Raw genomic sequence first — 69814 nt, forward strand, 5'->3', positions numbered from 1 at the left:
ATGCTAGATTTCAGGTAGAATTTAGGAAAAATAAAAATGTCATTGATTCCCATCCACGTTCGCAGCACCCCTGGGTCCTGTCTGTTCTCCAGTTAAGACCCCTTCGTGGTGAGGCCATCAGCCACTGCTGGTGCCCAAGGGAGGTTAGCCACTGAACGGATGGTGAGGGTGATCCCGTGTGACTCAGGAAGTGTCCGGGCAAGGCTGATGGATTCAGACAGCGTATTTTGTTCACATAGGCAGCAAAAGCCGGAGTAGCCAAAGATGTCAGCTCAGTGTATCCTCTGCCCCACAGGGTGTCACTGAAACACAATGGACCAGATGACTGCAGTAGGGCTGATGGGGCACCCTGTTGCTGAAGAGTTAATTCTATGCTGCCGTTAGGCAGTTTTATAGCCTGCAGATGTACGCTGAGTGGAGCAAGGCAGAAAGCCTTAAACCTCATCAGAACATGGGAGGTGATGAGAAACGGTCCCATGACCACCCCCCAGGGAGATAGGAAGGCAAGTGGGAAATAGCCTTGTAGCAGCTGCTCATGAGCCTGCTATGCTGTCAGGTTCTGGGAGAATCACGGGGCATTCTGCCAAGATTCAGAGAAGCCACAGTTGAGGCCTTGCTCTCCAGCCCCGTGTGGAGACATGCAAGGTTGCCAGGGCACCATGGTGGAGCTGTTCCTCTACAGGAGGTGCTCAGTGGATTTCTCCTGCCTCTGCGAGCATCTCTTTGGGACAAGGGGAAGCAAAACCAGAGAGGACTTCTGGAGAATTGTCAGATTGCATGTTAAACACTTTTTCCTGACTACAAGTAAATAATACAGGCTCAAAGTGGAAGGCTTAGCACAGAAAAGGGCAAAGAATAAATCAGACATTACCCATAATCCTGCCACCCAGAGATAATATTTTGATGCCCATCAGTATAGTGATCACAATGTCTAGATTAATTGTTTCCCCCACACATGTTGTATATAGAAACTTATAGAACTAGCTTTTTCACCTTAAGAAATACATCAAAGACATTTTCCCATGTCATCAGCTTCAAGCTAATACTGTGAAACTCCTTGGGCCAACAGGTAAATTCTCCAGCAGTGAATTCCCTCAATCACATGAAGCCCTTTCCCCAGACACCTGAGTCCCAGCGTGAAAGGTCTCAGCTTCTCTGTAACCAAAGGTAAGGAGTGAGGCTGAAGAAAAGTTTCCCTGCCTCTCCTCAACCTGTTCTTGCTCCCCTGCGTAGGGGTCTCCAGAGGCTGCCTGATTCGCCATGGTGAATCGCTCGTACTGTTACACTAGCTGCAGATACTCAAGCCAGTGGTTCCAGGAGTGTGTGACCAAAGCCTGTTGAGCACACCTCCTCAGTCCTTTTCCCCTGACCTGGCAGCCAGCAGACCTACTGCCATGGTGACAAGAGACAAGCGCTTTCATTGTACGAGCCCTGGTCCTGCCCCCTGAGTAGGAAGAAGGGGTTGGAAGTAGGTGGAAGGGAGAGTTTGGGAGAGAGTGGGGGGGACTGGAAAGGAGGGGGATATTGGTGGTAGGCCAGTCAGGATACAGAGGAGCTCTGCTAAAAGACTGTCCTTGCACAGATTCAGGAGAGAGGTGGGCGGCCTCCCAGGAGGATGGCCTGCACATGAGGACAACCAGGAGCCAGTTTCCCTGAAAGCCGGCATGATCCAGCAGGGACTCCACTTCCCCCCACACCACCTTCTGAAGGCAGCTTCCTTCTCATGCCACCCACGTTATTATCTCTTTGCAACCACACAACTCGGGGGGTAGAGCCAGTGACGCATGCCTCGGCCATCCTCTGTCCCCCAGAGAGATCTGCTGTCAGGACAGAGGCCAGGGCAGCCTGCGTGGGGTGTCGGCCTGTGCCACCAAGGAGCAGTCCTGTGACTCGGATTGAATAGGAGCTGAGCTCTTAGGTTGGAAAATGTGAAATAGAGCTTTCACTCTACTTGACTGGGGTGGGAGGGGCGTTATGCCAGACATTACCCTTAATATGATGTTATGAGAATGGCATTTTACCTCTGTGGTCCTCTCGAAATCCCATCGCCCCAGTCCAGTCATGAGGAAAACATCATGTAAGTCTCGACTGGGGGACACGCTGCAGAATACCCAACCAGTCCTCCTCAAAACTGTCAAGGTCATCAAAAACAAGAAAAATGTAAGACACTGTCACAGGCAAGGGGAGCCTAAGGAGGCATGACAGCAAAATGTAATATGCTAGCCTGGATGGGATCCTAGGTCCAAAAAAAACACACTAGGTAGAAATTAAGAAAATGCAAATAAAGTATGGACTTTAATTAATGATAATTATCAGCATTATTTCATTAGTGTGATAAGTATCAGCATTGTTTCACTAGTTGTGACAAATGTACCATACCAGTGTAAGGTTGTATAATAAGGGCAAGTGGGTGTGAGGTACATGGTAACTCTTTGTACTATCTTTGCAGATTTTCTGTAAGCCTAAAACTATTCTTTTGTTGTTGTTTTCAAGTATGGTTGACACACATTATTACATTACTTCATGGCTATTGAGCCAGGAAACCACATAAAGGGAACTTAAATGTGTATTACTAAGTGAAAGAAGCAATCTGAAAAGGCTACCTAATGTGCAATTCCAATGTGACATTCTGGAAAGGGCAAAACTATGGAGACAGTAAAAGAACTAGTAATTGTCAGGGTGAGAGGGGAGAGGTGGAAAGGATGAATGGGGGAACACTAGAGATTTTTAAGGCAGCAAAACATATGGGAATATGATATTATGCATTTGTTAAAATCTGTAGAACTGTACAACAGAAAGAGTGAACCCCCTGGTAAACAAACTGTGGCCTTGAGTTAATAACATTGTATCTATATTGGTTCATCAGTTGTAACAGATGTCCAACACTCATACAAGACGTTAATAATACAGGAAACTACAAGATGGGAGAGGGGGGCTATATGGGAAGTCTGCACCATCTTCTCAATTCTCTGTAAACCTAAAACTTCTCCAAAAACCTGCCCATTAATTTAATATTCTTTAAAAAGGCAGCATAGATAGACTTGCTCTACATCAATACAGACAGCTTAGCATTAGCGTCCTATACTGGCCCTCTCTGCATTCACTTGGGTACCTGCCAAACTCTGGAGCACTTGAGTTTGCAACCCCTGTATAGCTGTCTCCTTCTCCTGAAACTTCTGGATTCCACAGAGCATGTTGGAAAAACATTGGCCCATCCAAGAGGACAGGGCTTTCCCTGGTTAATGCTCTGGCTCAGTCCTGAGTCTGTCATGTATCCCACACAACACCAAGCTCTCGTCCCAGTGATGAGGCTCAGAACCCCTTGTTGTTTCCCCAGCCTCTTTTCTAGATCTCTTGCATAGTTCCTTACTGGTAGAAATACCCTGCCTAGCAAGTAGGAAGCTCCATCTCTAAGTTTTCTTTTGTTTCAAAGACAATGAAGTGTGTGTGTGTGTGTGTGTGTGTGTGTGTGTGTGAAGGCCCAATACACACACTCCAAGGGCTATACAGTAGAAATAGACCATGCCTGCCAAATGAAATTCACAACTCTGAATTTCAAAGTAAAGTTCACCCATGGAAGCTTTTCTCAAAATCTTGTTCGCAGAACTCTACCCCAGGCCCCTTTGATGACTGCTCACAGGAGGGTCTTTGGGGAGATGGCCCAGGTAGGCCTTGGAATATCAGGCCCTGTCATCTCTGGTGGCAGCCAGTGCTCTGGTTTGACCTCTAAACCTCAGCAGAAATAACCAAATATCCTGAACAGAATTTGCTAAGACACCTCAACTGTGAGTGGTTGGCACCCCTAAATTCCATCCCACACTGCAGTTCAGATACCAAAAATTATAGGCAGAAAGTTTCCAATAGGTGAGAGGAAAGGTCCCTGTTATTGACTGGAAAGGGAGCGGTCTGGGGGCTCCACCTTTGACAAGGAAATCACTGCCACATGCTTTCTAATGCTGACAGAAAAGAGCTCACAGGCTCTAGCAGGGGTGAGGTGGGGAGGAGACCCTGTGCCCGGGTCATGGTTCCTCAGATATTCTCTGCAAACCTCCAGCAGTGCAGGATTAGTCGTTGATGTCCTTAAGTTCTCTGAGGAGACAGCATTAGCTTTCTTCTCTCACAGGAATAATATCCTGTCGTTTCCAGGAACCCTGTAGGCCAGGCACTGAGCAAATGTGCCACATACATACTATCATTGTCCCCATTTTACAGATGAGAACACCCGGGCTCTGAGAGCTCAGTTCACTTGCTCAGGGTCGCCCAGCTAGTCAGTGGTAAGGCAGGATTGGAACCCAGGCCTGTCGGCGTCCAGCCACCCTGCTCACTCCTCACATCAATGACTGCCCTTGAGGGGCACTCGCAGGAGGCGGCAGTTTCCAGCCCATATGCTGTGCTATTTCATTCAACCGTGCTTTCTTTAGGTTCTGCGAAATGCCAGGTCCTCCTCCTTGGGCTCTCCCCTCTTTGTGTGCCCACGGCCTGATCTGCCCAAGGGGCCAGGATTTTCAAAAGGCAAATGTACACTTGCTCACAAAGCCAACCTCTGACTGGAAAACCAGAACTCCCTGCCGTCTGCCTTCACCATTTCTGTCGAGAAACCCTGAATTCAACCCCTCGTTTAACTAGCAGGCACAGAAAGGGAAAGGGGTTGTTTAACTCTGTGGTTGGCAACACGAAGATTACCCAGTAGTCCTGAACTCCAGGCTCCGTTCTTCCCACCTCCCTCCCCCCTGCGCTCTCCCCACCTCCTCTCCCCTCTCTGCTTCACTCCTGCACTGCATTCTTCTCCATCCCTTTCTTCCACTTTCTCTCCCTGCCCACCTGTATCCCCACCCTACATTCCCCTTCTCCCTCTTTTTTTCTTTTTGCCTTCCTGTCTATGCTGCTTTCCCCTTCTCCCTTGGTCTCCATCAGCCAAGGCTGCCTCTCTGTATTGCTTGTCCATTTGTCCCCCTGCCACCAGCCTTTACCTCCCAGCTTCTGTGAGAGAGTGCCCGCCATGGAAGAAGTCTAAGAATCAGCCACTGGGCAGGGCTTCCTAGAATCTTCTTGGGGGAACCACTATAAGAATCATGCCCCCCTTCCAGTAGTAGGGCCTTGGCATCCCTGGATATTCCTTTTCCTTAGGTGTTCCAATTGAAGATGATCCCTGGATGTGCCTGCCAAGACACCCTTAGCCCTGAAGCTCCAACCCGTAATTTCAGAGGTGTGCATCAGATGAGACCGCTGGTCACCTGCAAGGAGTCCCTTCGGTGTAGACTTTCACAAAGGATGTCTGAGAGAAATCCTCCTTGTACTTCTTCCAATCAGCAGGACCTTGAGCAAGCAAGGCAGCTCCCCCTTGGGGATCTCCTCATCTCATCTATAAGATGCGCCGAGGTCCCTCTGACACTATCGTTCCATGCAGATAAATGCACCAGTGCCATTGAGCAGCTGCTGGGGCGAGAGCGTGAGAGTCCAGCAGGCAGTTTCCACCCGAGCTCCAGAGAGGCTGCTGTCCATGGACTCACTGCAGGCCTGGTGGGCGGTCCTCTGTTCCTCGGGTTCCGAAAGAAACTTGACCTCATCACTTCCCCAGGGATGCCCCGTGCCTGCAGGCCGATCACGCTAAATGCACAACACTCTGATTGGCAACCCAGGAGGCTTGTTATTACTACCACTTATTAATCCTTATTAGGAAAGAGGTAGTTAATTCTGATGGCTGGTGTGTTCTGTCTCCGGAAGGAATGTCAATATGAGAAACGAATGCAGTGTCAGAGGCTGGTTGGTCAGGGAAGAAAACAAAAATAACTTGCAGTGTGATCCTAAGGGTCCAGAAACTTAGCTGCGGCATCCGGGGGCCCTCGAGCAGCTTCGGGACTGGAGGAGTCCTCTCCCTCAGGAGCCCCAAGCCTTCATATTATGCCACCCTCCTGAATGGTCGAGGCAACAGGCTGGGCGACTGGGCCTCTGCAGAGGGTCCTGGATACCCCCATCTTTCCACAGTATGATCCTGACCCCTTTCTGCCCTGTCCATTGTCCACCTCTGCCCCTCTTCCACATGCTACCAGCCCTCAACAGTTTGTACCTGGATGTTCCCTGGAATCTTAAGCAAGGATCTACTGGGAATCCGTTGGGAATCCATTGAGTTAATGAGCCATTTGAGTGCCAGTGACCTGATCTGGCAAGACTGGCTACAACTTCCAAACTGACTTTGACCTGGTGTAGTCGAAGCACCTACAAAACGGAAAGCCCTCTCTCCCCTTCCGAAGGCCTGCACCAGGAACCGTTCAGAAGGAGCCCGGATCACTGGCCACTTTCTCCAAAGAAAAGCACGCAGAGCCTCTGCCACCTCATGGCTGCCTCTGGTTCTACAGTTTCTCTGACCAGACAGCACAGATCCCCGTCTCTCCCCACCGCGAGTGCAGTCTGGGATGCAGGGAAACAGGCATGGGGGTGGGACGGATTCCCAGGCTCTGATTTCCTTCCCTGTTTGTTTGACCCACAGTTTCGAACCTGTGGAGGCAGGCCCAGGGAGGACTGAGATGGGAGAGGGCTGAAGGCCGGAGCTGGGGAAGGGGCTGTACCCATGGGTGGGGCAGCAGGTTGCAGGGCCTGTGGAGTGCCTCGGACTGATGGTGCAGGCTAGGCAAATCCAGTGGCCCTGTCTAACCCTAGCCCACCTCTCAGCCCGAGTGCCCCCATCTGTAAAGGAGAGTTCCAGCCAGAGGAATTTTGAGGCCTCTCCCAGGTTGGATATGGTGTCTATGCAGGACCATCCCAGACCAGGGAGAGAATCCCATCATGCCACTGGCATCTTGGGACAGCTTTGGTGGCCGGCCTCTTCACCTCCCAAGGAGCACTGTTGGGTTCCGCTGTTTGCAACCAGGATCCAAGGCAAGGTGCGCACATTAGGCAAGCTAGTTAAATGGGCCAAACCGCACCTGCCTGAGTGGGTCAGACACCTGATGGGTCTGACTTATCATTTGGAACAAGGGGCTGTTCAGTCGGTGTGGCCAGGAGTGAGCCATGCATCCCCAGCATGTGCTTCCTCAGAACCCCACAGAGCCGGGTCCAGTTAATAAAGGATCATGGCTGAGAAACAGATTCTGATGCCTCACAGAGTCATGGGTTAGATTCATATTCTGCCACTAGCCAGCCGGTAACTTTTAGAATTTCTTTAACCTCCCTAAGCTTCCATTTCCTCATCTATATAATGAGGATAATGAGACAATTGAGAGGATTAAATGCACAGGTCTTCTGCTACGAATGTGCACTATTCTTCCAAGTTAAGGGAAGAGTGACCCTGAAGGCAAATGAGAGACCATCCTGGCTGCCTCTTCCGTTTCAAAAGTGGGAGTGGGCACTGCCCCCTCAAAAGCTGTGGGGGCAGGTCCTCCCAGCAGAACCATGAGGGCACGACCCCTGCCCAGCAGAGCCCAGCAGGACCTTTACCCAGTGGGTCCAGAAGACGGGACTGTCACCCCAGTGAATCTAGAAGGCAGAACATTGGACCCGAGAGGATTATTCTCAAGCCTTAAGTTCTCACAGAGTTTGCATTGCTAGGTTTCGAACTTGCCTGGGACCCATCACCCCTTCCTTCCTTCCTTCCTTCCTTCCTTCCTCCCTCCCTCCCTCCCTTCCTTTTCTCCCTCCCTCCCTCCTTTCCTCTCTCTCCCTTGTGGAATGGGAATGTCTAACCTATGCCTGTCCACCATTGTAGTTTGGAAACACATAACTTGTCTGCTCTCACATGTTCACAGCCAGTGAGAAATTCCACCTCAGGGTGATTCGACTTCCAGTCTCACCTGTCTCTGATTTACATGAGACTTTGGACTTTAGAGTTGATACCAGGATGAGTTAAGCCTTTGGGGGCTGCTGGGATGGAGGGAACATGTTTCACGTGTGAGAAGGACGTGAATTTGTTGGGGGTGAAGGGATGGGGGGCAGGGACAGAATGTTATAAACTGAACGCATCCTCCAAAAATTCATGTGTTGAAACCTAATCCCAGATACGATGGTATTTGGAGGTGCCTCTTTAAGTCACAAGGGTAGAGCCCTCATTGATGGGATTAGTGCCTTCGTAAGAAGAGGCCAGAGAGCTAGCTCACTCTTTTTCTGCCCTGTGAGCACACAATGAGAATTTGGCAGTCTGCCAGAAGAGGACCCTCGTGAGACCGTGGCCATGCCGCACCCTGATCCCAGACTCCCAGCCTCCAGAACTGTGAGAAACAAATCCCTGTTATCTCGTCACACCACCCCGACTAGGGTGTTCTGTGGCTGGTAAGGACCCTCTTGCTGGCTTGCAGATGGCCATGTTCTTGCCGTGTCCTCACACGGTAGAGAGAGAGATGGAGCTCTGATCTCTCTTCCTCTTCTTGTGAGGGTACCAGTACCATCATGGGGGCCCCACCCTCAGGACCTCCTCAAAACCTCATTACCTCCCAAAGGCGTCACCTCCAAATACCATCACATTGGGTGCTTGGGCTTCAACGTATGGATTTGGGGGACACAAACATTCAGTCCCTATGGCTCCTAAATACAAACCTAAATTTCTCTTCTGGAAACATCCTCTCATACCTCTTCCTTTTGTCATTTTCCTTTTGCAGTGATGTGAACGCCAGGAAAATCTTGCCCTCGCCTTGTCCCATTCCGCACAGCCGGGAGCCCAGCAGCACCAGCGCCTCCCTGGAAGACAGGTCTGTCATCTCCCTCTGATGCCTGTGACAGCCCCTGCCATGAGTGGAATGGGTCAAAATTGCCAGTGCTCTTCTCCCACATCCTGAGGAGCCCCGCGTCCAATGGCTGCACAGACACAGCCGAGGGCTGGCCTCCACCCTGACACCCCAGGAATACCCTGGAGTCTCTCACAGATACCAAGTCCCAAGGCAGAGAAGTTTTCTCCCAGGGGCCTCTGCTGCCCTGCGTGGGCAGAATTGCTCCAAGTGTCTGTGTAAATAGATATACCCAGTGCCATTGAAGGAAAGAAGAGCCAGCCCACTGGCCATTCCAACATAGCCCTGCCACAGGGTCCCCAGGCCGGGAAGGGCAGAGAGTTGACAAGCCCAGCTAGCCTCAGCCCTGTGAGCCGTTCACTCCAGACCGAACAAAGCTGTCAAGGCCTCTCCTCAGCAGTGCCCTTTATGCCTTCTGACTAGAACACCTGAGCACCCTTCTTCACCTGGCAGACCCTACTCTCCCCCCAAGCAGTCTAAGGGGTGAGGTCCAGCCATGCCCCTCCCCGAGCCCAGACAGAAGGAACAACTCCGTGCAGCCCCACGGGAGCCCTTGTCACTGACTGCAGCTGGATGCCAACACAACTACTTGTGATGGGGAACAGCCCCTTATTGTGGACAGTCCTCACTGGCTTCTGACAGAGTGGATACTATCACCTGCTGTATGAGGAAGAGGCTTGCAAGCCAGGAGGGCACTGCTTAGAATTTTCTTGTGGGGGCAGGCTGGTTATTAAATGGAAAAAGAGGAGGGAGAAAGGCACATACATTCTTAGTTTTTTAAAAGGATTTTTTGGAAATCCCACACTTCTTATAAATCTCATTGGCTGGGACCTGTTCACCTGACCACACATAGCAGCAAAGGAGGCTGGGAAATGTAGTATTTTTTTTTCCAGCCATGGCAACTTACTCAGCTAACTGTTTTTACAGAGAGAAGGGAGAATACTTATCTGCCCCAGGAACTAGCTAAGCTACGGGGGGGGGGGGGGGGGATGCACTGGGTAGACGTCCTAAAGGATGTGCCATCTAAGTTGGGTGCTGAAGGAGACATTGACACCTCAGGTGGAATGGGGTTGGTTTAGGGAAGGCGAGGGGCGGGGGCTGCACCAGAGATGGGGAAGATGCAGAGACAAAGCATATTCAACCATGCAAACGTCTCGGGGGGAGAGCAGGCTGGGGAAAGGAGACCGCCAAAGCAAAGCCATTGAGTAAGAGAATAACACTGGTACAGCCGCTCTGGAAAACAGTGTGGAGGTTCCTCCAAAAGTTAAAAATAGATCTACCCTATGACCCAGCAATAGCACTGCTAGGAATTTACCCAAGGGATACAGGAGTGCTGATGCATAGGGGCACTTGTACCCCAATGTTTGTAGCAGCACTTTCAACAATAGCCAAATTGTGGAAAGAGCCTAAATGTCCATCAACTGCCGAAAGGATAAAGAAGTGTGGTTTATATACACAATGGAGTACTACGTGGCAATGAGAAAGAATGAAATATGGCCCTTTGTAGCAATGTGGATGGAACTGGAGAGTGTTATACTAAGTGAAATAAGTCATACAGAGAAAGATACCGTATGTTTTCACTCTTATGTGGATCCTGAGAAACTTAACAGAAGACCATGGGGGAGGGGAAGGGGAAAAAAAAAGTTAGAGAGGGAGGGAGGCAAACCATTAAGAGACTCTTAAAAACTGAGAATAAACTGAGGGTTGATAGGTGGTGGGAGGGAGGGGAAAGTGGGTGATGGGCATTGAGGAGAGCACCTGTTGGGATGAGCACTGGGTGTTGTATGGAAACCAATTTGACAATAAATTTCATATTAAAAAAAAAGAGAGAGAGAGAATAACAGAAAGAAGGGCAGGGCTGAGGTGCCTGGGCGGCTTAGTCAGTTAAACATCTGACTTTGGCTCGGGTCACGATCTCACTGTTTGTGAGTTTGAGCCCCGCGTTGGGCTGTGCTGACAGCTCAGAGCCTGAAGCCTGCTTCATGTTCTGTGTCTCCCTCTCTCTCTACCCCTCCCCCATTTGCACTGTGTCTCTCCCTCTCTCTCAAACAAACATTAAAAAAAAATTGTTTTTAAAAGAAAGAAGGGCAGGGTGACTGGAGCGGAGTAGTAGCCCAGGGCCCAGATCACACATGAAAAGAGTCTGAATTTCACTCTGAGAGTGAGGAGAATCCACCAACAGGGTTAAGCCAGAGGAGGAGGATGTGATGAAAGGGTCACTGTGGCTCCTGCACAGACTGGGTGGAAGGGTCAGGAGGCAGACTGCCAGGCAGCCTCCTGGGTGAGATCCGGTTACTGAACATGGAAAGCACTTCGGAAAGGTAAGCATGGAGTTCAAATGTAAGGTGCAGTGATGTGTGACATGTGCTTGTCCTCAGCATCCCTGAGAAGCCAGCATCATCTATCCCTCTCACTGGAGACAGCCAGACTGACTCTGACATCCTGGCATTCATCAAGGCCAGACAGAGCATTCTGCAGAAGAAATGTAAGTGCACCTTCCTCCTCCTCCAGGGTCACAGGTCACCCAGCTCTGCTCACCAACCCTTGAGGGAGGTAAGGGGGAAGGCCAGAGTGAGACGTGAGCTTCCTGAATATTCCTGAAACCACAGGACTGAACTTGTGGTCCCTTCACATGTGCCTGGCCTCTGCTTCCTCCTGGAAAAAAGCTCCAGAAGACAGCATCACGAACATCAAGACAGACCCAAGGGGGTGGCGGGCCCAGGTGCTCTCGCCTTGCTTGGCAAAGCTTCCCTCCGTCCTCCGGATCTTCAGCTCCCTTTGTTCTGTGTCCCCAAAGCCATCTCTCCTTTGTCCAGCCTTCTCCATACGGGAAGGGGCTGAGTGATGGTTTGGTAACTTGAATTCCTAGCTAGAAATATCACTCTCCTATTGGAGCATGGTTCTTGCCAATGAGTTGTAGACGTAAACACCACTTGAAAGCTCAGGCCTGAGGACCCCTTTAACAGTTACAGAAGGAATACTTGTGGTGTTCCAGACAACAGGAAGAAGCAGAGAAGGCCCTTCCTGGCCTTTGTCACCCACCTCCCCCATCTTCCTCCTGGAAGCTGCCCCCTGCTATGGACAGGCCTTCTCTTCTCCTGCCTCCTTCTCCCCCAGAGACCCACAGCGATAAGACCCAAGACCCCTTACGCTGGCCCCTCGCATTTAGCCTCGTCCCAGTAAGCCAAGGCTACCAGGCAGGTTGAGTGTTGCTTTCCCATGTCAACGCCTTGGTGGATGAAATGGCAGACTCAGATCCTATAATGACTGACACCTGCTGCAGGAAGCCCACAGTCAGTTTCATGGCCAACTGTCTGCAGCTGAGACACTAGGGGTTCTGCACACGGGGATGGAACATCCCAAGTAAAGGATGGCCTTCCATGGCGTTCTGGAGGTGGGGGAGAGACAGAGAACACACCCACAAATAGAGACCATTTGAGGTGCTGGTAAGCGCTATGAAATAGCTAAAATCTATAATGTGGTAGAGAGCCACAGGGAAGACTGCCATTAACTGGGGCGGGGGCGGGGGCTCCCTGGGGAGGGGAACCTTGAACTAGTAGCTGAATAGTGAGAATGGAGTGTCCATGCAGTGTCCTGTGAGCATTCCAAGCGGAAGGAGTAGAAAGTGAACAGCCCTGGAGGGAGCTTTGCTTGGTCACAGGGTGGGAAGGAGGCCAGAGTCACTTAAGGGCTCAGCTCGAGAACAGGAGCCAAATGAACAGGCCTTGTGGGCGAGGGTAAGGGGCTTGGCTTCTATTCCTGATGTAGTGGGAAACTCACTGAAGAATTTAAGCCATGGTGCGATGTGGTCTGACCGAAACTTTGGCAAGCTGGCTCTGGCCGTTGTACACAGCAGAGGTTGTAGAGGCCCGGGATTAGCACAGTCATCTGGCTCCTGGGGAGGTCCAGGCAAGGGGTGAGGGTAGCCTGGACCTGGTGGCAGATCGGACGTGAGTCGTGAGGGCAAAGAGAGCCAGAAGGGCTCATGGGCACCTGTTCTGAGCAGCTAACAGGATGGGGATGCCATCAGCAGGAAGGCAGGGCGGAGTGGACACCAGAGGGAAGTTGCTAGGGGAATTCAGATTTCCAGCTGGCCCATTCAAGTTTCAGTAGCCCTTTGAGATCTCAGAGGAGATAAGTAGGCCCCTGAACACGAGTCTGGAGCTCAGCGGCAAGGTCTGAATGCACTGGGTGGAATCCCTGTTGAGGAGAGTAAATAGGGTTATTCTAATCGCTGACACAGACCCTTGGGGCACTCTGACATTTGGGGGTAAGCAGGAAGATCTCACCAAAGCTACTGAGAAGGCTCAGCCAGGGCGAGAGAAGAGACAGCAGGGGAGCGAGTGTGGCCTCAGGCAGGCCTGCAGGGGAACGTGGTCCAGGGGAGAGGGGTGGTAGAGCCCAGGGCTGCTGGAAGGCTAAGCAAGAATGGGATGCTGCCTGGTGGCCACTTTGCATGTCATGATGGCCCTGGACAAGTGCCCTGTGGACGGGGACCTGGGAGAATAAAGGGGCCATTGCAGTGGTTGAGGAAAGAAAAGAAGGAGCAAAAGTAGAGATAGTGAGTGGGGACAGCTGACCCAAGGGCTTGGCTGGGAGGAGGGGCAGTTGGGAGGCTGGGGCTGAAGGGAGGCAGTGGTTGTGAAGACGCACTTACGTGCTGAGAGGAATGGTCCAGGAGAAGAAAGGAGGCTGATGGTAGGGAAAAGAGGGCCAAGCCTGCAGGGGAAACTCTTGGAGGAAGGAGAGGGCATGGCGTCCAGAACATATGTGGAGGAAGAAACCCTCCCCTGGAACAAATGCATTGAAATCAGCCATCATCCATCCCTTTAAAGAAGTCTACACGTCAGCAACGTTGTTCGGTTGTGTTTACCCAGGTTTTGCCCACATAAAGACACTATTTCCAACCCTCTCTGACAAGAAGAGGCATAAACCCAAGGTCTGTGTCAAGATGGCGTCCTCCTGCTAATGCCATTGCCCAGATGGTACAGAAAACTGTACTGAAAGGTGGGGTGCTCTGAGTGTACAGAGCCAAGAGTCTGATCCCCCTTTTGACAGGAGGGGAAACTGAGGCACACAGAGGCTGAATAACTTGCCCAGCTAACAAATGGCAGAGCTAGGATAACCCAGCTTTTCTGTGCTCTCCAGTTGGCCATGCTGTCTTGAAAAGTCACTCTGTGGTCGGTCGGGTGTTTGTCTCTTGGCCTCTACCCGCCCTGCAGCTGGGAGCTTTGTTCTCCAAACAAATAGCAGCCTGGAAGTAATTCATCAAAACAAAAGTTCAGGGGTTCAATTTTTATTCTCAAGGGGAGAAAAAATATTCTTGGGTTCTTAGTGGTTGTGTGGCTGCAAAGGAAGCTGAAGAAGGGTGACAAGGGTTCCACCAGGTCAGGGCCAGAGGGCCAGCAGGTGCGGCCTCCCCCAACGTGCGGCAGATGGCCAGGCCCCACCACGCAGCACTTTCCACACAGCCCACTTATCAGGCCTCCCTGTCAGGCAAACATGCAGGCCGGGCCCCAGGCACCTTCCCCAGCCAAAGCAAACACTTCCCTCTCCCCTGCCCTGGGCTCCCTCTGCTCTTAATTTAGTGGCGCTGTCTGTCTGGGCTTCTTCAGGAGTGCTCATTATGGGGAATTTGTGACTATCAGCCTAAGAGCAGGAGCCCAGAGAGGGTGATTTAACGTAAGCCTCGCCCGCCACCTCACACACTTCACCAAGGGCCAGGATGAATCTAGTTGATTTAGGATTCATGGAAAAGCTGTGGAACGTTTAAATCCCTGCCAGGGGCACGTGTGGACAGGTATATATCCCCCGTATGGGGCGTTCGTCATCCACGGTGTCAAATCTGCTGTTTCCAACTGCCAAGGATGGCTTTAAAATCTGAGAAAATGAGGTTAACCCCTTTCTAGAGTGCTTTTTAATAAAACCTTCCTTAATCCCTGAGTTTGGAAGTGTTTCCATCTGGACAGGAACCTTGGTGTGACCCCCTTGCCCTCTTCTCCAGCCGGGGCCAGGCGGAGCCTCTGCGGAGTGCCTCAGAGGCTCCTGCCAGCCTGGACTCCGCCGTCCCCACTGCGAGAAACCCTCCAGCTCCCCACCGGGCAGTATCCATCCCAGGAAAATGGAAAGGCCCCAGAACTGGGAGGAAGGAGGCCTAAACGCGGGCCTCCTTGACTCAGCGCTGTGGGCCTTAGGCAGGTCACTGCCCCCGCCTTCACACATCTGCCACGTTCAGATTCCCCCTTCGTCAAGGTGGCCAGCCTCTCCTGAGATAATGTCCATAAAGGTCCCTCATAAACAGCCAAGCGCCAGGGAGCTGTTAGCGGGGAAACTGGCCTCTGGTGGGAACTGGCCCAACAGGGTGAGGAGTGATTTCCTTTCAATGGTTTCTCTGTAGCCGTACCCTCCAGTCTGGGAACCTACAGTCACAAAATCCCAGTACAGACTGACAGCTCCATTGCTTCACTGGGGTTCGTCAAGTAAAGAAATGGCACCTTTTCTGTGGGGTTGAGGTCTGGGTCTGCGTGGCACTCAGCCCTGCTCTGTGGCGCTCCTTCTCAGCCCCGCCCCTGCCCCGGTCACCACTGCAGGCAAGCGTATGTGGGATGCAGTGACAGTCCAGGGCGGGAGCCGGCTCAGACCCTCTGCTCCTCACCACTGGCAGTGCTAACCCATCCTGGCCCAGGCTGCGCATCAGCGGTGCAGGGGAAACACCGGAGCCAGGACATGCTCAGCAGCCCCATGCCTGCTGGTCCCCAGGACCTGCCCTCACCATCCTTGGAACAGAGAGCCCACAAAGCAGTGGGTTTCAGCCCTGCTCTTCATTGGTGTCACCTGGTCCCCTACCACCACCACGAGATTCTGATTTAATCTGTCCTGGGAGTGGCCTGCGATTTCTAAAGGTCCCCCCACCCCCAGGGGTTTCCAGTGCTCAGCAGAGCTGGGAACCGTGGGTCCAGAGTGACTGGAACACATCCCCTTCACATGCACCGGTGTGCCTGGTGTCCTTCCTTCCCGCTCTAAGATTCATCTAGAACAGCTAGGAATGTCTGAAAAGTAAGGACCATCTTCACTTAATTAAACAGCCTGGGGTCTTGCACTCAGAGTTAGATCTGAAGGACCAAGGGCTCGTAGCCTTGAATCGTTTTCAACCTCTCCCTCGCTGCCACCTCCCACATTCAGTGCAGCACAGAGATTTACTGGTTCTCCCTCAGCGACGTCAGGCAGACCATGCCCACACTCCCCACCCGCTGCCAGGTCCCCGTGCCCACACGCAGATGGCCGCGGCCACCCCACTCCTCAATCTCTCTGCCCCCTGCAGGTGTCTTAAACAGTGTTCCCAAGCCCTTCTGCTCTAATTATGAGAGCCAGACTTTAAGCAAATTAACTATGTCACTCATACCATTTCTTCTCACACGTTAATGTGCCAGTAAATCTAGGGGTTTTGTTAAAGTGCAGATTCTGGTCCTGGAAGTCTGGGTGGGGTCTTTGATTCGGCACTTCTTAACAAGCTCCCTGGAGATGCCAATGCTGCTGATCCACGGAGCACACTCGGAGAAGCAAGGAGCCCTGCCAGCCCCCTTTCCTCTACCAGACACCTCATCTGCTCCGTCCACCTGGGTATTTGGAAAGTAAGGCCCAGAGAACCAACACGATTTGCCCAGTCGCACCACAGGTTGGGGACCATGCTGGCTAGTCCTCAGGGGCCCTTCTCCCTCCCTGTCCAGCCGTGGGAGGTGACAGGATGGGCCATGGTGGTCAGGCAGAATATAATGAATAGAAGGACCAAAAAGAGAATCTCTTGGAGAATTTGGTGTCAGTGGGGCTGGACAATGACTGTTGGTCCTGGCTCAGGGAGACGGCAAAGGAGGCTGCATCCTTCATTGCTGGGGGAATAAATGCAACCCCCAGGAGTCCGGGCACTGAGACCCAAGGGGAGTGGCCTGCCGCCGCCTCCCCATGCGCTTCAATCAGGGACAAATCAGTGCCCCCACGCACAGCCTAACCAAGACATCCTGTCTCCTTTCAGGTTTCCAGTAAGCATCCGGCCATGCACTGTGGCAGCAAGAATGGAGTACAGATGAAGGAAGGCATCTCTTCTCACTCGCCCTGGCTTCAGATGTGATCTGTGGGCTGCTGGGAGCAACTAGTGATTTGGGTTCCCATAGAGGGGGCTGTGTTTCCTTAAGGATGGTGTCCTGGAGGCTGCCAGTGAGGCTGGGGCCAGAGCTTCTGGCACCATCCTTGCTGTGGGTACTGGGGCTGTTGGCCGGACCAGGCAATGCCGGGGTGCTAGTGGTTATATAAGGGCTTCTGCTCACTCTTGTAGTGGCCGATTTTAAACCTTGGAGATTATGAAATAGTACCATCATAATGCAGTGGCAGGGGAGGCTCATGCTGGTAGAATACGGGAGAAATGATCATCTGTTATTTTTAGCTACCTACCAGCCCGCTCTCTGCCCTACCCCCTGGTTTAGGAGCCCAGGAATGGCTGGGGCAAGCCAGGCAGGACGTTGGAGCCAAAGACAAAGCAGTGGAGTGCAAAGCATCTTGATGGCCAGTCCTGATCTCCCAAACCAAACCTTCTGCCATTGCCCTCATGGCCCAGATGACCCATAGGCAGTGCCTGAATCAGCCATATTTCTAAAGAGTCACCCACCCTGCAGGGTCCAAGGACATCGTTGCACCCTAGGAGCTGTGGATGGCTCCCAGGAGCTCTGCAGAGAGCTTGAGAGGAGCGGTGTGGGCACCTTGGGCCTCACACCCTCACCCAGCCTCTTGGGGCTCTGCATGACTTGGGCCCAAACTTCCCGCTCCCACCGGGAAAACAGAGCTGCCAGGGGCTTGCCTCAGTGAGCCCTTGCAGCACTCTGGGGCCTGGCTGCATGATACAGACCCAGGGGAGGGTGGGCCAGCCCTCAGGAGGCCCTCAGAGGGCAGGGGCAGCAAGGTCCCAAGCCAGCAGTAGGTGGGGAGAGGTGTGGAGTGGGGAGAGGATGGACATCTGAAATGAAGCTGAGTAAAAGTGTTTGTCTACCATTCCTGCTATCTCTGTCCTATGAATACAGGACCTGCCGCCCTGGAAAGAGAGCAGAGAGAAAATACATTGAATTGGCTTGCTGTCCCCCCTGCCCAGGACTGGGTAAAAGGATCATGCGAGAGAAGGTAGATGGTCCCATTTCAAAGCCAGGCAGGCCATACAGCCCCTCCAGTCCACACCCTCACTGATAATATTAGAAACCCTGAAGCAAAGGGGAGGGGCTGGTTTCTAAGGGCTTGTTAGTGGCAAATGTCCCCTCCTCGGGGGCTTTCCCTGACCGCCCAACTAGAGCCACCCCCTAGTTACTCTCTATCCCATTTCTCTGTTTTATTTTCCTCATCACCGCCTGACATATCATCTCTCTTTATTTGCTTATTTTTTTATGGCCTGCAACCCCTCCCCCAAGACTAAAAGCTCCATGACAACAAGGACCTACATGTCTTGCTCATCACTATGTCCCCAGCACAAGTTGGCACTGAGTAAAATACCCTTTCAGTTAATGAGTGGCAGAGACAGAACCCAGACTTCTTGGGCTGGCATCTGGCCCATGCCTTTACTCTGGCTCTGTGACTGAGGCCCATCGGGCAGGGTCCAGCCTCCCTGGCCCTCACAGTCCTGTGGCACATAGTAAGTCCTCAATAAAGTCTGTAGAACCCAGGAAGACCAAAACAGAGCCCTTACAGCCAGATCCTAGAAGCCTCCCCGAGTGCCCAGGGCACACGTGTAACACAGACACCCAGTCTCAAGAGCCCTGAGGCAGCATGGAGTTGGCCAGAGTCTTTGGAGACAGCCTCAGTGTGCCTGGCACACCTTAGTGCCCTCGGCCCTCTAGAGCTGGTTAGAGTCTATTGACTTTAGATCTCCTGCTGAGAACTTATCTCCTGGATCCAAAGGCCTTATTGACAGAGATGTGTGGTGTGGGCCCATGCAGGGTGTGAACCCACCTCCTGCAGCAATCACTGAAGGCAGGAGAGGAAATGAAGAAGAGAGAAAAACAGACAGCTGGGCCATGGTGTCTTGCTGAGAGAGCCATATACCAAGTGTGTACAGCAACTGGAGAGGGACACCCCCCCCAAATGTCCCTTCCCAATGGAAGCTGGGCCTTTGATGTGGACACATGCTTGACCACAGTGCATCTTCCACAAAGTTCACTGGCCTTTAAAATGGGAGAACTGGATGCAATGCTCTGAAAAGACTCTCCAGCAATCCTGAGCTCAGTGGGGCATGTGAGTTCACTCCAGGCCAAACTGTAGAGCTTTCCAAAACATCTTCTGGAAAGCAGCCTGGCCGGTGACTCCAGCCCAGTCCCTACTAGAATTCAATTTGCTCTGCTATTCACTTGACAGGAGATGTTAGGAGGACAGTTTAGAATGTGGCTTGCTCAGATCCTGCTACAAGGGATTTTTAGGAAGCAGATACAGAAACTGTGGTAGATTGAATAACCAGTCTTAAGACTTTGCCCCCTGAAATAGAATTATACATCCAAAGCTTTGCCACAGCCTCATGGCGGCAGGGTATTCTTTCCTACCCCTTAAATTTGGGCTTGGCTCTGTGACTTGCCTTGGTCAATGGGATGTTAGCAGACGTGATACAAGCGGAGGCTTGACATGAGCGTGCAGGCTCGGGCTCTCCTCTCACACTCCAGGGATCTGCCTTGAGAAGAACATGCCCTGGATAGGTGTGCCCCTTCAGCCTAGATCCCAGAACATACAGAGAGCAGATCTGAGCCCAGCCTACAGCCTGGAGCCAAGGCCAGCGAACCTGTAGCCTGGAGCAGAGCCGTCCCATCAAGTCCAGCCCAGGCCAGCTGAACCCTGGCTGATCCAAAGACCCAAAATCATGAGAATAAATGTTTGTTGTCATAAGCCACTAAGCCTTGGGGTGATTTGTCATGAAGCATTAACTGTAGCCATAGCTAACAGATACAGATATTGAAACCCAGGGATGATACATGACTAGATGCAGAATTTCTCAGAGTTCACTCTTTCCATCCACGCTGCCTACTGAAAGGGCACTTGAGAGAACACTGTATATGAAAAAGTAGGACCACCACTTATGGCCATGATAGAGCAACAGGGACACGATTTACCCTCCTGCTTTAAATAACTGAAAATCAGACAAAATGTATAAGACAATAAAACACTGGGAAAAGGCAGTACAGGACACTAACCCCCAAGAGAAGGGAAACAAGTGAGGTGAGCCCTATGATTGCCCCAACTTACAGCTCCTCACAGTACTTAGGCTGCAGTCCTGGAAGCGGGCACCAGGTGGCGCCCAGTGGTTTCCCTAGTTAAGGAATTGGAGCCTATAGTCCAGGGAGGCCAAGGGGGCTTCCATTGGCAAGGCCAAGTCCAAGAGGTGAGTGAGCTGCAGACAGAGAGTGCGGACACACTGCGGAGATCTCCAGAGGGTTCTCTCAAGTCTTCAGCCAACTGCTGGGCGAGGCACGTGGGTGAGGAAATCACTCAAGGCTGGAGAAAGAACCACCAGAAAGGAGCTAGTAGAAATTTTCCAGAAATAACACAGGGTTGGGAGTACTCCCAACAGCCACAGTGGAGAAACCTTCTCACAAAAAAAGTCACTGAACAGAAAACACATAAGGTATTTATGTGTGGCATACATTTGGAAGTGGCACCAAATTAGCCAGAGATCAAAGCTATTCCGGTCCCGCCTAACAAAATCTAAAAAGTAAGCATCAAAAGAGTCAAACTGCTTTCAGTGAGTTTCCAAACAGAGCTCAAAAACATTTAAAGGAGTAAAAAAAGAATCTAACACCTAACAATATAGAAGGGGCACCCAGTAGAAGTTACCAAGGATGCAAAGAAGCAGGAAAACATGGTTTGTAGGAGAAAAACCAATTGATAGAAATAGAAACAAATAGAAACAGATGATTGAATAAGTAGGGACTGTTTTTTAATGCAGTGGGTGTATGTTTAAAATACAGGCAAGGGGTGCATGGGTGACTCAGGTACGTGGGTGACTCAGTCCGCTAAGCGTCTGACTCTTGATTTTGGCTCAGGTCATGATCTCAAGGTTCGTGAGATCCTGAGATCGAGCCCCGTGGGCTCTGCGCTGACAGCACAGAATTCTCTCTCTCCCTCTCTCTCTGCCCCTTCCCCTCTCTGTTTCAAAATAAATAAACTTTTAAAATATATGTATAGGCAGAAATATTCCCCTTGTAATTCCTTAAATGTAAACATGCCTCATCCATCTGGTCATTCTTTTAACAAGGATGTACCATCCACTGTGGTAAGTTCTGGTGACTCAGAGGTGACCAAGACAGAGAAAGTGCCAATCGTCTCATTCTAGGGGTGCCTGGGTGGCTCAGTCAGTTGGGAGTCCATCTTGGGCTCAAGTCCTGATCTTGTGGTTCATGAGTTTGAGCCCCGCATCTGTCTCTGTGCTGACAGCTCAGAGCCTGGAGCCTGCTTCAGATTCTGTGTCTCCCTGTCTCTCTGTCCCTCCCCTGCTCACACTCTGTCTCTCTTTCTCTGAAAAATAAATAAACATTAAAATTTTTTTTTAAAAAAAGAACTTACATTCTAATTGGGGAGATGGACAAAAAACAAATAAACAAGGGAATCTGAGCTAAGATGGAGTTGGGGTGGGATAGGATGGGCCTGGGCTCACTGTCAAGGTGGATAAGAGTGTGAGAGCCGGGGCATGGCACAGAGAGGAAGTGGGGAGAGGCAGGTTTACAGCTAGAATGGTGGGCCAGGGATTCAATGACATGAAGAGGCGTGGGGCTGAGAGGTCGAATAGGAACATGGAGTACAGCAAATAGGAGACTTGGGGGATGTGAGTCATCTAAGAATATGGGGGGAGAGAGTATTTCAAGACATGTGTCCAAGGGTCTGCCGGGGTGATAAGGCAGAGGAGATGTTGGCCGTGAATGTTGGAAGTTGACAATGTATGGGTAAAATGTGGGAGGAGGAAATAGCATTTCCTTTAACACAGGTTCCTTCTCCTGTGTGGAAAATGGCTTCTGGCTATGTGGCCCTGGATGCTTCTGTCAGGACAAGGAGGGAGGCAGCAAGCTTTTTTAGGGTCAACTGCTTTATTTGGGTTTCTATGGCCAACTGCCAGTAAGCAGGGCTGAGCCCATTTTATGCGCATTGAGGGGGAACTCAGAGCAAGGAGCAAACAGAAAACTGGTTAGGGATCCCTCCCTCTCACTTGCCTCAACTCCTCGGCTTGAGAAGGCAGCCCTTCCCCAGACCAGCCCCCTCCCCCCTGCACTCCCAGTTCCAGGTGTGACGATCAATGCAGGATCAATGCACCGACTGGTGCAGCATTTCCTTCATGACATCGCTCTGGACTGGACCACCAGAATGGTGCTGACCTGCTGACTTAAGTGACTCTCACATAGGAAAAGTACCAGACATAGGACAAAGAGTCTTCGCACGTACTGAATGGACAACAAACAAATCCACGAGTACCTGTTGTCTACAACATTCTAAATCTTCACCAGTAACCATTATTACACCTCAGATGGACTCATGAATTTGGTGCAGTTTTAATCAAATTGCTTATATAGACAGGAGCTCACAAAAAATGTTTGCCAGGATCCCACACACTCAGCAGCAGCCCTGGCCTTTTCTACACTCTCAGTTTCTCTGTTCACTTCATCTCCCGGGCCCTGGGAAGGCTCTGCTCCTCCCTGGGGCCAAGATGGACTGTATCCTGATCAACACTCCACATCTACATCCTGGTCCATGTGTTCCCAAGTTTATTGCTGCTTTTGCCCCAGTGCATCTTGCAGCTCTGGGTTTTTCCATAGTCTGCACACATAAGGAGGCATAAGGGCTTCTTTAATAAAGGGTGTCTAATGGATCCTTTAACAATCCCCTTGCCTTTTTCAAATTTAGTGGCCATCACAAGAGAGAGGCATGATCTTCCCACTCCTATTGTCTCCCAAAGGTATTTGTCTGACAAGCTGAACGATTCCTTCATTAACCTCCACAGATGAGCTCTTTCCCTGCAGGATTTACAAACCACAATGACACAGAAAACTACTAATGACTTAGTTATAGAACAAAGAGTCTGACAGACACTGGCTGTGTCCTGCCCATGTCCCCCAACCCACCTGGAGGTCCCACGTAGCTTTGGTGAACAGTTGTCATCCACACCAACAGCTTCCTGTCTCAAGTATCCGTCTGTCTCTACCCGAAGGTCCTCTTCCTCCATAGGAACACTCTGGGTCCATTGGCAGGGCAGGCCAGCAGCGCAAGAGTTAAGCTCTCCTGGAGCAAATCCTCAACTAATGAGGGGCAGGCGCTGGTGGAAAAACACCCCCAGCTTCCTTGCCCCCCCCAGGACAACTCTGAGGTGTGCCCCACACAGCCTCCCAGAGGTCCTGGCGGGGCTGAGACCCAGGTGCCCACGGCAGATGCCTGTTCAAAAACTCACCTTGTATTGACTGCCCCCCTCCCCTGTCTCTCCTCCCCACTCTCTTGGGATGGGTTCCTGGGACCGCTTCCCACATGAACTACTCACACCCAAATTTTGCCTCAGAGTCCATTCTGAGGTAAATCCGATTTAAGCGAGGGCATCTATTTCAGAATCACGAGTTGGGGGTGGGGGGGACTCTTGCATCCAAGCCCTCAAAGTGGGAGCCCCATCCCCCACTTCAACCAGAGCCCTTCTCTTCACAGTGCCCATCCTGGAGTGCAGGGAAAGAGTTCATGTGAGAAACGAATCCTACTGCTCAAAAAACAACAACAACAACAACAGAAAAAACAATGGAAAATCTGAACAAGGTCAACACCAGGTGTGTTTGTTTGTTTGTTTAAAGCCTTTCCCTCAAATCACCCATCAGCCTTCTCCCTCCTCTCTTCTGGCCACACAGTTGAGGTCACACTCCTCTCTGGCCACGAGGACAGAGACCTATACAAACCCGTGCCACCCCTGCCTCCACACAGGATGCTCTCCCGCATGCTTCACTGTGGGGACACGTCCAGGAGCTTCACTGTGGGGACACATCCAGGAGCTTCACTGTGGGGACACGTCCAGGAGCTCAGACGACCATATGCAGAACTTGTCGCTTGGGTCCGTGGTGCTGCCAATCATTGGGGCTCAGAGCAGCAGGGTCTGAAACCACGGCTCCTTTTTTCCACTTGCCCTTTTCCCTGCAAGGGATGTACCCGGGGCAGGTGGGCCTTATCTTCTCCCTTTGGTTCCGGTTTGGAACGTGCCCTTTTTCATTTGTGCGGATATGTGTCTATTGAGTGACTCCCTAAGCGAATACCGATGTTGGTTGGTGGGGTGGCAACCTGTCCTTTTCCTTATCTCAGGGCTCATCCAGATGGAAAGAGGCCCGTGCCCAGCTGCTCTGTTTATTCTGCATTCTCTCCCCATTGTACACGAAATTGATCTGAGAGGGGTTTTGTTTTTCTTCTTTTTCCTCCAATCTCCTTATTAGTTCAGCCTCAGAAAGTCCCTTATCACTTGCCGGATGTCAGGCCACACTCTGCCATCAGGCCTGGCCATGTTAGACTCTCCATTAATTGATTTTGCCCTCCCCACTTGGAAGCACAAATTGGCTCTGCCCATTAGCAGCAATAATTCCCTGAAAGGGATTATAAATCATGCCCTGTGTCCATCAGTCACTCACAGCAGAGCAGTGCCCCCGTGGGGTGGGAGATGGAGTGTTTGATGGGCAGGGGAGGTCCCCACAGTCAAGCAGATTCTCTCCTAAACCTGACCAAATGAGGCCACAGCCGACTGCAGTCACTACAATAGGCCCCAGCACAGAGGGTTCCACTGGCATGTATTGAATGAGTCAAGGTGGAGAGAAAGAGGGCTGCCTCTGTGGTGCAGGATGACCTTGTGACTTGACCCTCACCCACCAATTCCACCATTATGTTACCACTCTCTGGCTCTGTGGGCTTGGGGTTTCCATAAGTACACCCCCCCCCCCGCCCACACATACACACACACACTAAAATGGAAGTGCTCCTGAGAAGGACTCATCCTAAACTCTAGTCAAGTCTTTGGGGGTCCATGAAAAGTGAACGTGAGAACAGGAGACTAGGGGCACAACCAGAGGAGAGCTGAGGAAGGAGCCTCAGAGGGGAGAGTGAGCAGCGAGGACAGGGGGAGGACAACAGGCACACAGGAGGTTCTCAATAGGTAGGCCATAAGTGAAGGCAGTGTCTTGACCCTAGAGAACCTGCCAGGACCTGGGCGGGGGGCTCCAGTTAAGGGCTAACCCAGCCCTCCTTCCACCTCAACATGTCAGAGACAGAGCTCTGGCCCCCAGCGCCCACCCCTTTCTCCCATACAGACAGTCCATACTCTTCCCTTGATTTCCTTCCACCTTGGAACCACCACCATTGCCTGTGGACAATGTCCAGACCCGTGGAGGATACTTGGGCTGAAGAAGTTACTAAGACCTGCCTGAGATTCCCCCAGATGTCAACGGATGAGCTTTCTAAATGATACACAAGAGAACTCTTCACACATTGAGCTTCTCTAGGGCAATAAAATAGGATTTGATTATTACGCGGCCCTGCAGGTGTAACTACAAACCCAAGCTTAAAGCCAGGAAGTAGCAAGTCTGTGATGATATGATGGTAGTCAACCTGTGTGGTCCCATCTCTCCAGACCATAAAGAAAAACCGGTCAGGGGTGAGTCTGGGGAGTCTTGATGCTTCCTTCCTCCTCCGAGACAAGCCCACATCCCAGCCACGGTGCTGTCTGGGAAAGCTCTGGGTATAGAAGAGCCTTGTAAGGGGTAGCTCGAGATCCACAGGTGACTTCAGGGAACCCAGAACCAGCAGGACTGCAGAGAAGGCAGCTGCCACACCCAGGCAGGGCTCCCCTCAACCATGGGATGGATGAGGTGCTTCGGAGCGGAGACACCTTGGCTGCCTTCGGCACTGGTTACGGTGCCGGGATGTTCCCCAGGGGTGGCCTCCACATCCTGCCTACACCTCCACCCCCTGTTATTTGTTGTTCTAGTTCTGGCCTTAGAGCAGGTTAAGAATCCTATGACACTACCACTCTCTTGATCATTCACATACTTGAAGTGGTAAAATGGAAAAAAATCTCCCCCTGGCTTTTATTTTCTATAATCTCTCTCTCTCTCTCTCTCTCTCTCTCTCATTACCGAAACCATCATGGCCTGTCCTGGACACAGAGGCCACAGTATCTGCCTCCCCATACCCCTTTCCAAGTGACACCTGTACAGGTGATGCCCCCACCCCCTGGCTGGGGCAGAGCAGCTGAAGGTATTGCTTGACTCAAGGCCGTCCAGACACCTGTGAAGTGGCCCACGTGAAAAGGTGCTCTTGACATCGGCCTCACCTTGGAGACAAGAAGTACAAGAGAAAGAAGAGAAGGGCAGCAGCTGATGCTGACGGGATGCCCGCAGGGCGGCCTGGAGCAGAATCCGAGGCAGAGAGACAGGACAGAGCACAGGGAGGGAATGGCCGGCTGGCTGGGGCGAGTGGAGGGGTGCACCCCGCAAGGAGAGGGAACAGAGCCTGTTAATGGCTAAGAGTGAGGACACAGGCCCAGTTGCTCCAGAAGCCTGGCGGCTCCTGGCTTCCCTTCACGAATTATTTCAATTACTTCAGATAGCTGGAGTGTGTTGCTATTTCTTCCAACTCAAATAAGCCTTGAACAATTAAAACAACGACAAAAATTTGTGTAGCTATTGGGAAGTAACAGAATACCTAACAGTGGCTTAAACAAATAGGGTTTATGTTCCCAACATTTTTGAAATCTAGAGATAGGTGTGTGCAAGAATCAGCTGAGCATCAGTGGCGCCCGAGTGGCTCAGTCAGTTGAGCGTCCGACTTTGGTTCAGGTCATAATCTCACGGTCTGTGAGTTCAAGCCCCGCGTCGGGCTCTGTACTGACAGCCCCAGAGCCTGGAGCCTGCTTGGGATTCTCTGTCTCCTTATCTCTCTCTACCCCTCCCCTGCTCATCTGCCTCTCTCTCTTTCTCTCTTTCAAAAATAAAAAATAAACATCAAAAAAAAAAAAGAATCAGCTGAGCGTCTTTGCAACCCTCTTGACCTTTCCCTCAATGAGGCCAGCCATCTGTGCATTCAGGGCACACAGAGGGGGAACGGTGGGCCCAGCCACAGCTGAGCCCTTTGCGGGGACAGCACAGCCTGGCCCCACACATCTACAACTGGCTCTGCACACACCCAGTTGGCCAGAACTGGGTCACAGGGCCACCCGAGCTGCAAGAGAGCCGGGAAAGTGGGTGCAAGTGATGCTGTCCATCCTCTGATCTCCTCCCCATTTCTGTGCCCTCTTTAATGTGGTTCTGCTTCCAATGGCCTGGCCTACCGATCACTTGGGACTCCAGTGGACCATCCCCAGGTTACCGGAGCCATTTGCCAGCTGTGTGCCAGAGATGGCTCAACGACTGGCTGGTGTGGGATTGTGAAAGCCCAGCTCCCCTGCCTCCACCTGGGACTAACGGTGTGCATCACCCACCAGGGCTCTCCACGAACCAGGCTGAGCTGGGACTATGGTCTCCTGTTTGACCCTGCTTGCCCCACATCCGTATCGCTCTTCGCTTACCCCGCTGCTCACACACAAATTCCCCTCTCGGGGCTGCTCCCGGGAACCCGGCCCAGAGCACAGGGAGCAGGACTATCATGATGGGTTAGACCGATCATGCTCCGTTGCCTGGGGCTCACAAGCACACGGTTTGGGCTCTGCTAGCTGGGAAGGAGGGAGAGGATGTAGACAGGCAGCTCGTGTTGTCTGCGGCCACAGCCCATCACAGAAAACATGAGCAGAGAACTTGGAAGACACACACACTGCAGGTGCGAACATACAATGGTGCAGCCCCTTTGGAAAACAGCCAGGCAGCTCCTCAAAAAGTTAAACATAGAATGACCACGTGATCAGCAACTCCACTCCCAGAGACATGAAAACATACATCCTCACCAAAGCGTGTAAGTGAATATTTGTAGTAGCATTATTCCTGATAGCCAAAAAGTGGAAACAACCTATCTATCAACTGATGAACGGATAAATAAAATGTTGGTATACCCACGCAATGAAATATGATTCAGCCATAAACAAGAATAAAGTAGAGGCACCTGGGTGGCTCAGTCGGTTAAGCAGCAAGACTTCGGCTCAGGTCATGATCTTGTGGTTTGTGAGTTCGAGCCCCATGTCGGGCTCTGTGCTGACAGCTCAGAGCCTGGAGCCTGCTTCGGATTCTGTGTCTCCCTCTCTCTCTGCCCCTCCCTTACTTGTTCTCTCTCTCTCTCTCTCTCTCTCTCTCTCTTTTCCTCTCTCAAAAATAAACATTAAAAAAAAAATAAACTACTGACAAATGCCACAACATGGATGAACCTTAAATACATTACACAGAGGCCAGACACAAAAGGCCACAAACGGTCAGACTGAATCTCTATGACATGTCCAGTATAGAGAAATCCAGAGAGAGAAAGCAGATTAATGGTTTTGCCAGAGGCTGAGGGGGCAGACTGGATGCTCAAGGGTTTCTTTCAGAACTGATGAAAATGTTCTAGAAAAGATTGTGGAGATAGCTGCATGATTCTGAAAATACTAAAAACCCTTCAACCGTATACTTTAAATGTGTGAATGAAATGGTATGTGAATTATATCTCAATAAAGCTATTGCAAATTCACACACAAGCAAAGAAGAGAAAGACAGGAAAACACACTCTATTCCACTCCCCAGAGCGAAGCCACTGTTAACATCTCAGGCCAAGATATAATTTTAGCTTCTTTTTTACTCACACATACATCTCACCAATATTGTATTGGAGGAAACCTGATAAGGATTTCAAGCCAAAAAACAAAAAACAAACAAAAAACAAACAAAAAAAAACTTTCAGCAAAAGCTATGAAGCAAATGCATACAACTTGTTGGGAGCATCAACCCTATTCCTGTTCTTGGTCAAGGCTGTTCTCTATTTGCTTTGCCCTGATTTGTTACCCAGTTTATTATCTTCAGGGCCCTCAATAGGCAGGCCATCCTCCCAGCCCCATTCTGTAGCCAAGGCAACTGAGCACAAGGCATTTTCACACCCATCCTGATTCCTTCCCAGCGTGGGGACCCAAAGCCATCCATCACGGGTGAAAAGCTGGGGCTGTGGAGGGCACCCACTCAGGCCTGGGCAGAATGAAGGGGAAAGCATCTGATTTGGTCCAGAAACACCCATCCAACTTGTAGGCAGAGGGTAAGACAAGACGACCGCAGGAGGACCCGGTAGGTCTCTTTGAGGGGTCCATGCCACTGACCAGTGCTCTCCAGGGTCCAAAAGGCTGGTGGGGGGTGGCTGGCCTGTTTGCGTTGGAGGCACTTAGTGCAGCCACGCTGAGCCGCACTGTTCAAACAGACTCCCCGGCCTCCAGACACCTGTGCTGAGGAGGACGAGGAGGGCGAGGCAGGCAGGAGGCTGGGCACGGGTCCCCGGGCGCTTCCCCCCTCTCCTCCCAGAGGCAGCCCCGTAGCCCCGGCAGATTCCCGGCCACACCATGCCCCAAGCCAGGCTCTGCAGCTGCTGGGGTGGCCGGGTGCTGCCCCTGCTGCTGGCCTACGTCTGCTACCTGCTGCTTGGTGCCACTGTCTTCCAGCTGCTGGAGAAGCAGGCGGAGGCTCAGTCCAGGGACCAGTTCCAGTTTGAGAAGCTGCGCTTCCTGGAGAACTACACGTGCCTGGACCAGCGGGCCCTGGAGCAGTTTGTGCAGGTGAGAGGGAGGTGCTGGTGTGGGATGGTGGGCAGAGTGGGGGTTCTCGTGGCAGATCCAGGGCGATCAGTCCGGGGAGGGGTGGTTAATGCTTGTTTGGAAGCAGTGTAGAGCAGGAACAGAGACCTAGGGAGACCTAGGGCTGGTTTCTGGCCCCAGGTCTAGAACCAGATTGCTGTATGACACTGAGCGGGTCACTCAAACTCACTGATCCCAAATTTCCTCATCTAAAAGGTGAGCCGAATGATCTCAGAAGTGCTGCAGACATTTACAGTGGATCAAAAGCACTTTTTAAGCAGCCACTTGCTGCATAAATGTGAACTGTGTGTCAGTGTTAGCAACGCTGTGCAAATTTCCTTCTCCCATGCGCCATACTTCCCCTACCCCAACCCCGGGGCTGCTAATCCTTCTGTCCTCACCCCCCTCACTTCCCTCTGCTGACCACACTCGAGGGCTGTGGGTGGGACACACAAATTACGGTCAGGAGCAGCTGCCATGCTGGTCTTCCCCGGCCCAGTGAGCAGGATGAGCAGGATGATGGCTACACCAGCAAGGCGTCCACAGGGGGCTCTCTCTGGGGCAGAGCATGTCCCCCTATGTCTGGGCCCCTCCTACTTCTCTGCACAGACTCTGGAGCCCCAGCACCCTCTCTCCAAGAAGCATGGCAAATCCGGCCTTGGAGACCAGGGGGCCCAGTGAAAGACAACAGCCACCACAAAGGAACAAGCCAAGTGCAGAGTCATCAGAGTGATAATTGTCACTTAGTGAGAGCATTTACACGGTGCCTAAGACAGTGGGGAACAGGGTCATCATGCTGGGGTTAGACCGGTCATGATCCATCCTCTGGAGCCAAGAATTTTATACGTGTTTCCTCATAATGACCTATGGCTATCACTGTCTCCAGTTGGTAGGTGGAAACCGGGCCACAGAGAGGGGGAGTGTGGGCAAGACTGCAGGCTTAAGTACTGGGGACAGAACTCACCCCTCAGCTGGCTGCTCTTCACCATACGAATTAGCATAAGTGTAAGGCCTTGGGGTGGGCAGGATACAGCCTAGAGCAGCAGTCCTCAAAGTGCAGCCCCTGGACCAGCTGCATCAGCATCACCAGGGAGTCCTTTAGAAATGCCGACATCGCACCCCACCCCAGGCGCTCCAAATCAGGAGCTCTGGGGTCAGGACCAGCAGCCTATTGTTAACAAGCCCTCCAGGCCATGCCCATGCCCTCAAGATGGAGAACAGCTGACCTAGAAGATGATAGTTGGGTGGGGTGGACAGAGAGAACTTTCCAGAGATGTGAGAGACCAGTCCAGGCCCTTTCTTCCAGGAAACGAGGCCTCCTTGCTCTCCAGCAGTACAGGGCTGGCACCATAGCACCCCTATTAAGACTGAGAAGGGCTCTGGCGCCTCCCAAGACCCTCGCGGGCCCTGGAGCCCATGGCACCTCCTCCTCCCTCAGCCTAGGACTAGACGCAAAACCCAGGAGCCTGAGGGTGTGGGAAGGATTGGTGGCTGGGATCTAACTAGCTCTGTAAACAGAGCTAAAAAACAAGCCTAAAAAATAGGCTTGACTGCAGCCCCAGCCACTGAATAACAACACCCTGGCCCTGGCCTCCTCAGGGGAGCCAAGACACCTCCGTCCTCAGTCTCCTTGGGAGGGACCCTCACTTGCCAGGGGATGCCTGGCTGACAGGAATAGGATTCCAGAAGAGCACACATTACTGGTAAAATTCACAAGAGGAAAAAGCCATTAACAGTACAGAAGCAGTGTTAGAGACGCCTCCACAGGAAAAAGGCCTTGCCCCGGTTCACAGGATTCGTGTCTGGCTTTTTCTACATGTGTGGATTCTTACAGAAAAATGGAGGGTCGCACTGGGGGCCCCACATTCAGTACCCTCGCTGAATCAAGGCCCCTCCTCAGCAGGATGGAGTGCTTCAGGTTGGCTGTGGGAGACAGCTGGGCCTAGAGCAAGAGCTGCTCCCAAGGGTGAGGGTCTCCAGGGAGTGAGCGTGTTCCGGAATGTTCCATCCTGGCCTCTCTGGGTGTGTGGGAATGGGAGGGAGACCAAAGTCCCCATGTGAAGAGACCAGTTCTGCCAAAGTGAAGAAAAGCAGACAGCCTGTGTCAGGACTCCCAGGCTGGCCCAGCCTACCAGGGCCACCCCCACCCTGGCCAGGAGCACACACACCCAGCCAGTGGGGAAAAGGTTCCCACAGGAACTGGAGGCCGGAGTGGCCCCCTCCCCCACTGCCCTCTTCTAGCTTTGGGGGCTCTATCAAGTGGCAAGACTGTGCTGCTGCCTGGGACAAGGCATGGTCACAGGGGAGGGAACTGGGGAGGGATCACTAACCATCTCCAAGAGGGCTGGGCCTCGGGACAGAGGGGCTTACGCTTGAGCCTTCCAGGGTTCAGATTCCGTAAACACACACTCAACACACATGCACATGCATGCGTACAGCACACCACACAGAAACACCACTACATACACGGCCTTTGCCCTGGTGTCTGATGGAATTTCTCTTGTAGGCATGGGCTGGGCCTCATGAGGGGGCAGCAAAGAGCAAGGCTGCCCGCTCCCCGGGAATACCCAGAACGGGGTTCTCTGTCCCCACCATCAGCCCTGCGGGAGGGCAGCCCCATGGCTTCCCTGTGGCCCCCCAAATCTACGTTCCCCAGTAAGCTCTTCCGGGAACATCCGACCTGGAATCTTCCTATTGTCCTCACAACACATCTACATCTCACCCTCTTGGCCACAGACAGCACCTCCCACCTGGACCACTCATTAAGCACCCTCCTCTGCCTCCTTACACCCGTTCCCCTCCACCAGCCTATGTTTACAGCCCACACCTCAGTCAGCCCTGGTCCGTGGAACAAGCAGTGGACTTGGGCAAGGCATTTAGCTACTTGGACAGAGCCTACATTTCCACAAAATGGAAACAAGACCATCTAAGAATATCATTAAGTGAGATGACAGCAGAGAGCTTGGCCACCAGCAGGGGCCATCAGCTGCCTCTTTCTCCCACCCCACACCACCCCCCCCCAACAGGTGATCATGGAAGCCTGGGTGAAGGGTGTGAACCCCAAAGGCAACTCCACCAACCCCAGCAACTGGGACTTCGGCAGCAGTTTCTTCTTTGCAGGCACAGTTGTCACCACCATAGGTAAAGTGTCTGGGTGGGGAAGGGCTTCCCCAAAGTCCCTGTTTTGGTTGCAATTGCTGAGACCAGATGCTGAGACCAGGACTGTGGTTTATTTAGGAGATGATTCCAGGAAGCACAAGTAGAGAAGTGGGGAGGTAAAGCAATAGAGGAGAAAGGGCAGCAACGTTTGCATGGGTGAACAGGGTCCCAGTTAGGACAACTGGCCTCGCTCCCACGGGGGCCCTCTGAGAGCACAGGCAGAGCCCAGCCTCCGAACATTGCCTGTGAGGGGGGAGGAAATGAGGCTATTTATCTACCAACTCCTGCCCTCGATGGTTGAGAACTGACCCCGGATGTGTTAACTCTAGTATTTTGAACCTGCCCATAGACTACGCACGTTCTCAGGTACAGAGAGATGCAGGGACTTGGAGTAGAGAGCCATCTGGGTGGACAGGAACTGTCCCCCAGGCTGCAGGTGATGCCCCAGCTGTTCTGAGGGGACAGCACACCAATAGCATCTGCTGTGTTCCCTCACCTCCCCCAGGGAAAAACTAGACAGGAATGACACAAAGCACTATGAGGAATCACTCCACTTAGGCAGGAGGAGGGTGGCAGTCAGGAGGGCTTCCTAGAGGCAGTGCCATTGGAGATGGGCCTTTCAAAGACAAGCAGGATTCTTACAAATAGAGATCATTCTAGCAGGGGCTGGGGAGAATGTTCTTGGGAAGAGAGGAGCTTCTCCTCTCCTCCAGGAGGTGATGGAAGATGACTACCTAGAGTCTGTGGGGGAGGCAGCTCTGAACTCTCTCTTTCCCATATTTGCACACTCCTCCCCTCCCCCCGCAGGATACGGCAACCTGGCGCCCAGCACGGAGGCAGGCCAGGTCTTCTGTGTCTTCTATGCCCTGGTGGGCATCCCGCTCAACGTGGTCTTCCTCAACCACCTGGGTGCAGGCCTGCACGCCCACCTGGCCGCCCTCGAGAGGTGGGAGGAGCAGCCCAGGCGCTCCCAGGTAGGGCCCCCTCTTCATTATGGCCCTGTGGTGGGGTGAAAACAGAAACTGATACTGAGACGCGGCTTGGCAGGCAGGGTCTTAGGGGTAGAAACTCATGGAAGAAAGGGCGGGGCAGAGGGAGAAGTTGAATTGTGATCAGGCTGGACAAAGACTTGGCCAGCCCCTCGAGGAGCTCTCCCGCGTGTGTGGCCATGGGAGTTGTCCCACAGGGTGCTGAATCAGCCGGCTATATACCCTGGCCTCAATCAGACACAGGGTGGCCTTCTTGGGAAGGGTGTGCCCGTGGGCCCGGCGGTTCTCTGTAGCTGACATACGCCTCAAAGGAGCCGGGAGCCAGAGGCCGCTGGCTGACTGCTGATCAACAAGGTCTCCTTTGAAAGGGAATCTGGACAGCACATCTCTGTGGCCATCACAGAACTCCAGCACCCCTTCCTGCGGTTGAAAGTAAACTTTGGGCCACCCAGCACACCCCCATCGCCCACCCGCTTGGCTAGCCCTTTGCAAAGCCAGCACACTAAGGAGGGCTGGGGTGCAGAAGAATCTGGGGCAGTTCAGTGGCTGTCCTCTGTCCCAGCTCTGAGTCTCTGACAGGTCTATCCAAGCGTGATCCTCAGACCCAAAGGAGTCTCCAAATTCCAAACTGACCCACTAATGAAATCCCTCTGACTAGATATTCCCCTGGCCTGGGCAAAAGCACACACACAGAATACAAACACCACCCCAAAGGTGTGCAGGGCAAGGAAGGGACATAGCTACGGCCCAGCTGCACTCCCAGATTTGCGCACTCCCCCTGCCCAATCCTGGGGCCTTCCAAGTGGACTCAGAGACAGACTCTCTCACTCCCAGCTGCTGCAGATCCTGGGCCTGGCTCTGTTCCTGACCCTGGGGACGCTGGTCATTCTCATCTTCCCGCCAATGGTCTTCAGCCACGTGGAGGGCTGGAGCTTCGGTGAAGGCTTCTACTTTGCCTTCATCACTCTCAGCACCATTGGCTTCGGGGACTATGTTGTCGGTGAGAACAAGGCAGTCACACTTCTCCGAGTGGGGGCCATGAGGGTTAGGGAATGGGGAAATAGTCCCTGGTTGTTTGGGGGAGACAAATAATTTGTAAGGCTTCTGAGGATTCTCACAACATCCTTAGACGTCTGTGGCCTGGGACCCATCACCCTTTCCCTCCACTGCAGATCCTTGTTATGGGGAGGCTGGTGAAGACCCCTATGAAACCTGGGAGGGGGTGTGGCTGTGCCCTCAGATCCCAGGCATTTATCATGTCCCTTCCCTGCCAGGTACAGACCCCAGCAAGCATTACATCTCGGTGTACCGGAGCCTGGCAGCCATCTGGATCCTCCTGGGCCTGGCCTGGCTGGCTCTGGTCCTCCCACTGGGTCCTCTGCTTCTGCACAGGTGCTCCCAGCTCTGGCTACTCAGCAGGGGACTTGGCCTCAAGGAAGGGGGAGCCCCCGAGATGGAAGGGGTCCCCAGGCCTCAGAAGACCCCTATCTCTGCATGAGGCCTCCAGCAACCCCAGGAGCCCCTCCTGCTTCCCCTACCCCTTCTAGACTTCTATATGCCTTCTAGACTTCCTGTTCAAGATCCTCCCCCTCCCCTTCCCAGCCAGGGTTGATCTCAGGATCTCTCCAGAGAGTAAAGGAGACAGGAATGTTCAAGCAAGTAACTGAAAGGAGATGTAGGACAGGATGAGAGACATGTGTGGAGTGAGATGCACGCTGTTGTCCCAAAGCCCCTCCCCCAAATGTGACCTGGAAAAGTTGAATCCAGACATGGATCACCGTAGCCAAATCTCCATCATGGCCTCCCCGCATTCCCCCCAACCCAGGAGACTTTATGCAGTACAGTAAACATAGGTTGACTTTATTTTTACCTCATTTGATATGTGCACGAGGGGCATTTGTCAGGCCCCCACTGTGTGTCAGGCAGAGGGCCAGGCTCTGGGGACACACAGTGAAAGATCCTGTTCTCCATGTGCGTTTAGTCCACTAGAAGCACTAAATAAGCAGAGAGGCCCCTACCCAGTGCCCAAAATGCTACAATGGGGCAGAGCAGGCCTGACAAGAGCCCATAGGGGTGGCTGGTGGGGAGGGTCAAGGAGAGAGGAGGGCTGGGGAGGGACTTTTGGAGCATCTTCATGCAAACAGGATATCTACCCTCAGGAATCTGGCAGCTGCCTCTCAAAGCCTGCCAGTTCCCCTTGCCTAGAGGTCTAGAACTGTCAGTGAACAAGGCTTAGGAGCTCTTGTGTATCCCATACCTTCCTGAGTGTGGCCTCCCCTGACTCCCCAGGGCACCCCTTGACCTCATCACCCCCTCTGGGTGCCTGTCTTAAGAGCCTTTCCAAACACACCCAGAGACGAGCTCCGTGGAGGCCTGGCCTCCTTTAGGAACATTCTCTGCAACCCCGGCCCTTCTCCTGCCAGACTATGACGTCTCTGGCCAGAAGGAGAGGAGAGATTTAGACCAGTCCATCCACAGCCCAACTTCATCAAGGACTTCAAAGCTCTGCCCCTACCTCTGCCATCAAGGCAGGCCGGTAAGTGGCTGGGTGGCTCCGGACTCAACTGAGGCAAGGCTGTGAAGCAGAGAAGGCTCCAGATGGGACACATAGGGAAGGATCTACAGCATCAAGAGAGACCCAGGTTACACCCAGGACTTCCTCATATGGAGAAGAGGTCTGGGAAACTGAAGACCCCTGAGGGACTCCTTATATGCCCTGGACCCTTCCTCCTCCAGGAAGGAAGTCACCGGGCTTCTTCAGAAGCAGGAAATGGACAAGCCCACTGGTCAAGAATCCTCTCGCTTCCCAAGTTCATAGACAAGTGGTGATCAGCTGGGGTCCCTCATCTTTGGGAAAAGAAAGGGTGGTGTTGCAAGAGATCCAGGAAGGACTTGACAGGAGGCAAGGGTCCCAGGGTCCAAGAGCTTAGGCTGGGGCCCTAAGACAATAAACTTGGCTTCTACTTTCTCTTCCCCCTTGAGTGCGGTCTCCAGGAGTCCCTCCCACTGTTTGTTACAGTAGGACACGCTGGGGGGCTCTGGGCCCCTTCCACCTCAGAGCCTGCAGTCTCCCAGCACCCCTCCCCTTCCCCTGAGCTAGGCCTGGGGGGTGAGCACTCCACACACATTCTAGGCGGGGCCAGGTGCCCACAGCTTGGGGCTCGTTTTGTCCCTGGGATTGGATCCCGGTGCAGGGTGGGGCAGGGCTGTCCCATTCTCCCGCAAGCCTCCTGGGCACAGGAGAAAACTGAGAAAACTGGGCACAGGCAGGCGCTGGCTGGGGAGGGCACCCGCCGAGCTCCTAGCCCCTTCCTTACGCCTCTGCCCTAGGCCATGGCTCCAGGCCCAGGCCTCCCTGCCTCTCTGGCTCTGTGCAGACCCCGAGCCCCGGCGGCGCCCGACGACAGGGCTCCACACTGCGCCGTGCCGGCCACCGTGCTCCTGCTGCTCGCCTACCTGGCTTACCTGGCGCTGGGCACCGGCGTGTTCTGGGTGCTGGAGAGCCCCGCGGCGCGTGACTCCAGCGCGAGGTTCCAGCGCGAGAAATGGGCGCTGCTTCAGAACTTCACGTGTCTGGATGGCCCGGCGCTGGACTCGTTGATCCGGGTCAGGGGCGAGCCGAGGCACGGGCGGGGGGCGGGAGGGCACGCCCCGGATCGGGAGAGAGGAGGTGGGGATCGACGCGGGACGACTGGAGCGGGCGGGGGATGGGAGGGTTGGGCTGGACGGCCGCGGACCCGGCTCCGGGGCGGCTAGAGGGAAGCGCACCTTAGCGCCCTGTCCTCCTTTAGGGCGGAGAGGGCACAACCCGCCCGATCCGGACGGTTGCTGGGCGCAAACACCCTACTTTGAGCACGGGACGACAGGGGGCGCACCTAGCCGGGTCGGGCCGAATGGGGGCAGGGCGCGCTGGACAGGTCTGGGAGGTGGCGGGGCAAGTGTCCCACTAGGACCGCGCGGCGCTGCGTCGGGGTCGCCCCGCGGGCGAAGGACGAAAGGGCACGCCCGACCCCTTCCAGAGAGAGTGCAAACAGGAGAACTGGGGGCGAGGAGCAGTGTCAGAGGAGGAGCAAGACTGAGGGCACGGTTGGAGTCTTGGGGGCAAAGGGTACAGGGCGCGCTCGTCCCAGCGGGTGAGTGGAGGGGAGCTCGGAGCTCCCAGGGCGCAGACCCGATCGGGAAGTAGCGGGGGCAGGCACAGGGGCGCTCTTCGGCTGAACCCGTTTTAGTCCTGTCTTCCGACTCAGGGGCTAGACGCGGAGGGGAGGTGCAGAGGTCTCCGAGCACGGAGACTGCTCTGGGGGGTGGGGACCCAGAGGGGCGGGGGGAAGGGAAAGGCTGAGGAGGCTCTTAGGGGCGGGTCATCGCAGCTGGGTGGAGGTGTCCTTCGACTCGGGGCGGGGCCGCACCGGACTGGGACCTGCGGGATTTGGCGGATGCTTGATCAGCAGACAGGCTGCTGTGCCCCTAGCCCCGAGTCCGCGTCCCGCAGTCCTGGTGCCGCCTCCATCGAGGAGGGCAGGGCCTGAGTGCAGGGTCGCCAACCCAAAGCCAGTCCCCAGAAGGTAGCAGGGAAATGTCCCTGGGTGGGAAGTGACATGGCACTGGGGCAGTGGTAGAGTCCTGAGCCCTTGGACTGGGCTGATGGTGTAGGGCCTAGAACTGGGCAGGGAAGGACGGTCTCCGCTAAGGACCTCATGTAGCACCTCCACCGCCCCCACCTCTAAACTTTTACAAACACCGCAGGCTGCCTGGTCCTGGAGGCAGGGTGACACCCCCTTTGCAAAGGTGGAGAATTTCAATTCCCAGCAGCATAGGCCCAGGGAAGAGGACAGTGATGGCAGTGATAATGGTAAATGCTTCTGTGTAGCACTTACTGTGTGTGGAGCCTTGTTCCTAGACTATTAACTTGTATTAACTCCTTTCCTCCTCACCTACCTCACAGGTAGGTACCATTTTATCATCCCCATTTGCGAGATGAAACTGAGGCTCAGAGACGTTAAATACAAATACATGAATGGCTGCACAGCCAGGGATGGGCCTGTTAACTGCCAAGATGGATCTCAGTGCAGATGTGTGTATGTGGGTGTTTCCCACCTTTCCTCACAGGGCTTTCATTTCTGTACACTTCCCCCATAACCCCCTTCAGCTGCCCCTGCACTTTTTTTTAAGTGCTTCTTTATTTCTTTTTGAGAGAGAGAGAGACAGAGAGAGAGACAGAGAGACAGAGAAGGGGGGGGCAGAGAGGGAGGGAGAGAGAAAATGCCCAACGGTCTCTACTCTATCAGCTCAGAGCCTGATGTGGGGCTCAAACCCACAAACTGTGAGATCATGACCTGAGCTGAAGTCAGACACTTAACTGAATGAGCCACCCAGGTGCCCCTTCTCCTGCACTTTACCCTTTCTTCAACCATCCTGTGGTTTTCACCATCCCCAAAATAAGAATGTGGTGTCTCCAACCCAGATCCCCCCCTGAGGGTAGACACGTGCGTGCAACTTCCTCAGATCCCCCCAAAGCAACAACCCTCCTCCTCCCAGCCGGGCCCTTCCACCTATTCTAAAAGTCTGTCATCCAGCCCGCATCCCCACACCCTTACAGGGGTTTCGATGCTTCCCTGACTACCCACACCAAATAGGACCAGAGTCCTAGGTTTCTGAGTGTCTCCACTCTGTTCCTCCTGGCCCACTCTGTGCTGGATGCAGGCCAGGCCCTCTCCATCACTCACCCCTCAAGAGTCTCTCCTCTTCTGGTGTGCTAACACCTATGCTGCCAGCTTCCAGGGAACACACAGACCTGCTCTTGCCTCCTCTTTGCTCAGTGACCTTGGAAGAGGCCTGCTGTTCCATCCCTGGCATGGCAGAGCCAAGCATGGCCTGGCTCCCAGCTGCCTCTCCGTCTCCCTGTACTAGATCCCAGGCACAGTCCTGTCTCCCAGGCTTTGCTCCTGGTGTCCCATCTACCTAAATGTCCCTTCTACCAGGAGCAGTCCTTTTTGACCCTCAAAGAAAGCCCAACTAAAACATCACCCCCTCCGTGCAGCTTCTGCTTCTGCCCCCGTCAGAATAAACATCCTTCCTCTCAGTATTCCTACAGCATTATATTGGCAATAATGTTGATGATGGCAACCACTGCCACTTACTACGTCCCACGTACTGTTCTAAGTCTACACCAAACACCTCACTGTACCTTCACAAACAATTCTATGAAGCAGGTGTTATTACTATCCCCATTTTGCAGATAAGGAAACTGAGGCACAGAGAAGTTGGGTATCTTGTCCAGGACCATGCAGCCGTACTGCCTTAATGCCCAAAGCTGCACTGACTGTGCTGTATTGGTTAAATCTGTCTCTGACCCACTGAGGACTGACACCCCATGTCCTGCCTGGCCAGTGTCTGTTGCAAGAATGGGAGGGAGCAAGAGAAGGGGGAAAAATGGTGTTCTTCCAGCTGGTGAGACATCCTGAGCTGACCTGGGCTCTGGGGTAGAGAAGGAAAGGAGCTCTCTCCATGGTCCCTGCCCCTGGGGAGGCCCTGACTGGACAGGAAGAGCCTGCTTGCCCTGGAAGGGCTGAGATCAAAGAGTGGTTGTGACGATTGTCCATGAGTGTGTGTGTGTGTGTGTGTGTGTGTGTACACACCCCCATGCATGTGTATTCATGCACACATGTGTATGTGTTTGAGTGCAGGGGCCCAGTCGCCCCACAGACCATGGTGGTCACTGCAGCCTCTCCCCCAGGGCATCGTCCAAGCGTACCAAAGCGGGGACATCGTCCTTGGCAACACCACCAGCATGGGGCGCTGGGAGCTCGTGGGCTCCTTCTTCTTTTCTGTGTCCACAGTCACCACGATTGGTAAGAGCAGGATGGGGCCAGAGTGGGGTGGGGAGTGTGACCCCGCCCCCCGAAAGACAGGGGTCAGGGGACCGGTGCCTTTTGGAAGAGTTACTAGGCCACTAGACTCCAAGTGCACTCAGGCCCAGCAGTGTGGCCACCATCTGTGGGCAGAATCTGGGGCCGACCTGGGATTTGCTGAATCCAGTTCTGCATTTTACTGAGGTCTCCAAGAGATTTGTGTGCAACACGACATTTGAGTAGGGCTGCTCTTGGGGGATTTCTGCCCCACACAACCTTTCAGGACATAGAGAGCCCCCGTGTGGCAGTAAGATGTGTTTCAGCTCTCTAAGTCTCCTGGTCCCCTGAGCCAAGCCCACCCAACACTGGGGATGTGGAGGGCAAGGGAAAATTGGGAAGGAAAGAGTGGCAGAAATCCAAAAAGACCCTTTCCATCCCCTGTTCTCAGTGTTGGGGAAAGGTGGCCATTCCTGGAGGCCTCTCCCCAGCTCACTAAGGCACCCCTCGCACCCCATTGCCATTCTCTCCAAGCCCCCTTCCTCCCTCACACAGAGAGCCCTGGGACCAGATCTCCCTCCCTTTTCCTTAGCCCAGCCTTCAGGAGAGTGAAGGTGGAACCAGCCCTGGGAGGGTGCCTGGGGGCTGTTGGAAGGGGAAGGAGGAGAGCAGCCTAGGTCCCTCCAGCTCTGAAACCCAGGAAATAACTCAAGTCCAAAGCCCCATCCCCCTTCTCTGGCGGAGGCCCCGCTCCTGCATGACCCTGGAGTTACCACCAGGTGGCAGGCGGACACCACTGCTGGCCAGGGCGACCTCTACCAGCTCTCGGCCAGCCAGGATCCTCTCCCAGGCAACCAGTGTCCCAGTCTCTGTCCCCACCCACAGGGGAGCCAGGCAGGAGCTCCCAGCGGACTCTGCTTAGCTTTAAATCAACCAATACTTCTTGGAAGCGGGTCTCAGGGCTACACAGGGGCTTGGGTAGTCCTCCACCTTGAGGCAAGCATGCTTGGGAGGCCCCTGAGACTCCATGGACCCTGTGGCCATGGAAGAACTAGCCAGGATGGTATTTATTCACCTTTACACCCCCTGGGTCTACAGGGCCAGCATACAGTGGGCACTCAAATTCCCAAAACACCCATCCCCTCCAGCCCTTAGTGATTTCCAGGGCAGGGGGGATGTTCGATGCAGAGTCACTGTGGGGAGGCGTCCTAGCTGTGTGGGGGGTCTGTAATCTCTAAAGCCCATACCTCCTACACCCTTGGTCCATTGAATTCCGAGTTTGGCAGCCTGTCCCTTTGTCTTTACTCGGTTCTGCCCTAAAGCTATCTGAGACAGCTCTGAAGGGAAGGAGGGCAGAGGAAGGGGGAGCCCAGCCCTCCCTGCACACGTGGTCTACTTGTACTAGGCACCGTGAGGGGCACTTCTACAATTGAGATTTCATTTTGTCTGTATGGTCCAACTTCCAAAATAGGGCTTATTATTTTCATGTCACGGAGGAGGAAAATGAGGCACACAGAAGTTGCTCTTTCCCCAAGGAAAGTAAGCAGCTATGGGGTTTGAAACCCAGCTGGGGGACTACCTTGCTCTTTCCAATAGTGCCTGACTTTAGAAGGTTTACAAATACAGTGGAAATTCTAAGCAACAGGAAGAAGGAGAGCCATTCTAGGGTGAACAGGGGGGAAGTTCATGAGCTGGTGATTCTGACCACACACACATGCACGCACACACGCGTGTGCGCAGAGGGCATGCAGAGAGAGGAGGAGAGGAAGGGAGAGGAAGATGGGGTACACGTGGAACACTCCATGAAGGAAGGAAGGGGTACCCTGAGGGGCACAGCAGAGGACTGCCTCCTTGGCGTCCCTGTCATCCTGGGTCTAGTACCCTGTAAGGGTTGTACTTTCCAAGCCCCAAAATGAAATAATGTCTGACCGGCCCATGAACACCTCTAGACCAGCTGGACAGGCCTGAGCCCGGCCCCCCCCACCCAAATTGTCCATCATCTATGAACTCCATCCATGGCTTGTTCATTTGTTCACTCCTCTAGCCATCCATTCATTCAACAAATAGAGTTAGTAGCTGGGGGAGCCAGAAAATTCTAGTGAGACAATGGTGAGCAAAACTGGCCAGTCCCTGCCCTTGGGGGAGCTGATGTTCTAGTGCAAGAGGACACCCAACAAGCAAACAGATACATAGGCAATATTCAGGTGGTGGGAGGTGCGTAGAGAGAAATAATGTCAGGGAAGGGAGTCTCATAGTGATGGGGAACTATTGTATATAAAGTGGCCTTTGAAAGCCTTGCTGTAATGGTAACACTGACGCAGAGACATGAACGGAATAAGGTAGAAAGCTGTGTATCTGGGGAAGCAAGTGCAAAGGCCCTGAGCTAGGAGTGTTGCTGATGGGCTTGGGGAACAGTAAAGAGGACCAGGTGATTGGAAAGGGTTGGAAATGAAGGCTGACTTCAGAGGAGGTACAAGGCAGCCCAACCACACAAGGCTTTCCTGGGATGTCCTAGGGGTCGACTAGCAAAGTGAAAGAGGTGACAGGAGACCTGCTGAAGGGAGAGGTGGCTTAGATGGAGCCATGGTCACCGAGAATTGAGCAGGCAAATGAGGGCTTCACTGATATCCACCGACGGCGCTGAGCTAGGGCTGGCTGAGAATGATGGGGAGAAGAAAAACTCACTTAATGCCAGCCTGAGAAAGGCAAAAGCTTCACGGGGGTCCTCCCAGACTTGGAATCTAAGTGCTACCATTCCACAGGTTAGAAAAGACCCCGAGGGACAGACGATAGCACTGGGAGGACCCACGGTTAGAAGAGGAGGGGTCAGTGAGGAGTCAGGCAGAGATGGTTACCGAGACACTTACCTCTCTCCCTGGATGCCAATATAGAGTTCCCTCCTCTAAATGAACCTGTAAAGGCCAATTAGGCGAAGAATGGATGAGGCTCTAGAAGAGGTTGCTGAGGTCCTCAGACCACAAGCTGGTGGAGTGGAGTTCAATCATTCATCCATTCATTCATGCGGCAAACATTCCTTCCACACCTTCTGTCTATTACAGGCTTGAGGGCTCACATTCCCATCTATGGCACACTGCCATTGCCTCCTTTTATCCCGCATGCAAACACTGTGAGGTAGATGTCAACATCTCCATCTCACAGACAGGGAAACAGAAGCTCAGAGAGGCCAAGCCACTTCCCCAAGGTCCCACAGCCTTCAAGGGGCAGAGCTGGGATCCAAACCCAGGAAGCACTTCTGATTCCAAAGCCCATGCTCTAAATTGTGCATGCTTTGGCCTCTCTTGGGACCATCCCCTCTGAGACCCCTCAGTAAGGCGAGGGTCAGTGTAAACCACCAATTTCAATCCAGTACAAGTGAGCGTGGAGTATGTGGGAGTGCTGACCAGTCTGGGCAGGGGGACAGGGTGCAAGGCATCCATTCATCTATTTACACATTCATTCCCGCATTTCCCATTCATTCATTCATTCATTCTTAAACTCATTCAACACACATTTGGTGAGCACCTAATTAGGTATCAGATCCTGTGCCAGTTGCTGAGAATATAAAGCTGATTATGACCCCCTGCTTTTGAGGGGCTCATGACTCTCGAGGATGGCAGACTTGGAACAGATCATTCTTATACAGTGGGTTGTTACCCTCAAAGATGGCCAAGTGCTGGGGGAGCTGCTGCACTGGGGCTGCCATTTATAGGCAGGCAAGGAGGGAAACATGCTCTTGGCAGAGGCAGAGTCATGTTCAAAGGCACAGAGGCAGGAGGGGGCCTGGGGATTCAGCAGGGCAGGAGTGTGGCCAGAACTGGGAAAGTAGGGGACCAGATGGGCTCAGAGATGGGCTGGGTGAGACTTTGGACCTTCCAAAGGAATAATGATGGGTCATAATCTGGGAGACGATATAGTCAGGCTTGCATTTAGCACAAGACAGGAATGTGGGGTGGGGGGGGGGTGACCAAAAAGTGGGGAGACAGAAATGGAGGAGAATGAAAGAGGAAAGGATGTCCAGGCTAACTGAATCTTTGGAGGAATGCCTCATCGTCCCCTAGCCTCCCCCATCCCTTATCTTCATGACAGAGAAGATAGCCAACCTCCACCTGGCCCTCCATCAGGTCACCTGATTGCCCATCCACGGCCCCTCGCTCCTGAGGGGTTTGGGAGGGAGCCCGGGTATGTTAGTTAGGGCATTCTGCAAATCAGGCATCAAGGCAGAATCAGATGTACAAGAGGCATATGGGGGGGGAGGGGAGGGAGGCCTTTGAAGGCTGAAGAAGGAGCAGGAGAGATGGTGACAGCCGGACTGCAAAGTAGGCATGATGCCTGAGAAAGGAGAGAGAGGATGGGAAGGGCCTGAGTAGGCCCAGCCTCAGACTGCAGGTGGCTCTGAGGAAGGCCTGGCCAGGCCGGGCAGTGGGAGCCCCAGGCAAGACTGCCTGCCAGGGATGCTGCATTGGCTTGGGGGCCGTGCCCAGAGACAGGAGCCTGGAGGCCGCAGGGCCCTGGCTCAAACGGTGCAGCTGATCCCGGAGATGCAGCACTTAGATGCTCCACGCCCTTCCATGCCCCTCTCCCATGTCCATCCGGAAAGGGGGAAATGAGGGAAAGAACGGAGTCTTACCCTTTGTGGGTTTGAGCTCACACACACTGCCGAGCCTCCTGGAGCTGTAAAATACAGAGCGGAGTCCCCAGCTGGAGTAGAGGGTGTTCTGAGGGAGTGAAGGTATAGGGACCCCTGCAGTCCTGGCTTGGGAAAGGAAGGCATCGGGTAAATGCCAGCTGGAGGGGGTTAGGAATGAGGGCCCCTGGGGATGGAAAGATCCCCTGATGTGCCTCTGTCTTGCCTCAGGCTACGGCAACCTGAGCCCCCATACGATGGCCGCCCGCCTCTTCTGCATCTTCTTTGCTCTTGTGGGGATCCCGCTCAACCTCGTGGTGCTCAACCGACTGGGGCATCTCATGCAGCAGGGAGTGCATCACTGTGCCCGCAGCCTGGGGGGCGCCTGGCAGGTGCATGGGCTGTGGGAGTGAGGGGGGGCTGGGTTACTTCTAGGATGAGTGGGGTAGTGGGAATCAGGAGGCCCAGGGGGGCGGGTCACTGGAGGGAGCAGGGGTTACCTCTGGGAATCAGGGTTACTAGTGGGGATGTGGTGGGACTGGAGGCCGCTGCCCAGAATGGAGGTCATTAGTGATAAAGGGGCATCAGTAGAGAGCACGGGGTAGCAGCTGGCCGACTGGAAGGGTATCAGCCAGCCAGGTCTTGCCCAGGAACCTGGAGAACACAGACGAGGTGGAGGGGCCCCAACAGCCCCTTCTTGCCGGGAGGGAGCGTATCCCTGTCTCCTGCTCAGGATCCCCCGAGGCTGTCTGTTCCCCAAGCACTGGGCAGAAGCCACATGGGGCCTGGGTACTGCATGCACCCACAGGACCCGGCCAAGGCTCGGTGGCTGGCGGGCTCCGGTGCCCTCCTCTCGGGCCTCCTGCTCTTCCTGCTGCTGCCCCCACTGCTCTTCTGCCACATGGAGGGCTGGAGCTATGTAGAGAGCTTCTACTTCGCCTTCATCACCCTCAGCACCGTGGGCTTCGGCGACTACGTGATCGGTGAGAGATCCCTGCAGGCAGCAGGAGGGCGGCTGGGCACTCAGCTGCCTGGCCTCCACTCGCCTGCTCCATTGGCTGGCACCTGTCGTGCGCCAGGCCCTGCAGGGCGGGGGGGGGGGTGGTGGGGGCGGCGCTCGGAGGCCCAGAGTCCAGAGGACACAGGCCTGGGAAGGTTCAACCTGCTTTGTTGTGTGATGGGACTAAAGTCACACCAGGTAAAAAGTGACAACTGGAATTTGAACCCAGCGCTTGGGGCTGGCTATAAGTCACGGCCCTGGTTCTCTTGACAAGCACTGAAAATGTCCACAGGCTCAACTGTTGTTATGAGAGCTCACCAAATTAAGAGAGTCCCTGACCCGCCCTCCCTGGTCCTTCCTTGTCCCAGGGTCTCTTCTCCCCACTTCACCCCACCTCATGAAACGCCAAGCTTCCCACTGTCCCTGGGCTGAGGACCATATGTTCCACACCACAGGCCACAGGGACCAGGCTGGAGAGTCTGGGAGACTCAGGAAAACCCGCCTCCCCCGACCCCCGTTGGCAGATGAACTCTGAGTGCCAGTAAAGAAGGGCTGCATGGTCCAGAAGGCCCAACATGAGGTTTAATCAGCCATCACTACCCAGTGTGGGCAAGACAGGGGTCCCAGAAGCCACTGGCCTTGCATGATAAAGCTGAGGCAGGTGCCCAGCAGGTGGCAGTGGAGGGACATTCTGTGGGGCCACAGGGGTGGCTGGGACCTCAGCTCAGCCTCATTATCCCCCTGTGCTGCCCTCCCCTGAAGGTTCACCACATGAGCAGTGGCCCCTGGCACCACCACCACACTGGTCTCAAGGACCCCTGGCCCTAAATTAGGGAGGAGGCCCTGTCCTTCTTCACATCTATGGAGACAGAACCTAGCCTGGGATATTGAAATGAGGTCTTACCAAAGTAACAAACAGCTAGCTAGCACCTCAAGCCACCTAGAGTGACAACTGTCACCCCCATTTTACTGAGGAGAAAGCTGAAGCTCAGAGAGGCCAAGCCATTTGCCCGAGATTGCACAGCTAGCTAGAATTCTGATCGGCTGACTCCCAGACTCATACTCTTTCCAGACCCCGTCACGTACCCCCTCTGGGGCCTCAGTGTTCCTATATATAAAATGAGCAGTCAGGGCTAGGTGATGGCTGAGACCCCCTCCGTGCCTTCTCACCTGTGTTCAGTGTCCCCCCCTTCCCTGAACCTCTCTTTCCTTAAGAAGAAGCATCCTGTGTCAGGGGCCTCATGCTGTCCCTTCCCAATATCTTCAATCCTGGAGGGAGGCTGTTGCTCTGAAAAGAAATTTTTGAGAAGGTTTCTTCCAACTGGGTACACTCCCACACCTACCTTCAAAGTGGTGAGACAGGTCTGAGGAGAGCTTAGCCCAGCGGCTCCAAGGGCCACATCTGTCCCTGTCACAGATCAGAGAATGATTCTTGGATCTGTCCTCTCCTCTCTGTTCCCACTGCCATCTTCTTAGTCCAGCCAGGCCTGTTGTACATGGCTGGTTATGTAGGTTGGGCACTACACAACCCTAAAGTGTTGCCATTCACATAAAGCACATGGAATGGCACCCATAGATTTGTGAGGCCTGTATCTCTGTCCCCGCCTTGGCTTTTAGGACCTTTAAAAAATTACAAGTGCTATCACATCACCTGCCTAGGTCCTGCGAAAACCTTCAGTGTTTTCCCATAGTCTTAGGATGGAGTCCCAAATCCATGGGTAGGCTGGTGAGGGCTACTCTATGGCTGAGCCCTGCCTCCTTCTCCACTCTGAGCTCTCCCTCTTCCACCCTGTATCGGGGCCACCAGGGGCTCAGCCATAGCAACCTCAATCCAGGGCTATGTGATGTGATGGGTCCTGCACCACCAGGGCTCAGGGCGTGAAACTTGGGATTTGCCCCAATGGTAGTCCTGAACCCAGAAGACCTGGTTCTCTGAGGGTGTCCAGTGCAAGGAGAGGGGAGGAAAAGTGGGAACAAGGCTCTCAACAACAGTCTCCTGGTGCCTACTGATCACCAGGTCCCCCAAAGTTTGGTCCTGGGTGGGAAGAGCTGACAGCAGGCTCCCCTGGAATCCTGCCTGGAGAAGCCTACACGAGGAATCTTCGTAAGGATGTCCTGAGGCTCCACATTCCTCCGAGGCAGGGCAGATACAGGTCTAGACACAGACACCCTGGGAATGGCAGGAAAGGCCTCCACCAGCATCAAGGGAGGGCCTGCGACATCCACGCAGCAGTCTCTACTGGAGCAAGGAGGGCTGATCAGGGTCCCTGCTTCCTGCCAGCCACCCTGTGGGGAGTGGCAGGGCCAGGAAGGCTGGAGGATGGGGCCAAGGCCTCCCAGAGTCAGTCCCCTTCCACCGAACATCCTGACTGAGGAGACGTGGTTCAAACCCATGAGGCCCCCCCCAAAGACTGCTCCCACCCATGTCTCTCCACCTTCTTTGTCCTCCAAGGACAAGGTCAAACCCTTTTCTTGGATGGGAATGCTGAGGTCCACCACCTGGTCTCAGGGCGCCCATTGTCCCTGTCATAGCAGCCCCGCGGGTGTTGTCTTCATAGCTGCTCCTTTTCCCAAAGGCCATGGCCAGAGCAGCACCCCGGTCCCAGCCTCCTGCTCCTCCCTGGCCTCATCCCCCACTTCCCCCAATTGCATTTGCAACACAGTTGAGCGCCTTGCCAGCTGCCAGATCACCCGCCACTTATGATTTCGGCTAAAAAAATGAAATAAAATGAGAGAAGGACACCCCCTCCCCTCCGCTGCCAGGAGCAAGCCGAACTGGTGGGTGGCAGGGGCTGAGAGCTGGCTCACCGCTGATCTCATTTGGGACTGCCAGCGGAATCTTGGCCCCATAACTCAATCAGCCTAATCCAATCCCGGCTCCTGCCAGGCAGTGAGGTGGGGTCCAGGGCTGCAGGCTCATTCCAGAGCTGGGGCCCAGGAAAGGGACCCAGGCCTGAATGACAGGGAACAGAGGTTGTCTTGGGGGCAGGAGACAGAGGGATGGGTGGGACAGAACACGAAGACAGAAAAAGATGTTGAGAGAATAAGAGGACAGACCTCGCCCTTGAACAATCCCGATTTGATGAGGGTGACAAGACAGACCCCTAGGAAAGAAGGAAGAATTGAGTTATGGAGTAGGCTCTTGAAATGACTTATCTAAGCCCTCCAATGACCTCCATCTGTCCCTTCCCTCTGCCATTACTCACCCAGTCCTGATTATGTTTGGGGTGCCGGTGTGGGGATCCCAGAGAGAATGAGTAACTTAACCCAGCAGAAGCACATGGGCTGAGGTCTATCTGCTGGATTAGGGGACGTTCACTAGGCCATGAGGAAGTGGAAATGAAGAGCATTCTGAGCTGGAAGGACAGCAAATACAAAGGCCCTGGGGCAGGACTGGAGATAGATGGGAGAACAAGAGAAAGCCCAGAGTGACAAGCACAGCACTCAGCAGGGAAAAGGTATGCAAATCAAGGCTGGGGGAGTAGATAAGGGCCTTAGGACTTCATCCCAAAAGCCAAGGGCTTGGGAAGAAAGTATTCTCCTCATTCACAGGTGAGGGATATTCAGACAGATGAAGGTCACACAGCCAGGGAGAACTGGGGCAGGATACAAACTCCAGTGGTTCCACCTGTTGTCCCCAAAGCTCTTGGCAAGTTGCCTCTGTTCAGATATGAGGAAACCAAACACAGAGACAGGCAAACAACAGAGCGGGCATCAGAATCTCTTGGGAGGCTTGTTAAAACAGATTGCTGGGCCCACCCCAGGGTTTGCATTCAGTAGGTCTGGAGGGGGACCCGACCATTTACACTTCTAGCAAACTCTCAGGTGATGCTGATGCTCCTGGTCCAGGGTCCCCACTTTGAAGCACTGGGATAGAGCACAGAGTCCATCAGAAGGACAAAGAGGAAATGTAGCTTCCAAACTCAACTCAGAGTGGCAATCCAGGGAGGCTTCCTAGCATCCTATAGCAGTGACCACAAGGCTAGCGATCTCAGACCAGTTTGAACTTCCCATATTCTGCTCATATACATCAAGCCATGTGTGGCTGTTTCTGTTTGGGAATGTGGCCTTGACTTTGCCAGACCTCTTTCCTCTGACTTTGCCTCTCCCCGCCAGGGATGGACCCCTCCCGGAGGTACCCGCTGTGGTACAAGAATACAGTGTCCCTATGGATCCTCTTTGGGATGGCGTGGCTGGCCTTGATCATCAAACTCATCCTCTCCCTGCTGGAGATCCCGGGGAGATCATACTCCTGCTACCACCACAGCTCCAAAGAGAACTTCAAGCCCCAAAGCTGGAGGCAGAGCCCCGATGGGGAGGCAGAACCCCGTTTGCCACAGTCAGGCTGCTGTCCAGAGGGGCCTGTGAGAATCATGCAGCATCCAGAACCCTCTACTCAGGTCTCATGTTGTGGAAAAGGCAACTAGTTATATTCCCGTATGCATTCCATCTTCCTCAGTAACGAGCCCTGGCTTTAAGCTTGGCACATAACCACCCAGACTAAAGACTACTTTTTTATCTTCCCTTGAGGCTATTTACAGCTATATGGTTAAATTCAGCCCAATTGAATACACGGAGAAGAATCCTGTGGGACTTATGACTGACTTTTTGTGGCAGGTAGTGTGCTCCTCTTCACTACTTCCTTTTTCTAGCTGGCTGCAATACTGATATAGTGGCGGGAGCTCTGGCAACCATATTGCACCATGAGGTAGAAGCCATGTTTGAGATCGGTGACACAGTAAGACAGGAAGAGCCTGGGTTCCTGATGGTTGAAGAGCTTCCATAACAATCTGAACCGAATACCTTCAGACTTCATTTGTGTGAGTGAAAAATAAATGTCAATCTCGTTTACTACAGTTTTATTTGGGGTTTTCTGTCACTCACAACCACAACTAATTCTAACTGACCTACGTACCCAGAGACAAAGGCAGCATCTGAGACTGGAACATACACAGAATCCACTCCTTTCCCAGGTGAGTTTGCCCAGGACTGGTAGAAGGAATGGATTAAGGGCTGAAGTTCAAGGCCCCCTTCACGTCCAGAGACCTTCCAGGTAAACTCCCAACGGTCAGGGTTGATACAGCTAATAGGCAGCTGGCCCCAGTCTGGCTGCTGAATCCTTGCTCTGTGTCTCCCTCACACCAGGGAAAAGCCAGGGGCAGGCCAGTGGGCTCCTCCTGCCTCACCCTGCCCCGCTGCGTTTGAAGACGGCAATCACAGTTTGCTAGGCCAGGTAGGGTTTGCAGAGATTCCTTCTTTTTGCAGAGTCTCACCCTGAGCATTTCTGTCTCTCACTTAGGGCTGCTACTAAGGCGGTATACCCCCTACCACACTCAGGTCCCCAAGCCCAGCCAGGAGCCCCTGGCAGTACCAGCTGCACCTGAGGGTCACCAACGGCAGCTGGGTTCTCCACCTCGGTGGATACCTGTGACTTGGCTTCCCTCCACCACATTGCAGGTAGTGGCACAGGGACCCAGGGGGCTCCATGTGGCCCCTCCCTGTGGAGCCTCAGAGCCCTCCTAAAATTGGATCAAGGGCAGCCTTTTGGCCAAGGAAGAAGGAAGGGTTGTTACGCCATCCAACTTGCGCCATCCGGCCTGGCCCTAAGTGGACCAAGGCCAGACCCAGGAACAAATACCAGCGAGTGAACAACAGGGTCTGTGCCCTCTTCCTAAGGCCCACAGGGCAGGCAGAGGAAAACGGAGGTGAGGAAGAGATTGCTGGAGGCCTAGAACTGGCATCCTTGTACTTTGCACACTCCAGAGAGAGGACCCAGAACTCAAACCTGGGAGAGACAGAGAGGCCAGAGTGCTGGGTTGGTTTCCATGGTTCCCACACTGCCTCGCGTTGAGCCCCTTTCTCCCCCTGCCTGGCCTCCTAGAGTCCCTCTCACCTCCATCAAGCCATCTACCCCATGCACACCCCTACCCATGTTCACAATGCCTGCCCCAGAGAGCACCAGCCTGTGGTGCTGCCCATGGGGCAGAGGAAGGCTTCTGATTGGCCAATTGCCTGCAGATGTCTGCTCCATGGCCAATGAGAGGAGTCGCTGCAACCCTGAAGCACCAATCCAGGAAGTGAGAGGGGTAATATGATGGGAAAAGATAGGATTCAGCAGGCAGAGAGGGAAAGGTTAGGACCTGAGGTCCCTGGGTGGGGAAAAACACGTAGTTCAGAACAATGCTGGGAGCGTCTGACCACAGCAAACCCCCTTGGGCGTAAGTTCCCTCTTAAGAATGTAATAGACACTACCTACTCCCCTTCAGGTTCCCTCAGGAATTTGACAAAAGACCTGGCTAAAAATAAGTAGTGGGCCATAAAGCCCATGACCCACAAGGAACGGTATAGCCAAAGACCACCCTCATACAATGGATCGAGCCGATCAGGAATGGACAACCCAGCACCTAGAGTTGTCGAGCCAGTGAGGGTAGAACCTGAGAAGGAACGAGGGGGAAGGGAAGGGAGAGCTGACCAGAACCTTATAAAACAAGGACCCTTGCCTACAGTCAAGGTCATTCTCTTTCCAATGTCCCCTCCCTGTAAACAGAGCTTTCCTACCAGTCTTCCTTTCTGATCTTCTCCTCTCCTAAACTTCTGCCTGCCGCTCATTTTGTGTCTACCTCTTCGGAAACTATGGCCTAAGGATGGGCAGCGAGGTCTTTCAGAGGAGAGGGAGGGGAGATGGGAACGACAGCGGCATGAGAAAGTGGGCGGGCGAGGAAGCAAGTCACTCATTCACTCACACCACCTAGGCCAGGCCACCGAGGCCCTGAAGGCGGGGGCCAGGGGGCCCCTCAGAGCAGCACAGCATAGCTGCTGAGGGCGTGGAGCTTGGAGGCAGCCTACCTGGCTCACCATCTCTGTGACTTGTGCAAATCACTTAACATCTCCCTGCACGGCTTTCTTCCTCTGCAGATGGAGATAAGAGCAGGGCTGATCTCCCGGGATCAAATGACTGCGTAACATCCCAGCAGGGCGCGCATCAGACCGGAGCATGATGCGCCACTCAGCTGGTGGCGTTCCACGGCAGGCGCCTGTGGACAAGGCAGGACGCCGGCACTGCGCAGGCTGGCGGCTACGTGGAGGGCAGGGCCTCTGCTGACCCGTCTCGGGGCTCGGGGCCGGCCAGGCAGGCCTGACTGAGCAAGTGGTGATGCAGGACTGAGCCCTGCCCTTTTGGGGGCTCCCAGGCTAATACCATCACACTGCTGGCCGGGGTGAGGGGTCTGCACACGCATGGGTCCCAGGGGAACCTCCTGGCAGAGACCAGGAAGTGCACGTCGAGCGTGCAAATGCAGGGCCAGGGGACCGACCACAGCTGCTGCCACAACGCTGAAGGGCAGGCAGACCCCTCACACCAGCGGCTGCCCTGCCTTCTCCCTTGGACAGGCTGTCCGGTTCTGTGGCTTCAGCACAGCCAGGGCAGGATCAGACTCACTGTCACATGGTGCTTCCTTCTAAAACAGTGACACCCTTCATCACCACGTCATCATCACGGTCGTCATCATTATTTCCTAACATTTATTGGGTGCTTATTATGTGCAGGCACTGTTGTAAGCTTTCTGCTTGTACTAAGTTATTTATTTCTCCCCTCAGTGCTGGGAAAAAGAGCTGTTCTTTTTTAATGCTGTTTCAAGAGGGGGGAAATGAGATTTTCAGTGGATGCTGAGCAAAGGTAGCCACCCGTCCTGGTGGGTGAGAGTGAGAGGTAAGGGAGACTTCCTTTAAGCCCTGTGTGATCTTGACCAGCCACTCCCCCTTTCTATGCCTCAGTTTCCTCATCTGTAAAAGAGGAGGCTTGCTTCAGAGAGTCTGCATCTTACTGCCTCTATTCCCTCAGATTTTGTCTGGATTGTTCTATTGACCACATTTCAGAGAGGGCAGTTCCTGACCCCACCCATCTCCTGGGCCATCATAAGCATTTGGATCCAAGGAAATCTCTCCCTGTTTCTGTCTGTCTCTCTGTCTCTGTCTCTCTGTCTCTCTCTCTCTCTCTCTCTTACACACACACACACACACACACACAAAGTTCCAAGGTCCTTCCCTCACGGTCCCTCCAATGCCGGAGGCCTGGCTGGGGGAGGGGTGTCCACTCATGTTAGGAGCTGGCTCAGAGAAGGACTTGACTCAGTAGGAGCCAGAGGACCCCCATAGTTTGGGCAATAGCTACGCTGAGACTCCCCCCATCCCCAGTTTCCTCTACCCTTACTTCACTAGGAACCCACCCCTGGGCTCCAGGCCCAGAGAACACTGGCCTGAAATCGGCCCCCTGACCGCCCCCCACTGCTCACCCCAAACCACCCACACAGCTGGTCACTGGGCCTCTCACCCCCACCCCCCATACACTCTCCATGCTGGGCCCTGGGCCCTGGCCCCTCTGACCCTCCTTCCTTCTCCCCCCAATACTCTGCTATGTCCTGTCCCCTTGCCCTTTGCTGACCAAAACCCATCTCCAGTTCCTTGAATCCAAGGAGACAGCAATCCCCCTGCCCCTCAGCCCATCCTTAGGGTCTTTGCCCAAGATTCCTAGCCCACCCCCACTCCAATCACAAAACCTCTCCCAATCCCTCAGGGACCCATGGCAGCCGAAGGCTCGAAGGCAGGAAGGGCAGCCAGAACTGGACACCTCCCACCTCAGTTACGGCTCTTGTGGGGAGCCAGGGACGCTCCCCCCACCCCACCAGCATGTTCTACAGAAGCGTAAAAGCAAAACCATTCAGACTCACTCCCCACCAGCCACTATGCCTCAGTTTCCTCATCTGTAAAAGAGGAGGCTGGCTTCAGAGTCTGCATCTTACTGCCTCTATTCCCTCAGATTTTGTCTGGGCAAAATCTGACTGAGCTCCCTGCCCCTGTCTGAACTAGACAGGGTTCAGGATCCTGGGATTGGGATCCTGTTCAACCTTTGCCCACATTCCAACCTTTCCACATTTTGTCTCATTTATTCTTCCCTGGATTCAGAGAATTTATACCCTGACCCTACCAATTTCCTGCTTGCTGTGCAACATTTGAGAAGTCACCTAACCTCTCTGAGCCTAAAATGGAAATGCTGATAGCATGCTCAGGAATGTTTTGATGAATGCAGGGGAGTGAGTAATGAATGAGAAAGCACCGTGTTGGATCTGGTACATCACAGGGCTCAGAAATATTTGTTCCCCTCCCTTTCTCTTCTTCTTGGACTGAAGCTCTCCCTGACCCCACCCTCTTTCATCAGGCAGCTCCTGGAGCCCTTCTGCACCCCTTCCTTTCAGAAGACCTCTTAGACCCGCCTACCCCTTGGCCTCCAGTGGGCTGGGGAGGGGCAGGAAGTGAGGTGGGAATGGAGGAAATAAATTTGCCAAAGACAGACTGTAAAGTGAGAGGGTTAGTGTGTGTGTTGGAGGCGTGGCTCCCAGTCCGCCCACTGGCCGACCTCGCGGGTCAGGAAGCTTCCCTGGGGGGTGGGTGTGTGCCTTCCGCAGCGCTCCTTGATAATCTGTCTTGGCTCCTTCTCCCCATCCACTCTCAGACTTTCTCTGAACCCCTGAACCTCCCCGGGGGTGGGGGGGGGGGACGGGGTTTGACCCCTGTGGGCTAAGTCACCCAGGCTCCTGTGGGCTTTGGCTTCTGATATGATGAGGCCTGTGAGGGAAAGTGGTGGGAGAGGAGGAGGGGAGAGAAGTCGGGGTGTTTGCCCCCTCTCCCAGCAGGCCCCGCTTTTGGCAGTGCTGTTCTTGCCCAAGGGGCACAGTGCCCGTCCTGTTGGCCCTTTTCCCAGAGTAGCAATACTGACTGGGTTCTAGTGAGAGGCCGCCACCGCCCCGCCCTTTCAGGACCAGGGGTGGTAATGACTCCCCATGGGGCCCAGTCCTAGGAGCTGCACCATCACCTGGACTTGCCCTCACCCTCCCTTCATTACACTCTCTGCAAGGAGCCCTTGGGAAATGCAGCCTGCTTCCTGCAAAGACCCCGCTGATCCAAGCACGCAGTTCATCAGTCCCCCAAGCCCCCACTCCCTGAGCCGAACCCCAGCCCAGCGGGGGTCTGGAGGCTCAGAACACTGCATTAAAATCACAGAGGAATCAACCCGGCCTCCCTGATCCAGGAGAGGCTCCAGCTCTTGCTCAAGGGAGACCCAGTTCAGGCACCGGGTATACTCGGTCAGTCACCCTTGCCTGCCTCTGCCTGGCTGGGGAAGGCCGAATGAAGGAAGAGAGCAATGCCTTCCCCCAACTGCGTTCTGGGCCCTGCAGAGAAGTCAGGGAGGAAGGGACAGACCCTCTCCCCACGGGAAGCTCCGCATCACACTGGAAGCTCCATGTCTCCCCCATCGGACTAGGTGCTCCCTGGGTAGGGCGGTGGGGGCGGGCTGGTCTCACCCATGTGTTTTCTTATTATCCCCAGCATCTAACTCCAAAAAGAAACAACTCCTCAGTGCAAAACTTAGAGACACAGGAAAAGTACAAAGTGCCAACACTGCCCTCTGGTAGGGGAGGTGTCTCCAAAAGGCCTACGGAGCAGCAGCAGCACAGCTCATGCTATATGATTGGTCCGGAGCTTGTCCCCAGGAGCACTCGCCTGGCTTCAATCCTATGTTGCCAACTCCCCCCCCCCCCCCCCCCCCGCCCCATATCCTTGGGCAAGTCACTTCGCCTTGGGGTGGCCAACTGGTCCCAGTTCTCCAGAGACTGTCCTGGGCAGGGGCCACTTCCATGGACATCCCTTAGTCCCAGGAAAAGCAGGACAGTTGTTTGCTCTCCCTGAGCTCCCCGTGCCTCAGTTTCCTCATATGTGAAATGCAAATAATAGCAATGTGATAATAACAGCAACATCTGCCTCACGAGGAAGGCTGTGGTAGAGATGAAATTACTTCATGCAAATTCAGAACTTAGAAAGTACCCAGCACAGAGTTAAGTTCTGGATGATTTACTTTCTTTAGCTGAGTTCCCCGGCAGCTGATCACGGGACAGGATTTGCCTGCAAGCAGTTTATTTAGGAAGTGGCTCCAAAAAGCCCCAGTCAAGAGGTAAACCAGGGGAAGAAAAGGAAAGCAGCGGGGAGTTGAGGGGCAGCGGAGGGCTCCATAAAGCCTGGGTGGAGCATGCCTCCTGGCTGCCTGTCCTGAGGGGTAAGGAAGCTGAGGTACAGGACCCCCCCAAACCCATTTCTCGCCGCTTGAGGGCTGCTGCGTAGGGAGGTGCTTACTCCCCAGCACATGTAGCACAGAAGCTGGCAGAGTACATAGGAAGGGTAAGAGCAGAGCGGGCAGGGCCCCGTCACCACGTATGTGTTAACCACACTTAAAATATGCAGGAGAGAGGGGAGCAGAGGGGACACCTGCCCAGTGGCAGGAAAGGGGCTCAAGGCAGGAGGAGGTCGTTTCTGGGTGAGCTTCGAAGCATGAATACAAGTTTTCCAGGTAAAGGAGGAAGTAAGCCTTGCACATGGTGGGCTCGCAATACATATTTAAATGAATGCCAAACAAGTGGAGAGAGAGTCAAATGCTTGCGCTTGTGGGGCTGATTAAGATGGTGGAGAGGCATGGACAGTCAGAGGAAGAGGTGATGCAGTCAGACCTGGGGGCATCAGGAAAGGCTGGATCAAGGCAAAATGACCTGAGCTGGTCCCCGTTAACAGGTGAGGAGGAGGGAAGGTAGACCACGTGGAAGAACCCCAAGAGCCCAGGCAGAGAAGCAGGAACAGGCAGGGCTAGAAAGGGATGCCAAAGAAAGGGAGGGAAGGGGAAGGAAGGGAAGGGGAGATAAGGGAAAGGAAGGAAGAAAAAGGGAAGAATTGAACTAAGGGGAGGAGAAAAAGAGACATAGAAAGCTCTGGCCCAGGAGCAGAGTCCCGCCCAGAGTGGAGGTAATCCAGGAAGACTTCCCAGAGGAGATGAGCCCTGAACCCAAGCTGCTGTGAGCCCAAGAACAGGAGCTTCATGGAAAGAAGGCCGCAGGCATCCTGTGAGTAGAGGGAGCTGAGGGCCAGGCGCTGCCAGCCAGCCAGAAGGAGGGTGGGTTCCAGTGGTTATTACCGGAGCTGTACAAATATTGTTGTTTTGACTGGTAGCGGGGATTGGTTTATTTTTCCCCGGGAACCACAAGTGTGATGTGCAGGTTCATTTTAGAACATGACACCACGGGAAGAGCAACAATCTCTGGCCTCGCCTTTCCCACTTCTGGTAAGATGCACACACACACACACACACATACGAGTCATAAAAAATAACCCAAACCACAAATGTTTAATCCACCAACGCCAAATGTCTGCTGGAAATATCTCCGTTGTCGCAATGGTAAGAGCGTCCCACTTTTTTATATGCAAAGCACTTGCAACAGTGCCTAGAATATAAAATGCCCCATAAACATCTTCACTATTATCTGGAGGTTGAAGAGCTCAGCAGCTAAGAGCGTGGACATGTAGCCACATCATCTGAGTTCAGACAGCTCGGCTCCCAGCACTTACCAGCTGTGTGACAGTGGACATGTTGCTTAATCTCTCAGTTTCTTCGTCCAACATGGGGATAATAATAGTGCCTCACTCAAAGGGTTGTAAGAGTAAGTGAATTAATAACATACAGAGAGCTCAGAAAACGGCCTGGCTCAGAGTAAATACGTTATAGACACGACAGTCATTATCATCACCATCACTGTCACGTCCTGCTCCACTCCCTGGAGCCTATGCCATAGACTCCCAGCCCCCCCCCCCCGACCCCTCAACTTCCCACTGAAAACCAACCGCGCCCTGGCCAACAGTGCCCCGGGACGAGGAGGAACAGAGACAGAGAGAGAGGGTGATCCTGTGTGTTCAACAGGAAGTGTCAGATGCCCGGAAGCTTTGACTCCAAGATTGTGCGAACCTCCCCCTTCCACCCCAAAACTACATCGCTGCATCCAGGGCCCGACACCACCACGGCTAGACCTCTCTCCGCCCACCCCCTTCAGGAAGCGGAGTCTCGTAGGGAGAAGGCAGAGTCATTTCCCCTCTGGTAGAGACGCTGCCTTCATCGCTAAGCTAAGTTCCATGGGTGGGGATGGCAGGGGAACTGCAGCTTGGATCTGCTCAGGGTTAGATCTCTCTTGGTGGCTGGGTGTGTCTGGGGAGAGAGGAGGTGAGGGCGGTGAGCCCTGTTTCCAGGCTTGGCTTGGAGAAGGAGCTCTCAGACTTGAGTGTGTATCCACACCCCCTGGAGGGCTTTTTCAGACACAGGTTGCTGGCCAGAGCCCCAGAGTGTGTGATTGCTCAGTCAATTTGCTTTTCTAATGAGTTCTTGTGTGAAGCTGCTGAAGAAACTTGAAGAAACACAGGCTTGGGCACTCCGGTCTAGTCCAGCCTAGACAGAACTTTGTCTGAATCCCAGTTCTACCCCTAAGAGCTGTGTGACCTTGGTCAGGTCACTTAACTTCTTGGGCCTCAATCTTCCCACTTCTAAACCCAGGGCTCTAGGGGTGCCTGGGTGGCTCAGTCAGTTAAACATCAGCACGGTTAAACAATAGCATTCGACTTTTGATTTCGGCTCAGGCCACGATCTCAAGGTTCGTGGGATCGAGCCCCTCATGGGGCTCTGCACTGACAGTGTGGAGCCTGCTTGGGATTCTCTCTTTCTATCTCTCTCTCCCTCTCTCTTTGTCTCTCCCCCTTTAGTGCGTGCACTAAGTGCACTCTCTCTCTCTCTCTCTCTGTCTCAAAACTAAATAAATAAAAACACTAAAAAAATAAAATAAAACCAGGACTCTAATACCTGTCCTCAGGACAGCTGTGAGGATTCCAGAAAGACATGGAGTCAAAGTGGCCAGCACGGTGCCTGGCTGCCAATAGATAGACATACTGTGACTGTTGCCATTATTCTTCCAGAATCTGGGACTAATGGTTTTCCTCGGTACCTGCTCTTTCCCAGTAACACATCCCTAACTATTACATGGGCACGCAGCTGCCCAGAAGAAAGACCTCATTTCCCAAGCTCCCTGGACACAGTGCAGCCTTATGGTAAGAACTGAGTAGGGGCGCCTGGATGGCTCAGTCGGTTAAACATCAGACTCTTGATTTCAGCTCAGGTCATGACCTCACGGTTCGTGGGTTTGAGCCCAACATCAGGCTCTGCACTGACAGAGTGGAGCCTGCCTGGGATCCTCTCTCTGTCTCTCTCTCTCTCTGTCCCTCCCAGCTCGCGTGCATGTGCACGCACTCTCGCTCTTTCTCAAAATAAATAAACATTAAAAAAAAGAAAAGAAAAGAAAAGAAAAGAAAAGAGCTGACTTTTGTATACTAGATGGGATATTGTTTTACTACTAAAACAGAGACTCAAAATGGCAGTTACCTAACTAATGGAGAAATTTTTTTTTTGTATGTGTTTTTTAAAAATTCATTTTAGGGACAGAAAGAGTGAGCAAGTGTGAGCCAGGAAGAGGGGCAGAGGGAGACAGGAAGAATCTTAAGCAGGCTCCACACTCAGTGTGGAGCCCAGCATGGGGATCCTACGATCCTGGGATCATGACCTGAGCCAAAATCAAGAGTCAGAACCTCAACCAACAAAGCCGCCCAGGTGCTGCTGTATTTATTTTTCATATAAAGGCCTAGTAGATGGTCTATGACCCTTCTATTTTGTTGCTCTATCATTCTCAATATAAGACCTTCATCTCATCACATAACATGGCTGCTCCAGCTCCTGCCATCCCATCCACATCCCAGCCAGTGGGAAAGAGAGAAAGGAGAAAGAAAGGTCATCCTTGTTCCCTTTCTGGTCACAACTAGTAGCTGTAAATATCATTTCTACTCACACTATTGTTTGGAAGTCAGTCACATCACCACATCTAACTGCAGAAGCCCGGGCAATGTACTTTTCAGCCGACCAGGTATATCACCAGTTAAAAATGCCATTACTATGTCAGAAGGGTTGAATGGCCACAGTGTTTGCAACAGGATAGAGTCAGTTTGTGTGCACAGCCTCTAGGAACTGTCCTTAAAGGAAGGGAGTACTTGCTTTTTCAGCCCTTACTTCTTCCCGTTGCTGGAATATTATAGATGTGATGGTAGAACCTTAAATGGCCCCTTTGGACCATGAGGTGAAAGTTGTGTTCAGGAAGTGGATCAACTGTGTAGGAAGGCTCGTGTCCCTGACCATTGTGGTGCTGCCATACGAGCCCTGAGCTGCTTCTTTCTGGGCTTGGTTTACATGAGAGAGAAATACGTCTTTACCTCATTTAGCCCACTGCTATTTGGGATTTTCTGCCCCTGGCAGCTAAACTTAATCTTAGCTGACAGTCTTCTTCCCAGCTACCTGAGCTGCTCCTCTCCTGGCACTCCAGCTCAGTTTCCCCAAATTGTCAGGTGTCACATGTTCTGGGAAACAGGAGAGAAGACAGAGATTCATGGGACGTTCTAATATTTTACTCAGCTTTTAGCAGTGCACCCCCAGCCCTGGGTTGCTTGCCATTGTAGACTGAAAAGTGGCCCCCATTCTTCATCTTGCCCTGGATCCCTGCCTTTTGCCCTGTGACTCTGCAATGCCTGCCCACTCTCAGTGTGGACTGGTCATGTGACTTGTTTTGGCCAATGGGGTGTCAGCAAATGAGATGCCAGCAAAAGCTCAAACAGTGCTTATGAATTTGAGCTTGTCTCTCTCACCCTCCCTCTTTCTCTCTCTCCCCCTCTCTCTATATGTGTGGCTCTGGCTCTGTCTGCCATACCCATGAGAATATTTCTAGACTAACCTGCTAGAGGAAGAGAGGCAATGGAGCTGGGCATTTCTTTCTTTCTTTCTTTTTAAGTTTATTTATTTTTGAGAGAGCACGGGAGAGGCAGAGAGAGAAGGAGACAGAAAGCCCCAAGCAGGCTCTGCTCTATCAGCACAAAACCCAATGTGGGGCTTGAACTCGTGAATGGTGAGATCATGACCTAAGCCGAAATCAAGAGCCGGTCGCTGAACCAGCTGGGCCACCCAGGTGCCCCGAGGTGGTCATTTCATTTCAGAAGCAGGAACCAAGGCTCAGAGAACGTGAACTGCCCGCGGGCACCTCTAGGAGAAAAAGGGGGAAGGAAGGAAATGACAATAACCTCCATTCCTGCTATGTGCCTGGACTCATCAGTTCATTTCATGAGGTGGTAATGCCAGGGCCAGGCTTCCATCCAGCCTCCGGCCTGGTGTTAGAGCCCTGGGTGTCCACACTACCCCACAGTGCCCCCAGAGACAGCCCCTGACCCTGCTTCCCCTCACCCATTCCAGTGCACAATCTGACCCTGAAGTGCTCCCCCGGGAGGACAGACCTCCATGTTGGTAAGTCCAGGCATGTCTGTCAGCTCAGGTGACTGTAACAATACCATAGACCGGGTGACTTATGAACAACAGAAGTTTATGTCTCACAGTTCTGGAGGCTGGCAGTCTGAGATCAAGGTGCCGGTGTGCAGTGAGTGTCCTCTCCTGGTTCAGAGATGGCCATCTTCTCACAGCACCCTCACGTGGCGGATGGGGACAGGGAGCTTTCCGGGCCTCCTTTATAAGGGCACTAATCCCATTCACACAGCACTCCCCAAGCCCTGACCTCCTGATACTGTCACGTTGGGGGGTAGGATTTCAACATGCGAATTTTGAGGGGAAACAGATAGCCGGCCCTCAGCATCAACTCCACTTTCCAGCCTCACCTTACCTGCTGCTCTCAGCACGTTGGCACGCACATGGCTTCGCTCTCCTGGATTTCCTCCTGCTCACCAGGCCACGCTTTTCAGGTGTAGCAGGGTAGTCTGTCTGTCTTTATTTCTGTCCATCTTTTATACTTTCCTCTTCCCTCCTTCCTTCCTAGCTTCCTTCCTTCCTTCCTTCCTTATCTCCTTCCTTCCTTTCTAAAATGGAGAACAACTGACCTTCTTCCTCTGGGGTCACATCTGGGGACACTTAGCTGCTCAAATGCAGGGCAACCACGCATCCATTGTTCTGAGCTTAGGGGAGCAGGTGGATAATTTGCAAAATCCTTAAAGACATTCCGGGAGAGGAATGTGCTGTACCAGCTACGATAGTGTCCCTCTGGCCATGAGATTTGTGGATGGATTAGACTACAAGCCTCCAGTCCTCTCTCACCCCACGGTTAACCTCAGGACGTGGCCCTTGGGGACAAGTAGACCCCTGAGAGTATTGTCAGTTGCAGATAACAGAGTGCCAGAGGGAGATACTGGAGCTTCCGCAGCAGGACCTGTGGAGCCTGGAACCTTTAACTGGAGTCCTATCTGCTATCCTGGACCCCATGGCCAGCTCTATGTTCTGTAAGCGTTGGTTTTCTCCCAAGTTTCATCCTTAGGCCATCTTTTTTCTCATTCCATATTTTCCCCCTAGGCCATCAAGTGCCTGCCAAGATTTCAACAACCAACCACAGCTTGACCTCTCTCAAATTTTCATCTCTAAACCAGAATTTCTCCTTTGAGCTCCTGAAGCTAAGCAGTCAACATCATCATCTTCCAATCATCTCCTGACTCAAGATGGCCGCTTGAGCTCCAGCCATGTTGTCCCCATTCACTCAGGAAGGAGGAAGGGAAGAAGAGATGTTCCACATTCCTTACCACTTTCAGGGAGATTTCTTAAAGAGCCAGGAACACATTTGCTTATATGTCACGGGCTAGAAGTTAGTCACAAGATCACATCTCACTTCAGGGGAACCTGGGAGATGTCATCTTTGTCTGGTGTCTGCCTACCTCATCAGCCTCGTTTTCTGTGTCACTGTCACACTCTGCCTTCCTCTCTCTGCAATGGTCACATTGACGTATTCTTGGTTCCTCAGACAAGCTCAGTTCTCTGCCACCTTGAGGCTTTTGTATAAAGCGTTTTCTTTGCCTAGAACACCATGCGGGCTGTCCCCTCTTTCCATCCCACATGCTCAACTCTTTCTTACTAGTCAGTGCTCAGCTCAGATGCCATCTCCTCAGAGGCCTTACCAGAAGGAAGTCATGACCCCACTTGAAAGCCCTCACATATCCCTGAAATCTTTCATAGCACTTACCATATAAGTTTGTAATTCTATATTTATTTTGGTGCTTAGTTCAATTCAATTCAATTCAATTCATTCAATGCAACAGATATTTATGGAGTATCCATTGTATGTCAGATACTCTTGCATAGCACCTCCTCCTGGTCCCAATCACCACAAGGGGTACCTTTCTTTTTCTTCCTTCCTTCCTTCCTTCCTTCCTTCTTTCCTTTCTTCTTTCTTTCCTTTTTTCTTTCTTTCTTTTATTTTTTAGCAGGCTTCTCACCCAGTGAGAGCCCAATGTGGGGCTTGAACTCACGACCCTGAGATCAAGTCCTGAGCTGAGATCAAGACCTGAGCTGAAATGAAGAGTCTGACAAGTCTGACACTTAACGGACTGAGCCACCCAGGTGCCCCAAGGGCTCCTTTTCTGGTAATTTTTCTGTATCTGCTGTTTGCCCTTGAGGGACTGGGACCAGACCAGCCAGTAGACTTTGGCAGATCATGACTTGAGATAGTGAAGACTCCCTCCCAGTCTACCCTTTCCAGGGTCTGTCTGGCCTGGTTGTAGTCAGGGCCAGTGGAGGGGGTATGGAGCATGAGCTGGGCTCCTGGAAACTGAGTTCTGGGTCAGATCTGCTGCCCTTGGGACATGAGGCCTTAGGACAGTCACTGTGTCCTCATTTATAAAAGGAAGCCTGACTTTGGGTGAATATTCTCTATATAAGTGACCAAGACTTTTCTGAAAAATCCATGATGGGCTTTGGGTTTCGTTCATTCACCATTAATTCATAGATTCATTGACCCATATTTATTGACCGTCTCCTCAGGGGACCCAGAAAATGACAGGAATGGGGTCAAGGATGCAAATATGTCAACAGGCAATCCCCATTCTGTGTGGAGAGATTTCCACCTACAATTTCTTGTATTGGCAAGAAATATAGTGTTCTTTATAACTCAATGTCTATTTCAAGTACCTCCTGAAATGGGGTAAAAAGACAATGTATTCATTCTCTATTGCTCCTGCCTTCTCTTCTTCCATCAACTCCTTTCAATCTCTCCTCCTTTCTTCTAGCCCAGGAGAAGTATTTTTCAAGTCAAGGAAAGGATGAGGCTGGGGCAGTCTAGTTACTTTGGTTGTATAACAAAATAGTCCCCAAATTTAGCAGCTTAAAATGACCACATTTATTTCACTCACAGAGCTGCAATTCAGGCAGGGCCCAGGGGGACACCTCTACTCTACCCCACATTAGGTAGGGTGGCATAAAGGCTGAGTGGATCACCTGCAGGGTCACTCGCTCGCTCACACCTGGAATGTGATGTTGGCTGTTGGCTGAGACCTAGCACACCTACATGTGGCCTGTGCTTTCTCACAACATGCAGGCTGCTTGTCAAGGGTGAGCACTGAGAGGGAGAAAAGTTGTACTGCCTGGGACCAGCTAGCCTGGAAAGCTACACAGAGACACTTGCACCACATTCTCTCCATCCAGGCAGTCACCAAATCCCACCCAGTTTCAATGGGATGAGAGAATAGACTCTACCTCTTTGGGAAGAGCATGTGGGGAAGAAATAGGGCTGTGACCATTTTTGGAAAGTACCATCTACCATGAAAGTGGAGGGGGGTCCTCTTTACGTTTTTCCTCTATTTTTTCTATTGTGGTAAAATGCACATAACATAAAAATTTACCATCTTACCCATTTTGAAGTGTACAACTCAGTGGTATTAAATACATCACATCCTTGTGTACCATCCCCGTCATCCATTGTCTTAACTCTTCATCTTGTAAATCTGAAACGCAGTCCCCATGAAACAATAATTCCCCACTCTCTCCTCACCCCAGCCCCTGACTACCAACATTTTACTTTAATTATTTATTTATTTTTTATTTTAGAAAGAGTGTGTGTGAACAGTAGAAGGGACAGAGAGACAGAGGAGAGAGAATCTTAACCAGGCTCCATGCTCAGCACAGAGCCCGATGTGGGGCTCGATCCCACAATCCTGGGATCATGACCTGAGCCAAATTCAAGAGTTGGATGCTCAACCAGCCAAACTACCCAGGCACCCCACCAAATTTCGTCTCCATGATTTGACTGCTCTAAGCCTTTCATGTAATTGGAATCATACAGTATTTATTTATTTTTTTGTGAGTGGTTTATTAGCATCCTCAAGATTCATCCATGTTATAGTGTATGCATAATTTCCTTCAAATTTTTAAGGCTGAATGATATACCACTGTGAGTATAGACCACATTTTGCTTATCCATTCATCCATCAATGGACACTTAGGTTGTTTCCCCTCTGTGGCTATTGTAAATAATGCTGCTATGAGAACGGGTGTACAAATACCAGTTTGAGACCTCACTTTTAGTTCTTCGGGGTTTATACCCAGAAATGAAATTGCTCTTTCCAGCAATTCTATTTTGAAATTTTAGAAGAACTGCAGTATTGTCTTCCGCAGCTACTACACCATTTTATACTCCCACCAGCAGTGCACGAGGGTCTCGGTTTCTCTACAGCCTCGCCAACACTTGTTGTTGTCGTCTGTTTGTGTTTTGATGGTAGCCATCCTAATGGGTATAAGGTGGTATTTTGTTGTAGTGTAAGGTTTGCATTTCCTAATGATTCTAATAATTAAGGATGTCGAACATCTTTTTGTGTGCTTGTTTTGTTTTGTTGTTGTCGTTTTTTAACGTTTCTCCTACTTTTTAGGCCCACATCCTTGTAGTTCCCTTAAGAGCCTGGGGTTTAGACACAAAAGGCCAGAGATTTTTCTGCTTCCTGTTTTGTCATGGCCCACCCCTGAGAAAATAGGACACCAGATAACATCATCCAGCTGCTGTAAGGGGAGGTACCCTGAGAGCCTGAGGAGGAATGTTTCCCCCAGGCCTGGGGCCCTGGGAAGCTGAGTGGAGGAAACAGAAATGTGCATGATGAGTAAGAGTCAGATTGGTTGGGGGAGGAGTGTGGGACAGAAGGTTGGGATGAGGGGATAAGAGTTCTCCACTGAGAGGGAACAGTATGTGCAAAGCCTCTGAAGGAAGATAGAAAAGGGATGTCAGACTTGAGAGACAGGAAAGAGATGAGGATAGAGATAGTCATACAGGTTGGACTTTATCTGGAATCTAGGGAGAGGCCTTTAAAGGGTTTTAAGCAAAAGAATGAGATAAGGGGCACCTGAGTGGCTCAGTCAATTGAGCTATCAGCACAGAGCCCATTTAGGATCCCTGGATCCTTTGTCCCCCCACCCTCGCTGTCTGCCCCTCCCCCGCTTGTACTCTCTTGCTCAAAAATAAATAAACATTAAAAAAAAGAATGAGATAAGATTTTGTGATAATATTCAAATATTATTTTTTTAATGTTTATTTTGAGAGAGCAAGTGGGGCAGAGAAAGAGAATCCCAAGTAGGCTCCAAGCTGTCAACACAGAGCCCAACCCAGGGCTTGATCTCACAAATGGTGAGATCATGACCTGAGCCAAACTCAAGGGTCAGATGCTTAACCAACTGAGCCTCCCAGGTGTCCTAGATTCAAAGATTATTTTGAAGAAAATGTCAACAAAATGAAAACACAACCTACAGGGATGGGAAAAAAAAATCCTCAAACCAAATATCCAATAGGGGGCTAATATCCAAAATGTATCAAGAACTTACACGCTTCAATAAACCCACAAATTAAAAAATTCAGAAAAACCCACAAATTAGAAAATAGGCAAAGGACCTGAATAGACATTTTCCCAAAGAATACACATGAATGGCCAACAGGTGCATGAAAAGGTGCTCAACATCACTCATCACCAGGGAAATGCAAATCAAAACCACAAGGAGACATCGCCTCACGACTGTTAGAATGGCTGTCATTGAAACAGCAAGAGATTAATGCTGACGAGGATGTGGAGAAAAGGGAGCCCTTGTGCCCCGCTGGTAGGATTATAAACGGCTGCAGCCGCTCTGTTTCCATGCTGTTTTCACACTATGACAGTTCCTCAAAAAATCAAAAATAGAAATACCATCTGACCCAGCAACCCCACTTCTGAGAATATATCTGAGTATATGAGATATCCGCATTCCCAAGTGGTTGCAGCGTTGTGTACTAGCCAAGATATGGCAATAACGTGAGAGTCCACTGATGGAGGAATGGGTAAAGGAAATGTGATGTATAGCTACAACAGAATATTATTCAGCCACAAAAAAAATTCTGCCATTTGTGACAGCCTAGATGAAACTGAAGGGCATCATGCTAAGTGCGATAACTCGGACAGAAAGACGAACACTGTGTGGTCTCACATGTGGAAATCTTTAAGAAGAAGAAGAAGAAGAAGAAGAGTAAGAAAAGCACTCAGAAAGAGGACAGATTTGTGGTTACCAGAGGCGTGGTGGGGGAGGGGGAATTAGAGGAGGGTGGTTGAAAGGTTGTGAGGTAAGTAAGCCATGAGGATGGAATGAGCAGCATGGCGACTACAGTTGACCACTGCCTTATGCTATGTTTGAAAGCTCCTAAAAGAGTGGATCCCAAGAATTCTCATCACAAGGAAGAGACCTTTTTTTTTCTTTTTTTCTGATTTTATATATCCACAGGAGATGACGGATGTTAACTAGACTTACTGTGGAAATCACTTCACGATGTATGTGAGTCCAGTTGCTATAGTTGGCCACCTAAAATTTTCACAGTGCTGTCCATCAGTTATACCTCAATAAAACTGCGGGGGGGGGGGGGGGGGAATTAAGTGAAATAGATTTGAGAAGCATTTGGAGGACAGAAATAGTGGGTCTTGGGACCGAGTGGACACAGGGGAGCAGGAAGGGGCAGCTCCCTAGGCTCACAGGACCTCCTCCTCCTCAGGGCTTATATACCCTCACAGCCTCTGATGGGAGCTGCCATGTCCCATGCCCACGCCTGCCAAGTGGCTGGGTTTGTGGGCATGAGAAGGCCTTCTGGAGCCCGATGTGGCACACATCCCCAAATGTCCATGGATTCATTAACTGCCTAAATCCATTAATGAGGTTCCTCTCAGGTCTCTCCAAGGAAACAGAGCCAAGTAGCTCTCTGGAAGACAGAGCCTCAGAACCCTGCACACAGCGGGGCATGTCCCCCACCCTTCACCCAACCCTGTTCACACCCTCAGGTAGCCAAGTGACCACTGCCCTTCGACTGGAATACCTGGGTAAGGGGGACAGGAAGGAGGGAGAGCCTTCTTGCACAGCTGAGGCTGGGGGCCAAGTTTGCACTAGGACTGAATCTGAGGCTGCCTGGGCCCTACGCCACTTGTTCTAGGCTCCCACTGCTGGCCCCGTTGTGCCCACCATTTTGCTTTGGCAGCAAAGGCAAAGGATAAACGTGCCCCCATCTTCCCGCACAAAGAATGTGAGGGAAATATTATTTTTTGTATTAAACACAGATATGATGGAATAGAATGCAAAATTTATGTGTGGGTCTTAGAAAAACAGGACACTTGAGATCCAACAAGGGCTTTGAGTTGGCTGTTTTGAGCCAAGGCCCTTGGGGGAATGTGGTCTGGCCCCTTTAGGCACCATTCTGGTGGAAAAGTTTGAGAAAAATCAGCGTTCTTTAACACCCACGGTCCAAAGGACGGACTCTGCAAATAGTGGCCGCCGCCGCCAGGGACAGCTGTGTGCGGAAGGGGCTGCCAGGTCCCACAGGAGTCACCCTGGCTGCCCTAGGGCAGTGACCTCAGAGTCACCGACAACGTAAGGGGTGGCCAATGTTGGCAGAATCTCCCACAGCTGGTTGCTGTGCACCTCTCCTGGCCCCTGCCAGGTATCAGCTGTTATCTTCCGCTGGGC

General features: G+C 52.6%; 3 protein-coding genes across 4 annotated transcripts in view; all 3 read left to right on the forward strand.

Annotated features, from left to right (window-relative positions):
• KIF6 (kinesin family member 6) overlaps positions 1-19623 on the forward strand; it is a 385696-nt gene extending 366073 nt beyond the window's left edge. For both annotated transcript variants that reach the window (XM_049652734.1, XM_049652735.1), the window contains 4 exons: positions 1070-1167; positions 8589-8678; positions 11093-11199; positions 16744-19623. In XM_049652734.1, coding sequence (XP_049508691.1) covers positions 1070-1167; positions 8589-8678; positions 11093-11199; positions 16744-16754 — 306 coding nt within the window. In that variant the 3' untranslated portion in view covers positions 16755-19623. The remainder of the gene's footprint in view (positions 1-1069; positions 1168-8588; positions 8679-11092; positions 11200-16743) is intronic.
• A 9609-nt stretch (positions 19624-29232) lies between these two features.
• Positions 29233-35490, forward strand: KCNK16 (potassium two pore domain channel subfamily K member 16). Its single transcript, XM_049652741.1, has 5 exons — positions 29233-29445; positions 32490-32604; positions 33430-33596; positions 34446-34611; positions 34886-35490. Exons 1-5 carry the CDS (start codon positions 29233-29235, stop codon positions 35107-35109), a joined length of 885 nt encoding a protein of 294 aa, XP_049508698.1. The 3' UTR covers positions 35110-35490.
• Positions 35491-36878: 1388 nt separating this feature from the next.
• KCNK17 (potassium two pore domain channel subfamily K member 17) lies at positions 36879-50925 on the forward strand. The gene is made up of 5 exons (XM_049652748.1): positions 36879-37217; positions 40348-40462; positions 45315-45475; positions 45892-46066; positions 50200-50925. Exons 1-5 carry the CDS (start codon positions 36945-36947, stop codon positions 50508-50510), a joined length of 1035 nt encoding a protein of 344 aa, XP_049508705.1. The 5' UTR covers positions 36879-36944; the 3' UTR covers positions 50511-50925.
• Positions 50926-69814: the final 18889 nt, after the last annotated feature.

Source organism: Panthera uncia (genome assembly GCF_023721935.1).
Source record: "Panthera uncia isolate 11264 chromosome B2 unlocalized genomic scaffold, Puncia_PCG_1.0 HiC_scaffold_24, whole genome shotgun sequence".
Classification (NCBI taxonomy): Eukaryota; Metazoa; Chordata; class Mammalia; order Carnivora; family Felidae; genus Panthera; species Panthera uncia.

What these genes read in the sequence shown, in the direction of transcription:
- KCNK16 (XM_049652741.1), top strand. Translation starts at nt 29,233, where the DNA reads ATGCCCCAAGCCAGGCTCTGCAGCTGCTGGGGTGGCCGGGTGCTGCCC. An exon ending in CCCTGGAGCAGTTTGTGCAG is followed by an intron (nt 29,446 to 32,489) that starts GTGAGAGGGAGG and finishes CCCCCCCAACAG; the next exon opens with GTGATCATGGAAGCCTGGGT. An exon ending in AGCAGCCCAGGCGCTCCCAG is followed by an intron (nt 33,597 to 34,445) that starts GTAGGGCCCCCT and finishes TCTCACTCCCAG; the next exon opens with CTGCTGCAGATCCTGGGCCT.
- KCNK17 (XM_049652748.1), top strand. Translation starts at nt 36,945, where the DNA reads ATGGCTCCAGGCCCAGGCCTCCCTGCCTCTCTGGCTCTGTGCAGACCC. An exon ending in GTCCACAGTCACCACGATTG is followed by an intron (nt 40,463 to 45,314) that starts GTAAGAGCAGGA and finishes GTCTTGCCTCAG; the next exon opens with GCTACGGCAACCTGAGCCCC. An exon ending in GCCTGGGGGGCGCCTGGCAG is followed by an intron (nt 45,476 to 45,891) that starts GTGCATGGGCTG and finishes ATGCACCCACAG; the next exon opens with GACCCGGCCAAGGCTCGGTG.